Raw genomic sequence first — 71,866 nt, 5'->3', positions numbered from 1 at the left:
CAAACAACATTAGATAATTTGCATGTCAGTTTTGTCTTACATCTTTTATTTAAACTTCCGTAATTTAGAAGAAAATTTTGATGAACAATTTAGTAAATGTTGTCCTCCAAATCAAAATGCTTCCTTGAACATTGAAATACTTCTGCAAGAATGCATGTCTTCTAACTAAGCAACAGGCACTATTATATGCTCACATACTGTGTATATACACTCACCTAAAGGATTATTAGGAACACCATACTAATACTGTGTTTGACCCCCTTTCGCCTTCAGAACTGCCTTAATTCTAAGTGGCATTAATTCAACAAGGTGCTGAAAGCATTCTTTAGAAATGTTGCCCCATATTGATAGGATAGCTGGAGATTGTTGGAGATTTGTGGGATGCACATCCAGGGCACGAAGCTCCCGTTCCACCACATCCCAAAGATGCTCTATTGGGTTGAGATCTGGTGACTGTGGGGGACATCTCAGTACAGTGAACTCATTGTCATGTTCAAGAAACCAATTTGAAATTATTCGAGCTTTGTGATATGGTGCATTATCCTGCTGGAAGTTGCCATCAGAGGATGGGTACATGGTGGTCATAAAGGGATGGACATGGTCAGAAACAATGCTCAGGTAGGCCGTGGCATTTAAAGGATGCCCAATTGGCACTAAGGGGCCTAAAGTGTGCCAAGAAAACATCCCCCACACCATTACACCACCACCAACAGCCTGCACAGTGGTAACAAGGCAAGATGGATCCATGTTCTCATTTTGTTTATGTCAAATTCTGACTCTACCATCTGAATGTCCCAACAGAAATCGAGACTCATCAGACCAGGCAACATTCTTCCAGTCTTCAACTGTCCAATTATGGTAAGCTTGTGCAAATTGTAGCCTCTTTTTCCTGTTTGTAGTGAAGATGAGTGGTACACGGTGGGGTCTTCTGCTGTTGTAGCCCATCCGCCTCAAGGTTGTGCGTGTTGTGGCTTCACAAATGCTTTGCCGCATACCTAGGTTGTAACAAGTGGTTATATCAGTCAAAGTTGCTCTTCTATCAGCTTGAAACAGTCGGCCCATTCTCCTCTGACCTCTAGCATCAACAAGGTATTTTCGCCCACAGGACTGCCGCATACTGGATGTTTTTCCCTTTTCACACCATTCTTTTTCACACCACTCAGAACAGGCCTTGCCATGGTCGACCAAAGAAGTTAAGTGCACGTGCTCAGCCTCATATCCAGAGGTTGTCTTTGGGAAATAGATGTATGATTGCTGCCAGCATTGCAACAAAGGTTGAAGGGGTGGGGGGGTAAGTCTGACCATACGCCGCACACTGCATCAAATTGGTCTGCATGGCTGTCGTCCCAGAAGGAAGCCTCTTCTAAAGATGATGCACAAGAAAGCCTGCGAACAGTTTGCTGAAGACAAGCAGACTAAGGACATGGATTACTGGAACCATGTCCTGTGGTCTGATGAGACCAAGATAAACTTATTTGGTACAGCGTGTGTGGCGGCAACCAGGTGAGGAGTACAAAGACAAGTGTGTCTTGCCTACAGTCAAGCATGGTGGTGGGAGTGTCATGGTCTGGGGCTGCATGAGTGCTGCCAGCACTGGGGAGCTACAGTTCTTTGAGGGGACAGCAAATTTACACTGTTATACAAGCTGTACACTCACTACTATACATTGTAGCAAAGTGTAATGTCTTCAGGTAATGAAAAGTCATACTCAAATATTTTCAAAAATGTAAGGGGTGTACTCACTCTTGTGAGATACTGTAACTGGTCTAAATTCTTCTGTGCATGAGATATTTCTGAATTTTATTTTTAATAAGTTGCCACACATTTCTAACAATATATTTTCCATTGGTCATTATGGGGTATTGTGTGTAGATTGATGTAAAAAAAAGTTGGTTCTTAATACTTTCTGAAGGCATCGTGAACATCTTTCTTGAGTCCTTGGCCATTGGCTTAACATATTTGGTGATTCTTCACATTAAAAGTTTAAAACCCCAAGGTCTTGTACAAAGCTTATAGTCTAGGCTACGGCTTTAATACTTACCTTTATCTCGACATATTCATAATCATACTCCCTTCCTGTGTTTTCCTGGTACCTCTTGTTCTGTCTGACTGGCCACTGCTCTACATCATTGTCATAAAACCATCTTAGTATTTGCTTTGTCTGTATCATGCAGTCATGGCCTTAGCACACTTCAAAGAAAACATCTTGGTAAACCCCACAGTGATTTACTGAATTGCAGTGAGGTATTTCATTGAAGAGCAGTGCAATCCTTGATATAGAGTGGGGAGAACAAGTATTTGATACACTGCCGATTTTGCAGGTTTTCCCACTTACAAAGCATGTAGAAGTCTGTAATTTTTATCATAGGTACTCTTCATCTGTGAATGACGGTATCTAAAACAAAAATCCAGAAAATCACATTGTATGATTTTACTGTAATTAATTTGCATTTTATTGCATGACATAAGTATTTGAAATCAGACATCAGAAAAGCAGAACTTAATATTTGGTACAGAAACCTTTCTTTGCAATTACAGAGATCATACGTTTCCTGTAGTTCTTGACCAGGTTTGCACACACTGCGCAAAGGATTTTGGCCCACTCCTTCATACAGACCTTCTCCAGATCCTTCAGGTTTCAGGGCTCCCTCCAAAGATTTTCTATTGGTTCAGGCTAGGCCACTCCAGGAGCTTGAGATGCTTCTTACAGAGCCACTCCTTAGTTGCCCTGGCTGTGTGTTTCGGGTTGTTGTCATGCTGGAAGACCCAGCCACGACCCATCTTCAATGCTCTTACTGAGGGAAGGAGGTTGTTGGCCAAGATCTCGTGATACATGGCCCCACCCATCCACCCCTCAATACGGTGCAGTCATCCTGTCCCCTTTGCAGAAAAGAATCCCCAAAGAATTATGTTTCCACCTCCATGCTTCACGGTTGGGATGGTGTTCTTGGGTATGTACTCATCCTTCTTCTTCCTCCAAACACGGCGAGTGGAGTTTAGACCAAAAAGCTCTATTTTTGTCTCATCGCCCCAGACCAAGGGAGATTGACGTCATCTTGAACTTCTTCCATTTTCTAATAATTGCGCCAACAGTTGTTGTCTTCTCACCATGCTGCTTGCCTATTGTCCTGTAGCCCATCCCAGTCTTGTGCAGGTCTATAATTTTATCACTGATGTCCTTACACAGCTCTCTGGTCCTGGCCATTGTGGAGAGGTTGGAGTCTGTTTGATTGAGTGTGTGGACAGGTGTCTTTCATACAGGTAATGAGTTCAAACAGGTGCAGTTAATACAGGAAATTAATTGAGAACAGGAGGGCTTCTTAAAGAAAAACTAATAGGTCTGTGGGAGCCGGAATTCTTACTGGTTGGTAGGTGATCAAAACTTATGTCATGCAATAAAATTATTTAAAAATCATACAATGCGATTTTCTGGATTCTGTCTCTCACAGTTGAAGTGTACCTATGATAAAAATTACAGACCCCTAAAGGCTTTGTATGTAGGAAAACCTGCAAAATCAGCAGTGTATCAAATACTTGTTCTCCCTACTGTAGCATATGTCATGCATATCTTAGAGACAGATCCTAATGTAAGTTCACTGGATCGAGGGTTCCTCCCACCTTTCGCTTCCTTCAGAACAGAGAGTCTAAGTAAAGGAACAAGGAGGTGTAGCCATCTCCAAATCTCCTTTAATGGTAATATTTGGGTTATACTGTATTAGGAGCTGCAAAACTACTTTGTTCTCCCCAAAGGACTTGGGCCTACTGTTTACATACTGTATTCACAGACAATACCATAAACATCATTCTAAATAACTAATGCCTGGGATATGTCTTAATTGCAAGAAGATAGTTCCTTTGTATGGTAATAGCAGCATATTCGCAATGGAGCACAGGCTTATGTCCAATTTGTCAAAAAATCGAAGACTCACAAAATCATATCTCATATCAATGTGTGAAAAAAAATACAATAAGCTGCTTATCTTTGTTAAACAGATCAAACCCTTTGTGCCCAACTTCTTAGACGTCAGCATTCTTGCTCTTATTAAAAATGTGCCTTGCTTGCAAGAAGTTATTAAAAGGTTGAAAGAATCAATAGGGGGAATGGATTAGTGAAGGCACATGTCTATTATCTGGCGATGGGTGAGCGTTAATCCACACATGAAAGTGTTTGGTGTGTCGCCTAACGCTGTGTGACAGCCATATAATAGACTCCCCCTGAGCATCACTGCCTAAAACTTACAAGCCAATGTCATCCATTGTGGCGCTGCTCTCAGCTCCTGCTCTCTTTTACATGGCTTTCAGTCCGGGCCCGGTGGGGATTTGCCGAGCTAAAGCTGGTATCTGCTCCTGGAACAATGCCACATCCACAGTTCTCTGTTCTTGTAAGACTTAGACTCAGCTGGCTGCGTGCCAAGGCAAATCCACCAGCACCCGCCCATCTTACCAAACACACTTAAAATGTAGTCTGCACGTATAGCATGTGTGCAGGGGCACAAACACACACACACACACACACACACTAACAAACAATCAGACACTTTAACACACACACACACTCCAGGGTGCAGCTTAATGAAAAACATCTCGTTGGCACTGACTATGTCCGGTTGGCACCAACCCGCCCTTTTGATCTAGCAGTGCGTGCATGCCCGCATGGGTGTCCTCGTGCACGTGTGGGTGTGTACGTGCACATCCAGAAAAGAGGGCCATTACGCATGGAAACTATTTAAACTGGAGCAGGATAAAATCCAATCCAATAGTTATCGTAACCGGTGACTGCCAAGTCTCAGACAGGATACAGCAAGTACGCTGCAGCAAATCAAAGACCCAGAAAGCTGAGCCACCAGTGAGCAACTTTTTGCCTTTTTCATCAGTCTGGTTAAAATCTCCGAAGCCTCTGAGGAACGATTATGAAGTATTAGCGTGCTTTAGCCCACTTAGGCATTTTCTGACCCCTCGACTGTTCCTCTGATGCTCTATCCAAAATCCATAGCAATTTCTTACCAGATTAACATTAAAATAATTGTCCAATCAGATACCGATTCATTGAGAATCCCCTTAAGGCTATTGATTGCAGGTCCAGTAATTCATAGAGCAATTTACTAACTTCTCTCTAAATGTCATTTGTCTGTGGCTGACCAGCGGTTTTATGTGACATGTGGGGTAACATCACCCTCTCATGTGGGAAATCTCCTCAGCTGTTGCCTATACATAGACACAGGGACTATGGGGGCTGGGGGTGTGGCACTCGCCACCCTGTCCCGATTGGGCTGAGGCTGTGGGTTCCCTGCAACTAGCTGCACCGATTCGCTGATTTTACAAGACACCCAGCCAAAACTGTCACAGTGTCATGTAGTAGACACACCCACAGGCACCTATCTTCTCCTCGCACACTACCCTCTACACAGGATCACGTGGCATTGCTAAAGAACAGTGTGACATCCACAAGGATAATGTCCTTATAAGTAATATTTAAATAATGTGCATTTTGTTGTCCCTCCCCACAACCCATCCCTTTGTTTACACAGCGCGGCCTAATTCATCGATCGGCTCTGCAGTGCCATGGGGTTGTCAGCAACAATGAGCCAAATCGATTTAACCAATTTTGCTGTGCAGTCGTACTTCGTTTTTATTGACGTTTGTTGCGGGAAATACTTTCCGGACCTCGCCTAGAACCAGAAATGACAGGCCTGAGTAACAGGCCATGCAGAGCTGTACACTTCCATTTGGAAAGCAGTGCTCCCTCCCACCTACCTGTCACTATATACCACTCGGACGTTCATACAGTACACACGCCGTAAATATGTAGGCTCTCTGTGGCGCGATCCCGCTGTGCTGTTTGTGTGACAGTTTAGGAAAATCCTCAGCCTTACGCTTTTAGTGACCTGGACCATCGGTCATGAAATTAGTTTTTATATCCTCGCCATGGCTAATTTTCCTGTGCTCTGCTTAATGGAGCACAGAAAGAATCCTTTTTGCGCAGGGAGCTGATGCAAAAAAAAAAAAAACTCTCCCGAACAGGCTTCTGTTACAAGACGTTTAGAGCAGAAATGCATGGAAAAAAGACTTCCATAATGCAATTCCCAGGTAATGTTAGATAGTGTGTATGTGTCTCTGTTATGGTTACCGCAGGCTGGATTGTTAAATCCCTGTTTATAATAAGATTGTCTCTCTGGTTGCCCTTTCCTCTCGGCGACTGTCTCTCCTTCTATTCCTCCCTCAGGACCATCATGGGAGACTTGCCAAGCTCCGTCTCCGTCTGGTTTGACACAGTAGAGGACTCCTGTAGAGGGCTCTGACTGCTGGAGAATCCATGACAAACATGCTTCTACTTTCTTTCTGATCTGCAGGCTAAACAGGTTTATTTTTTTTGTCACGGATGACTTGAAGCAACAAAGGGGGTGACACATATTTTCTTTGGAGACAATAACGGCACGAAACGCAAACTGTGCCTCTGTACTTTGACTTTTGAAGAAGTTTTCAATCCCCCAACGCTTAGTGCCATTATTAGAAAGCGGAAGCATCAGGTTTTCAGAGATACCATATTGTCAACCTATTTAACTTTCCTTTCCCCTGAAAACCAGATGTGGGAACATTTGCCTACTATGTTAGGCTTCAATCCCCAGATCTGTTCACAAGGTTGCTGCCTCTTGAACTTTATGGTTTATTAAAAAATAAAATAAAGTCTTTGTTCTGCTCCCCAGCGTTTTAGAGAGAAGCACTTACAGTATATCAGACAGGGTTTCTCTCCCACTGGGATCTGTCAGAGTTTTGTGTATTTTCACTTGTTTAACTTATTGCAAAGTGTTGAAATAAAGTAGGACATGAACATGAACGCAGAAGCCCCCTCAGGTCAATGAGGTGTCATATCAAAGACACATTTCATACATCTCTTGATTTTGGCAAACCCATCACCTTGAGTTCCAAAGTCCTTCTCAACACTCCAGATTTAGATCCCAGATTCTACATTTGGCCAGTGGAGTAACAAGGAATGCATGAATAAATCACTTGATACCGCATCATGTGTCCAGGAAATGAGCGCTCAAGGTTTTACAGGAAAACAGGATGAAAAGAATCAATGCTCAGACCATATCGACACAGAACACAAAGCAAATATTCCCATAATGCTTTTCTAATTTCACAGCAGCTGTTTCTCTGAGCCAAGCTTGGCCTGTAATAAGAATAAAGGTCTAGAGAAACAACATAGACGAAAACACAGGTATGAATGCTACAATTTATAGCAAATAAAATAATCGGTCAATGACAAGACAACACTCCTGTTCAAAAGTATATTATATCACAGTTAAGCACATAGCTAAATGCTTCCACTGTCCTACAGTTCATCCTTTGTGCAGTTAGCTGTATTGGTTGCACAATCAAAATGCTGTTTTCAGTGAAGAAATGTATCTGCAGTAGTAGAACATTTTCGGTGAAATTCTAAGATTAAGAAAAAGGATGAAGTAGTTCTCGTTCAGTAACCTCATTAAGATAATATTGGACAATCTACCTGAATTCTTTTCTTAACCCCTTCCTCTCATTTCCCCTACCCTCATCCTTCATCCATAGCTAGCTTAGAGTATAGGACATCCGACCAAAGACGTTACTAGATTGAAACCCAAGATGAAACATCTATCTTTGTCTTTGTAAGGCAGGTTGTCATACCGTAACAGCTCATTTTGCCAACTCCCTTCAGTTACCAATTTGGAGGGGTTCAGTTAAATGTGGAAGTGAAATCTTGGTTGGACCATTTGAGCAAATATGCCCTTTGTCATTGCTACATTGTCTTTACACATGAGCTTTGTGATCCTGTCCAGATGACTAGCCATCAAAGGGCTGTACACTTTAACCTGCAAACATGGACCAAAACACTTAATGCAAAATCAGTTTAACCAATTCAACAATTTTATGCCTGTTGCCAGGAAAATTAAGTTACCCTCAAAGCACAAAGCCAGTACGAGCATGCAATCTACCCTGATGCTATTATTAAAACCTTTTATAACTTTAATGTATTGCCTTTTCCCAAGTTCCCACTCTGGATAGCATGCACAACAAAACTGTTATGGACACCAATGTGAGGTCTAGCTTGTCAAAGAACTTTGAGAGACCAACATCTCACAAAGCCCTGTAGTTGTACCTGACATTCTAGAAGGCTTGTAGTTAACCATTCTAGAAGGCTTGGAGTATAACATTCTAGAAGGCTTTGAGTATAACATTCTAGAAGGCTTGGAGTATAACATTCTAGAAGGCTTAGAGTTAAACATTCTAGAAGGCTTAGAGTTAAACATTCTAGAAGGCTTAGAGTTAAACATTCTAGAAGGCTTGGATTCAACCATTCTAAAAGGCTTCGAGTTAACCATTCTAGAAGACTTGCTGTGGTTCTACACCATTCTGCTCATGGTTAGCTTTCATTCTCATTGGCATGCCGTGGCTTCTGTTCAGAGGCTTAACTCGTGACATACTACGCAGAATTGTGGCCGTCAAGGGATCAAGGGACTATGGAGTGATAAGCATGCACAGAAACGTGATCCAGTTCTGACACAATTATCAGAACCTCCAGGGGGGCTCGATTGAAGATGTGTTGGATGCTACCTCGGGAAGGTGGTGTCTTCAGCTTTCAGTATCTTCAATATCTTCACCCAACAAAATACTCTCAAGCACTGCATCTTATATCAATCAATCAATCAAAATGTATTTATAAAGCGCTTTTTACAACAGCAGTTGTCACAAAGTGCTTTACAGAGACACCCGGCCTTAAACCCCAAGGAGCAAACAACAGTAGTGTTGAATTTCAGCAGTGAGGTTCCCGAGGTGGATATGTACTTGTAAAAACTGAAAAATGCAAGTACAATGGCAATTCTAAATATGTGTATATATGTCTTGGAAAATGTATCAGAATATAACTAAGCCGAGGTTCGGTCTTGTTGCAGGCAGGAAAACAGGAATTAACTTTGGTTGTCCCAACTTCAAGAACAATGCATCCCAAAGTATCTTCATCAATTATCCTCTGCTAAACTCTCGGACACTGCCTTGCAAGGTTTGATAAGTCTTATACGTTTTCAGTTGTTACATGTACCTGTCTACCTTGGGAACCTCATTGCTGCTATCCCTGCATTTCAATTGCACATGTCACCTTGCACCTTCAATTTCCCTGGACTGCATATTTAGAATTGCCATTGTACTTGCATTTTTCAGTTTTTACAAGTACATATCCACCTCGGGAACCTCACTGCTGCTATCCCTACAGTACATTTCAGTTGCACATGCTACCTTACGCCTCCAATTTGCTCGATTCCACAGTCAGAATTGCCATTTGTACTTGCCTTTGCCTCATTGCACAACTATTAATTTCCCACTTGTACATACATTATACTGTACTTGTACATAGATTATACTGTACTTGTACATACATTACACTGTACTTGTACATTTTCTGCCCTCCCCAATTTTCCTTCATTGCACATTTATAATTACCATTAGTATCGTATTTGCCTTCCTTGCATTTCTATACATTCCAATTGTGACAGATACTATACTTAATACTTGTAAATATCCTGCCCTCTTCTATTTGAATTTCTGGTTAGTTGCTAACTGCATTTCGTTGTACTGTACTCATACTGTTCAATGACAATAAAGTTTAAACTAATCTAATATAGGATGGGAACTAAACAGCCGAGCACTCTGGGCTTGACTCTGTGACCGTCATTCCTACAGTCATTGGGTGTAGGTGAATATAGCAGCTTTAATTAGTTTTCCTTGCCTCTCCAAATTCTAGGTGAAACTCCCATCTTGAAGATCCTCAGCCTAAACAAACATTCCACAGAATCATCTTTAGAAGGGAAATAGGGGGCAAACCCTAGTAAATCAATAAGAAGGGCTATCATTTAAGACAACTGCAGGGCTTTCTCTGTAATAATAAAATAACTTCAGCAACAGTGAAACTACCCACTTAACTACCCATGGTCTCCATGCTACCTGATGGAAATTTGCATTCTGAAAAATTCCCCCTAGCGCAGTAATAAGTATCTTCCCCACTCATAACTCCACATTATGTAAAAGATCAAACATTCACTCTTCCATTCTTCGTGCCATCCCCAACATGCCGTGCCAACTCAAAATTACCAGCAGCCCGAGCGTACACGCCCTGTAAATCACCCTAGACTGTGATGTGATTATTTACGTTTGCTTACTATGGGCTCACCCCTCCTGAGAGAAAGGAACCCGAACCGTCATTGTCCATGTGGACTCATGCAGCACGAGGAGCAGAGGAGACGCAGTGCGCACAAGCGGTGGAGAACGGGCAGGCGTAGGGGTGGGACAGAGGAGGAACAACAGGTTTTGCTGTGGCTATGGCCGTGCTTATCCGGAGAGGCATCAGTGGCGTGTGCTCTCAGCTTCCTCCTTCTTTCAGTGGCACCCATTATCATCCTTATGATATGCCCTTTTTGGACGATAAAGTCATCCTAAAGAGAAAAACATATGTCAGCGGCTGTGTGACAGCAGTCAGAAAAAAACAGATAACGTTTGTGTGCTGTTTCTGGTGTCATGACAATGGCATGGTTAAAGGGATATTTTGGTTTTTAGCACATTGTACCTACTTTTCCACTTACTCCCCCATATAGATGTTGTGGTCAAATTTCTGTTTCTGAGATTTCTTAGATTTATCCTGTGAGGTACACAAGCCGTGTGCTGCAGTCTGGAAAACGTCTCCACGTTAAACTACCTCATCAATACATGTCTCTGAGGACTGTAAAGGCACGTCAATGCAAAAACACTTTGCTGTCATGATCACGATCATATTATGAAAGTGTTCGCTTTGTACTTGTCTCGGAAGACATTTCTACATCCACCTCTAAAATCCCATGCAGCCTGGTCCTGAACGCTAATACAGAGTTGACTAGTCATCCACCTCTAAAATCCCATGCAGCCTGGTCCTAAACGCTAATACAGAGTTGACTAGTCATCCACCTCTAAAATCCCATGCAGCCTGGTCCTAAACGCTAATACAGAGTTGACTAGTCATCCACCTCTAAAATCCCATGCAGCCTGGTCCTAAACGCAAATACAGAGTTGACTAGTCATCCACCTCTAAAATCCCATGCAGCCTGGTCCTAAACGCTAATACAGAGTTGACTAGTCATCCACCTCTAAAATCCCATGCAGCCTGGTCCTAAACGCAAATACAGAGTTGACTAGTCATCCACCTCTAAAATCCCATGCAGCCTGGTCCTAAACGCAAATACAGAGTTGACTAGTCATCCACCTCTAAAATCCCATGCAGCCTGGTCCTAAACGCTAATACAGAGTTGACTAGTCATCTACCTCTAAAATCCCATGCAGCCTGGTCCTAAACGCTAATACAGAGTTGACTAGTCATCCACCTCTAAAATCCCATGCAGCCTGGTCCTAAAGGCTAATACAGAGTTGACTAGTCATCCACCTCTAAAATCCCATGCAGCCTGGTCCTAAAGGCTAATACAGAGTTGACTCCACAGAGTAGCACCACACTGTTTAATCCATATTTCAGAATCAGCAGCCACGCAGTCTTTTCTCCAAAATACACAGGCCAATATATTTGCAGAAAATAAACTATATCACATTTTTTGAAATGCCCTTCCAAATAACTCTTTGTCTTTAGAATGTTATGTGGAGACAGTTCAGAACAGATTTTTTAGTCTGACCACAGCAGTTTATGGCTGGTGCATGCAACCAGACAACCAAATAAATCTCCGGAACTTGTTATGCTGCCAAGACAACTGCCCACAGGATGTTTTAACACTAAAAGCAAGTGGAAATATCCCTTTAACTTATGTTAAAATGCTTTCTATACAAATATACAGTAAAAAATGATTTCACAAAAAAACTGTACCTGTGTGTAGAGTACGGAAAAAATGAAGAGACCACTGCACCTTTTTCTTTCCTTTCCAAAACAGTTGAAAAGGAAAGTTTTGAGAGAGGAACAGAAGCATTCAATTTGCAGTGGTCTCTTAATTTGAACCCTTCTGTTCCTTATTTAAAACCTTCCTTTTCGACTATTTTGGAAAGGAAAGAAAAGGGTGCAGTGGTCTTTTCATTTTTTCAGGAGCTGTATATATCAGTACAATTATACTACCATTTTCTTCTGAATATGTTCTACATTTTCTTCTGTTGGAAAATTTTGAAAATAAGGAATATTCCAGGCCACCTGACATTATAGTTAATCTTTAATCTTTTTGATATGAATTTTCTTTTGATCAGAGAGAGCAAGAAAGGATTAATATAATTCACCTAATGAGAAAAAAACACGAAGGTTCCTAACATTTCTCAGGACAGAGCTAGCGTTGTCAAAAAACACAAAAAAAGATTCCAGTCATTGTGAAGATTTTAGTACTTGTATAAAACGTTTTTTTTTTTTACCCATACTGTTTTATTCGTTTGTGATAACAGCCTAGTGGGAACTTTGTGGGAAGATCACAGAAGGTGAAAATGTGTAGTTGTGCGAAGGATCACAGAAATCTTCCCACCAGATTGTTTCCACAACCTAACAAAACATTATTGTTTCTGAGAACGTTCGTGCCACATCAAGCACCTTTTTTACACCCAACCTAATAAAAAGTTCTGGGAAGTTTTAAAGAACCAACAATATGTGTTTAGGGAACAATCTTGCTAAATCAGGTAAATGCAGAAATTCCATAGTCATCACCAAAGGACAGTTGTATTTTTGGCCCCATAATATTCTCAACCGACTTTCCCCACAACCTACTCAATCATTTCCGGGATCCTTTAAAGAATAGACAAAATGTATTCTCTTCAGAGGCAGAACTAGAACGTTTTTGTGTTCTCGGAACAGAACTTCTGCCATTGTCCCATGATGTTCCAATTTCCCATAAGGCTGTTCCCATAAACAAATAAAACATTTGTGGAACCTTTGAAGTACTGACAATATACTGTATTACTAATGTATGCCCATATGTTTCATTCATATATTTACATTATTCGATTTGGGACGTTTTCAAATATGTTTTAAATACATGTAAATATATAAATATGAATGACTAAATTATAGTTGGTAATATGCATTTACATCTAACTGATATGTTTCCATATTTGTATTGTTTCCTGTCATGTGTTTATTATGTTATCTAGTCATTTCTTTGAAGTACTTTTACAGAGAAGAATGGCATTCATGATACTGTGTTAAAATGTATGCATATTGTATCATAATGAGTCTCTTTTGAAATGTAAACTTGGAGTGGGAAGTGGTTCATTATATTGCTGCTTGACAGTGACTCAAGTCACTGTTTACTGAACACTCAGCCTAAACAAACATTCCACAGAATCATCTTTAGAAAGGAAATAGGGGGCAAACCCTAGTAAATCAATAAGAAGGGCTATCATTTAAGACAACTGCAGGGCTTTCTAAACATTTATAATTAAACTGTGACACACTGGCAGTTGTATGCTAATGTGAATAAAGGTACTTATAAGTGTTCAATCACTTATTAAGAAGTGGAATTCAGGGATCTCTTGATACCAAACCAAGGTCAGGTAGACCAAGAAAGAATACAGCCAAAACTGCCAGAAGAATTGCTCGGGATGCAAAGAAAAACCTACAGGTAACCTAAGGAGAAATATAGGCTGCTCTGGAAAATGACGGTGTGGTTGTTTCAAGGAGCGCAATATGATGATACTTGAGCTGCATGGGCAAGTTGCCAGAATGACCTGCATGGGCAAGTTGCCAGAAAGAAGCCTTTACTGCACCAATGCCACAAAAAAGCCTGGTTACAATATGCCCGACAACACCTTGACACGCCTCACAGCTTCTGGCACACTGTAATTTGAAGTGATGAGACCAATATAGAGTTTTATGGTCACAACCATAAGCGCTATGTTTGGAGAGGGGTCAACAAGGTCTATAGTGAAAACAATACCATCCCCACTGTGAAGCATGGTGGTGGCTCACTGATGTTTTGGGGGGGTGTGAGCTCTGAACACACAATGTTGTGAAAAATGATGGCAAGATGAATGCAGCATGTTTTTAGAAAATACTGGCAGACAATTTGCATTCTTCTGCACGAAAGCTGCACATGGGACGCTCTTGGACTCTCCAGCACAACAATGACCCTAAGCACAAGGCCAAGTTGACCCTCCAGTGGTTACAGCAGAAAAAGTTGAAGGTTCTGGAGTGGCCATCACAGTCTCCTGACCTTAATATCATCAAGCCACTCTGGGGAGATCTCAAACGTGCGGTTCATGCATGACATCCAAAGACTTTGCATGACCTGGAGGCATTTTGCCAAGAAGAATTGGCAGCTATACCACCTGCAAGAATACGGGGCCTCATAGACAACTATTACAAAAGACCACACACTGTCATTGACGCTAAAGGGGGAAATACACAGTATTAAGAACTAAGGGTATGCAGACTTTTGAACAGGGGTCAGTTAATTGTTTTCTTGTTGCCATGTTTGGTTTTATGATTGTGCCATTTAGTTATAACATACAGTTGAATATGAATCCCATAAGAAACAAAAAGACGCGTTTTGCCTGCTCACTCATGTTTTCTTTACTAATGGTACATCTATTATCAATTCTCCAAGGGTATGCAAACTTTTGAGTACAACTGTACATAATTTGACAGGGGAACAATGGGCTCTGTCTGTTTCTGTCATGAGTCCTGTGTTTGACATTCCTTCAAAAACAAATGACAACACAATATTGAGGCTAATAAACAGTAAATGGCTGCACTAAAAAAGCAGTGAAAGAAGTGCAGTGAAAGAAGTGATGATTAAGAGGCTGCAGTGTGTCAAACGACTTCCATTCAAATGGCGTTGTTTTGTTCTCACTGAAGTGGCTTCAGTCTGCTGTTTCTCTGCTCTATTATGAGACAGACATGGATGACAGCCACACTGATAGCCATGGATGACAGCCACACTCATAGCCATGCAGGTACTCTACACCAGGCACGAAGACCCAGGATAAATTTGAATCCCCATTCCCTTTCTACGGCCTCTTTGTCAATTTGGTACACTTTAAAGGGACAAGTGGGGCATTTTAGACATATGCGGTGTCTGTCATCGTTTGTCTAAAGGGATGTAATTGCTGGGGTTTGACAGAGTGCCCACTTTTAGGACGAGTGAGAGAACGAATAATGTCTAGCTTGTAGTGAAAACACTTTCAGCGTGTATATTCCCAAACAGAGAATGTGTACAGAAAGAGATTTCCACATGGTGTGTTCGGCCCAGGTTACAGTTTAATGAACAGGGGAGAAAATCTGATTTCAGGTTTCAAGGGGGCAATTACCAAACATTTTCTCAAGAGCACTTTTTGAGGGGGACACCAAAAGTAGTGCTGTAAATATTGTTTTAGTTTACACAATCAGTTTGCTTGCTATTATAGCTGTGCAAATTCAGCTATTGTGCGTGAACCCTACTAACATAAAACAAACTTACTGGATTACCCTCTCGTTAGCTACATGCACTGAGTAGACAAGAACACTGTCATCTTGCCAGCTAAGGAAAACTACATACATTGCATTGCAAGCTTCTCTCATTTACACAAATTCAAACAGCTGCGAAAGCTGGTTGATGTTACTGATGCCCGCTAGCAAACATCAGCTAACCACTAGCTAACATAAAATGTGACCTGTAATTCAATGCAGAGAAAATGAAGGCTATGTGACGGTTAGATATTATTTTTTTATTGTATTAATTGGTAGAAGTAAAGGAATGTCTAACATATCCTTTGTTTGAACTACTTGCTGAAAGTTAACCACCAACAACAAACTGTCAAATTCCCACACATGCACTCTACCTGCAGTGGATCAAACCATTATGAACAAAAGTTGAAACTCAAAAACCTGCTATTATTTGTCTATAATAAGCACAAGTGCTTTCATTGCGTCTTATTAATATTACTGAAATGACATAGTTATGTTTACAGTTGTATAATGGGGGGTACAAATCATAGTTTCCCCAGAATGGGGGGTGGTCAGGTCCCCACTGTCCCCCCCCGGGACCTCTGCCTATGTTAATGAAGTGGTATTTCTCTGGGACCACTGTGTGGAACCAATCTCCTTTCATTGTATCCGTCTTCATCAAGGTGTTCATCGATTGCATTCTACTGCACAAACTGAAATAGAAAGGGCCACACCCACATGATGTGCTGTACATTACTCACCTGGTCATTCAGTACAATTGGAACTGAGATGCATTGGTTTTTGAAACATTGAGTTTAATTAAAAGGTGCTGTACTGAACGACCAGTTCAAAAACCTAGACAGGTTGGCCTGTAGGTGGAAGAACACTGTCAGCATGGCCACTGTCATGTCAGTCATTGCTTCTAGACATACCTCACCACAGCGTCTTGTTTCTCAAATAGTTCCAAATGTTCAAGCAAACTAAATGCCCCTCTAACATTTCTTCACCTCCTTTTCGTCCTGCTCAAATTCAAAATGTTTTTATATGTTGTCCGTGCATAGATAGTATTTACACTTGGCAGGAAATTGTAGCTCAATGTCTCACAGTACTGTCATTTGTTGAGAGTGTGGCGGAGAACGCGTTAAGCATTTAAACTCTAGAAAGGAGGCCCCTTTCAGACATGATTTGTCTGAGTTAACCTTGTCAGAGTCAGGGTTACAGAAGGGGCATAAATCATTTCTAAATTGAGTAATCTTAGATGGACCTGGTTTAAGTAGGCTAGTTTTTCTCTAGGTATAAGTTATTTTTGTCTGTAATATCAATTCAACAACGCTAGTCTTTGGAGAGCTGTTTACGCTAACGTAGCATATTCAGGTCCGTTGCTTGAAAGGAGCAAGGACAATGTAACGATTTGTTGGCTATGAGGATCTACATTGTCTGGAAAAACTGAAAAAAGAGAAAGATGTGAACAATCTTAATTAAACATGTATGTTCCTCCCACCACCCTCTTCTCCCCTAAGATTATAGTAGCCACTAAAAGGGGATGCACATTGTTTTTTGAAATTCATGACAGACCTGGATAAGCACAGACTCTTTCAAAACCAGCTATAACACCCCTTTGTGTCACCGACCTGTATCTGTTGGAATGTGTTTGAAAAAATGAAAATATAGGTTTCATGACTTGTACTGGATGTCATTCTTCCATGCAAGCAAATGACCCAAGAAACACATTGTGTACTACAATCTTTCCAGACTGAACTGAGTCAGAGTCAAGAGAAAGGTGGCCTTGTTTGTCACTCTGACTCGTGTTGGGTTGATTGTTTGTCCCGTTGTTTGTGTCCTCGCCACTGTGGGTGTGTAACTGTCTTTCTTGGAGAACTCACAGACTCCACACAACAGACCAACTGTCAGTTTCACTGCCACAGGAAAACAGACCTCATTCTGTCTGGAGTTTTTCATTATGCCTCAATGACGTGGGTTCCAAAGCAGTGCGTTAAACTGCCCGCATCGGTAGACCACTTAAACCAATTCAAACATTCATGTGCTTTTTTCTTGCCTCATCTAGGTTGCTTTTGTGTGGGTGTCTGTGTGTAGATGAATATGAGTTTGTGTTTAAGGGTTTGCGTGCAGAAGGGAACTAAGCCCAGGCCTTAAGCAATTTTGTGTTGTTGCCTGCCCTCACCACCAGGGGGCGAAAGGCGTGAGGGAGTCCAGTACCCAGGTACGAAGAGAGGTGTTCAGGACCCAGGGTCCTGAGCTTCGATCACGGCTCTGCGCTTTATTCTGTTAGACCAGCCTCCATACATTGAGTCAAATCTTTCCAGACGTCATATTAACTTACTGTAATTTTACTATGGGAAAGCATAATCCTCAAAGCACAGTTCCCTGTGCCATACGTTTGCATGTATTCTGAGTCCTCATCAATCAGTACTTTTCGCACACAACCAAAAATGACCGAGGCACCCAACATGGAAAAAATTTTCATCCTAATGCCGAAACTTGTACATGGCCAAAAGATACATCTGACAGACGTCAAGGTTTGGTGGTAAACAATGGAGAGGAGAGATTAAAATCACGGAAACCCCCATGCTTAACATAACATTGGTTCTCCACAGTGGGACAAACATGAATGCTCCACGCGATGTTCTGTACTGTATGTGATAATATGTGATTAACACCACAGTCTCACTTCCATGGATCAAACAGGGTCAGTGTGTTTTGCCCTGAACTACATTCCGCCACCACCAGCTGGCACATTCCTCTGAACCCCACCCGCCATCCTCCCACGTTTCTCCTGTCTGAGGGGGCATTTGCCAGTTATGACACCAAGCCAAACAGTTCCATGCAGAATGACACATTCCATGCACACATGGGGCACACACACACACACACACACACATACACACGCATAGAAATGCACTCAAAGAATTACACGTGCACACATAAACACACTCAAATACACGTACACAGAAAGACAAAGGCAGACAAGAATGTGGAAAACAGATACACAAGCACACGCAAACACACTCACACAAACACATACACACACACATACACACAAAGACGGAGGCAGACAAGAACGAGGAAAAAACAAAAGCACACACAAACACACACACACAGTGCTACATTGGATCAGTTCTGAAATGCGCCTCACATATCTTATGCAGCTGTTACAAATGGACAAGTTAGATATGTAACATAATACCTAAGAATGACCTCATTCAGTCTGCTTTGTTTAAAGTCAAAGTTGACAGTTCTCCCTGTTCTAAAGAACTTCATCTGTGCCAGTCTGAATTGCAGCCCAGTGATACATTTGAGGTTGTTTGCCAAAGGCTTCAAGGCCCAAATAACCCAATTGGCAGTGAAGATGTTCTAATGCTGCCCGGAGAATCTAAAGAAAAAACAACCTGGTAAAATCGTGAAGAAACACACTAGTAAATACACGCAAAAAATGAATTTCATGTATGGTATATATTTACTGTAAACTTGTAGTTATGTACTCCAGTGCTTGATTTGTAAATTGGTTGGGTGACCAATTAAATTGTGAGAATACGCAGGGGCGTAAGAGATAAGCGCATAAGAGATAGTCAAGGTATCGGAACGCTTAAACCCTGTCAGAGTGGAACCCATTCTGGTTGTCATTTAGGGATTTGATCTAATAACCTTTTGGTTACTGATCAGACTCTAAACACTAAGCTACCTACCACCTACCTGACCTAACTTATTAACAAGTATTTCACCCAAAGAAATGCAGCTGAATAGATGTTTTATGTTTGTGGCACCATTCTCTATAAACTCTAGACCCCTCATTCTCAACTATGAACCTTGAAACCAAGTCAATCATTTCATTGCAGCCCTTATTTCAAGGATTGATTTAGATCAGGGACACCAGGTGATTAATGATGAGGTAGAACAGATTAACAGCAGGCTCTAGACCTTGTAGTGTAACAGTTTAACATCGCTGCTCTAGACAGTGTTGTGTGTGAAACACCCAGTTAGGCAACTGTTACTGAGATACTTGAATCAGCGTGCTTGGGACCAACAATTATAAATGCTTTAAGTTATTTTAAGGCCACACATTTCGTAGATTCTAAAGTTCAATCAAACAGTAAGTCAAAGAGTTTGCCTGCGTCACTGCTTCAAATAGTAAAGGTTCATTTTTATTTGTTCTTGAAAGTGCATGCGTTGCATAAATTTGTTTTTAGAGGGTTTGTGACTAGGGATTCTGTCAGTTTGTGCACATTATTTGTTTTCTAGCTTTCTTTGGTTTCGATTGAATTTGCATACTGTGATTGGTCAGTATTTCATGCAGATCCCTTTGTCCCGGGGTAATATTACTGTCCTCACCCTCTTCCATCCTCTTTATTCAAAGCAAAAGATTTCAGTATTTGAGCAGACTATGTCCAACTGTGCAAGGGTCAGAAACTAAGTGGAAGGACATTCTACAGTATGATGAGACCAAACTAGAGTTATTTGGCTTCAACTCTACCCGATTTGTTTGGCACAAGCCTAACACTGCACATTATCCTGAGAACATCATCCTTACAGTGAAGTATGAGGGTGGCAGCATCATGCTATGGGGATGTTTCTCTGCGCCTGGGTCTGGAAAGCTTATGAAGATTGGGGGCAAATTAGATGAAGCAAAGTACAGAGAAATCCTGGAAGAAAACCTGCTGAAGTCTGCAAGAAAGTTGAAACATTGGCAGAAGACTCCAGCAGGACAATAGCCCAAAACATAGAGCCAAAACCAGACTGGGGTGGCTTAAAAACAATAAGGTCATTGTTCTGCAGTGGCCCAGTCAAAGCCTGTACCTTAATCCAATTGAGAATATGTGGGAAGAATTGGAAATTGCTGTTCCAAAAAGGTACCCATCCAACATCACAGAGCTTAAGCAATGTTGAATGAAATAATGGGCAAACATTGCTGTGTTCAGATGTATCTAAATAGACTATTGGCTGTAATTGCTGCCAAATGTGCTTTTGCAGTATGTTGACTTATTTTTTTCTGTTGTATGTTTTTTTTTATTAATTCAGTCAATACTTTGACATTATGCAATATCTTTGTGTTGATCAGTGGCAAAATCTCCTAATTAAATCCATGTTCACATTGAAACCCGGGGTCAGGATAGTCAGGACAGGAGGTGGCACCTTTAGCCACATCCAATCCTTTTAGTCTCCCCAATAGGCTCTGTGCACAAGCGTATGGACGAAGCTTTAGCCAGATGTCGGCATGTAAGTTTCCGGTTTACTTAAGGCGATCACCCACGTCGCCCAAAATTTCTGTTTTTAGTAGATGTCTCCAAGACCTGCCTAAAATAAGCATTAGTTAGTTAGTGATGTCCATCGAATTGTTGATGCCTGGTCCCCTGCTCCAACAAGCAAGCAAGGGATTCAAACTCAACGTATCGAGTTATCTGCACAACTACAAGGGTAAGTAGTTTACTGTGGTGTAAACTAGTTAGCGATGGGTTCTTTTTTAATGTAGTATTAGGCAGGACAATAGAACGCATAAAAAATCACCCTAGAATCAAAAACAGCAAAAGAACGCTGGCTGAGCTGGAACGCTAGCACGTCCCCATAGCAAGTGAATTGAAACAAACTTTCATTCAGCCTCTTCTAACCTGAATTAAGCTTAAAATTCCATAGCCTCAAAAAAGCACCAAAACAGGTCTCCTCTTTTATTTTACTACTGTAACCTCATTTCACAATGAAACTGAAAAATAACAACTGGCATAGGAAGTGAACATCTGGTCCTATATGATATTAACTGCGCTTAAACCTGCATTACATGGAAGTATATAAAAAAAATGCCTTTTCTGACTATTTCTAGTCGTTTGAAGTCATTGAATGGTGCAAGCCATATTTTATTAAAAAGAGGACATTCTCCTGACTAAAATGATGCCCCACTTGTACCTTGAAAATTAAATGAGTCACGTACATTATATTTCATTTTTGTCCGTACAACAGCATCACTCATTTTGTTGTGAGTTTAGGTGTTTACTAATGCGGATGAGTAGTAGTAAGTAAACCAGAAACTGCAATGCAGACTTCTAGACAAAAGCGGAAGTTCGTTACTATGCTGGTGCACAGAGCCTATTGGAGGCAGGTGTTGGTCGTTGCCTCCAATTGGGGACCCTATTTAAGTTCCCTGTTTTGCCACACCTGTGTGGTTCATTTTGGTTTTGTTGTTCCTTCTGGATACCCGATGTCACTGGTTGCTGCGTTTGTTTTTGTTTGTCTTTCTTTTCAATTAAAACATGGATGACTTCCAATATTCAGTCTCTGCGCCTGTGTCCTACCGCTACCACGACCGTGACACTATTCTTTAAAATGTCTCAGTCTTTCTACATACGGAGGCTTGTGGGGTAGAATATGCCCCCTGAAAAAGTGTATTTTTGTAACGCTCCAGTGACATCTAGTGGCTTTCAATTAAATTAACTTCAATAAAAATAAAAGTGTGGTAGTTAGGCCTACTGTTTTTTTCCTTTCTTCTTTGTCCTCATTAAACCAAGCTAATTTAAGGATATTTTTTTAAACTGAAAAAACATGGATCATATTTGTAACTTAATTTTAACTTATTTTACATTTGATGAAACTGGCCTTAATTGCTATGGTGCATAGAAACACATTGTAAAACACATCTTTAACTTGGTTGAATATTTATAGTTCCTCACTTTCTTTTGTCAAGACAACTTCTGAAAACAGCCACTGGCTTTGATAAACATCTGTACAGTGCCTTTGGAAAGTATTCAGACTATTTCCTCTGCATTTTCTTGTGTTATGGACTTAATTAATAAATTATTCATATTCTTATTGATTCATTATTTTTATGCCAACAATGTACACATAACCGATAAAGACGAAGCAGACACTTGCTTTTCCAAAATGTGTGCCAATTTATTGAAATTTAATAAAATCTCATACCTTATGTAACAGCTTTACACACCTGGATTTGGCCTTTTTTCCATGCTCTTGGGGTCCTTGAGGTTCTGTTTGGCAACTATAGATGGCATGTCATATGTGTTTTACTCAGGACTGGCTTCCGTTGGTCCACTCCATCTTGAAAGCCGGATTGATGCAGTCCAGCAGTGATGGTGTCCTTCCAACTGGTTCTTCCATTTCTTGAAGGCTCTATTAGAGTGGCCATGGGGTTCTTGTTCACCTCCATGACCTGGGGCCATCTTGCCTCGTCACATAGTTTGGGCGGACAGCCAGCTTTAAGAGTCTTGGTGGTTCCAACTGTAAAGTAAAGACAAAGGGTCTGAATACTAATGACTATGAGATAAAATACATTTAAAAATGTGGTTTAGTTTTTTTATCATCGGGTATTGTGTGAAGAGTTATGGCCCAAATTATTAACGTGAAGTCTATAACACAATCGATAACAATTGTAATAGTAAATACAGAATTAGAAACAGGGGAGGAGACCCCGGGGAAGACCTAGGACACGCTGGAGGGACTATGTCTCCCGGCTGGCCTGGGAACGCCTCGGTGTCCCCCCAGAAGAGCTGGAGGAAGTGTCTAGGGAGAGGGAAGTCTGGGCATCTCTGCTTAGACTGCTGCCCCCGCGACCCGGCCCCGGATAAGCGGAAGATGATGGATGGATGGAATTAGAAACAGTATGTAATCAGCTACTAGTGAAATAGGAAAAATAATTGTACTAGTAACTAAACAATAAATACTAGTTATTAAATTATGACAAGTAAATTCATGTGTATAAAGGTTAAAGCGTCTTTCCGCACAAGTTTACTCTTCACCAGACATCTGTCACATATAGACTGGCCAAGAGTTCATTAGCTGTGAAGTTCGGGCACATTACACCCCACCCTCCCTCATAAACATACCGATACACACACTTACTTGTAAACTATTTGAATAGGCAATAGCCCGCGCCGTCACGTTTGTTTCTACACATGCACATTTTTTTAAAGGCTGAGTTTGTTTTCGCTTTCGCCTTAAAAGAGTACACTGCTGCAGACCAGGGTTAAAATTAGTGCAACCAACCAACTGGTTGATATCTGCCTCCCTTCCAATCTGTAGAGCCTAGCCTTCAACGCACTTGATCCGACCAATTAAATACCAGGACACTACTTCAGCGGGTGGCGCCCTCAAACGTTGCCTTTTATTATTTGCGATATACCCTTATTGGCAGGTACACAATCAAAGGGCCTTTGAAGGGCGTTGGAGTAGAATATACTGAATTTAACTGTTTTATTGGACTGATATCCGCCATACAGGCAACATGTCTGGGATCAAGAGTTCAGTGAATTTGCTGAGGGTCGCAGTCAGGTCGCAGCTCGTGTCGAGAGCCGCCCTGTCACACAAGCCTGCGAAGCATGAGATATCCTCGGGCGTAAGTACTTGCCCCAGGCGCGCTTTCACTTTCCTAGAATGCTCTCCGAAGCGCACTTAAAATGTCGGCTGTTCATTTTAAATTCTCTCGATTTTTAAGCCTGAGTTTGACTATGTCAACACATTATGAGTTATGAAAATATAATTAATAACTGTCTATCCCAGCTTTATAACGTTTCACAGGTTAACCATAGGGGAAGTTCGTATGCAGTAACTCCATTTTGATTTTAAATTCCTTCACGTAGGCTGCATGAGATATGTCAACTGCTTTGTTTTAAAATATGTTTAGATTTGCCTTGTGTTTGGCATCTTAATAATTTACTTACATTTCCTGCCTTGTTTTGATCAGTATGCGCATGAAGCCTACTTGGAAGTGTACCAATGACGTGACCTTGTGGTAATCCAAATATAGACAGACTTCGCCCAATTTTGAGCAATATCCAGGACTTTGTGAAGGATATGGGTACTGATTGGTTCGCCTCTGTTTAAAGTCCACACATTTAGACTTGTTATAATTCTAACAGCTGTTTACAAACAAAGCAAGGTTTAATGCTCAAGTTAATGCCATCAAAGTCCAATAGCTTTTGTTAATGTGCAATTCGAAAACAATCAACTCTTCTACTGACTCTAGAGGCATCATACTGTGGGGAGAACAAGTATTTAAAACTCTGCCGATTTTTCAGGTTTTCCTACTTAGAAAGCATGTAGAGGTCTGTAATTTTTATCATAGGTGCACTTCAACTGTGAGTGACGGAATCTAAAACAAAAAAATCACATTGTATGATTTTTAAGTAATTCATTTGCATTTTATTGCATGACATAAGTATAAGTAACTACCAACCAGTAAGAAGCCCCCCTGTTCTCCACTCATTACCTGTTTTAACTGCACCTGTTTGAACTCATTATCTGTATGAAAGACACATGTCCACACACTCAATCAAACAGACTCCAACCTCTCCACAATGGCCAAGACCAGAGAGCTGTGTAAGGACATCAGGGATAAAATTGTAGACCTGTACAAGTCTGGGATGGGCTACAGGACAATAGGCAAGCAGCTTGGTGAGAAGGCAAAAACTGTTGGCGCAATTATTAGAAAATGGAAGAAGTTCAAGATGACGGTGAATCTCCCTCAGTCTGGGGCTCTATGCAAGATCTCGTGGGGCATCAATGATCATGAGGAAGGTGAGGGATCAGCCCAGAACTACACGGCAGGACCTGGTCAATGACCTGTAGAGAGCTGGGACCACAGTCTCCAAGAAAACCATTAGTAACGCACTACGCCGTCATGGATGAAAATCCTGCAGCGCACGCAAGGTCCCACTGCTCAAGCTAGCTCATGTCCAGGTCTGTCTGAAGTTTGCCAATGACCATCTGGATGATCCAGAGGAGGAATGGGAGAAGGTCATGTGGTCTGATGAGACAAAAATAGAGCTTTTTGGTCTAAACTGCACTTGCCGTGTCTGGAGGAAGAAGAAGGATGAGTACATACCCAAGAACACCATCCCAACCGTGAAGCATGGAGGTGGAAACATCATTCTTTGGGGATGCTTTTCTGCAAAGGGGACAGGATGACTGCACCGTATTGAGGGGAGGATGGATGGGGCCATGTATCACGAGATCTTGGCCAACAACCTCCTTCCCTCAGTAAGAGCATTGAAGACCTGGTCAAGAACTACAGGAAACGTATGATCTCTGTTATTGCAAACAAAGGTCTCTGTACCAAATATTACGTTCTGCTTTTCTGATGTATCAAATACTTATGTCATGCAATAAAATGCAAATGAATTACCTAAAAATCATACAATGTGATTTTTTTGATTTTTGTTTAGATTCCGTCACTCGCAGTTGAAGAGTACCTATGATAAAAATTACAGACTTCTACATGCTTTGTAAGTGGGAAAACCTGCATAATTGGCAGTGTATCAAATACTTGTTCTCCCCACTATATGTGGTGTCACAATGCTGCATTTAAAGTCATTGTCGCTCAGTGATTCAACTAGCAGCCTTTGTTTCACGAGAAAAATTGTTAAGTTTGTACTAAGTATTAGAAAGTAAACATATGTGACATTCTAACTGAATACATGGTGGAATAATAAATCAACCTAATAGACAACTTATTATGATTGGCACAGCTTTATATATATATATATATATATATATATATATATATATATACACACACACACCTAAAGGATTATTAGGAACACCTGTTCAATTTCTCATTAATGCAATTATCTAATCAACCAATCACATGGCAGTTGCTTCAATGCATTTAAGGGTGTGGTCCTGGTCAAGACAATCTCCTGAACTCCAAACTGAATGTCAGAATGGGAAAGAAAGGTGATTTAAGCAATTTTGAACGTGGCATGGTTGTTGGTGCCAGACGGGCCGGTCTGAGTATTTCACAATCTGCTCAGTTACTGGGATTTTCACACACAACCATTTCTAAGGTTTACAAAGAATGGTGTGAAAAGGGAAAAACATCCAGTATGCGGCAGTCCTATGGGCGAAAATGCCTTGTTGATGCTAGAGGTCAGAGGAGAATGAGCCGACTGATTCAAGCTGATAGAAGAGCAACTTTGACTGAAATAACCACTCGTTACAACCGAGGTATGCAGCAAAGCATTTGTGAAGCCACTACACGCACAACCTTGAGGCGGATGGGCTACAACAGCAGAAGACCCCACCGGGTACCACTCATCTCCACTACAAATAGGAAAAAGAGGCTACAATTTGCACGAGCTCACCAAAATTGGACAGTTGAAGACTGGAAGAATGTTGCCTGGTCTGATGAGTCTCCATTTCTGTTGAGACATTCAGATGGCAGAGTCAGAATTTGGCGTGAACAGAATGAGAACATGGATCCATCATGCCTTGTTACCAATGTGCAGGCTGGTGGTGGTGGTGTAATGGTGTGGGGGATGTTTTCTTGGTACACTTTAGGCCCCTTAGTGCCAATTGAGCATTGTTTAAATGCCACGGCCTACCTGAGCATTGTTTCTGACCATGTCCATCCCTTTATGACCACCATGTACCCATCCTCTGATGGCAACTTCCAGCAGGATAATGCACCATGTCACAAAGCTCGAATCATTTCAAATTGGTTTCTTGAACATGACAATGAGTTCACTGTACTGAAATGGCCCCCACAGTCACCAGATCTCAACCCAATAGAGCATCTTTGGGATGTGGTGGAACGGGAGCTTCGTGCCCTGGATGTGCATCCCACAAATCTCCATCAACTGCAAGATGCTATCCTATCAATATGGGCCAACATTTCTGAAGAATTCTTTCAGCACCTTGTTGAATCAATGCCACGTAGAATTAAGGCAGTTCTGAAGGCGAAAGGGGGTCAAACACAGTATTAGTACGGTGTTCCTAATAATCCTTTAGGTGAGTGTATATATATAAAACATAAACAGAGAATCTCTTAAAGAGGCATTCTGCCAAAACATAAAAGCCAGCCCGCGGGCAGAAAAAAATGAAAGAGCAGTGCATGAAAAGATTCAATTAATAGCGCACTGTTTACCATCCCACAAGCATCAGAGCGGAGCATCAACATCCAGTCCTGCACGTTCAGAGTATCAAACTAGCTAGTTAGGTCAGAGCAGAGTAACTGGCTGTGTCATTGCATGCACATGTTCGCTGTGAACGGTCAGTAAGTGGTTGTCACATTGATATAAAGGTAGCCACCATCTGAGCGACAACCCAAGGTAAGAAGCTGTCACAATTCGATAGCTACAATGGATTAGCGTCATGCAGGCAACAATAGAGATTCGGCAGCAGCAATAAGTTTTCACAATTTGGTATTATTCCTTCAAAATAAAAGCCTGTGATGCGATGTGTGTATTGTTCATATTTTCAAAGAAAGAAATATTTAGGGGAAAATATTAAATAAACAAATGACTATTTAAATAGTACATTATATAAGGTAAAGTATATTATAAAGAGGAGTACTTTGAGAAATGGTTAGAGCTTAAGTAAGTTAGCGTAGAGAACCACAACATGTTTATAGGGTACAAAACTTTTGTTTTTTTACTGAAGAAATCCTAACTAGTGCAACTCTTTGAGTAAATAAACTTGAACTTCCAATCATTACTGTGGTATAATTTGCTTGGTACTCGTTCCCAATATTAAATTGTTCACGCCCTACAACTGTTCCTGGCTGGGTTTCAAATGTGTTTGTTTGTATGAAATGTGTAAGCTCTTAAGATTTCCCTCCTGTAAATAAATACATTTATTTTTCTAATTTAAACCATGTCATGTGTTTTGTATCCAGGAGCAAGGCTTTGCTTTAACCGTCATGTTCATCACCATCCTTGGGCCATCTGGTTGGATCCTGGCCCACCTAGAGGACTACAAGCACCGCTCCTGAGTAGATGTTAACTGAGCCACCTCACCTGGGCATTACCACCAACTAAAGTCTTCTAAAGACTCTTAAACCCATAATATGAAATGATTATATTAATGATTGTACTAATAAATGATTGTCCCAATACAATGGCTACCTCATCTGATTTAAACAATTCCACACCACACATTACATTTATTAAGATAATATTTTTCTAAGCAAATAGTTAGGTAGAAGAAACTAAAGTGTTTTTCAAAACTGGACTAAGCATATAGCTGAGAGTATTGCAGACCATTTAGAAATCTGTATTTTTGCCTTGGACAAGCTGAATACTGGTGGTACAGTATGTGACCTGGAATTCTATTATGTCTGGAAAGAAGTCTGGGCTTTGCATTAATGTGATTAGTAGGCTATTGGGGCATTGCCAATAACCGAAGTGGATTAGAAGGCAACAAATATTGAGGCACTGCCAACAGACAGGGAAAAGGCTATCCAATGTGATTTTCTTGTTTTTTAGATTCATTATGGTATTTCCTTATATGGTTTAAATAACTAAAATGCTTAATATTGTGATTTTCCCCTTTATGTGTAGAAGTCATAAAAAAAAATGCTATGGTATTTCTGACTAGCTATATGTCACATGGCCTTTTTGATTTATAGGCAAGTGCCTGGCCAACATCTTTAAATTAGCTTTCTAAAGCAAACACACTTAGAGTGCCAATGGAGTTCTCTGTGAAATAAATAGAAATAGCTGTTAGTGTGCCAGGATGGTCCATTTAGCTTATTATGGCTCACTGGCTATTCTCCTGTAGAGGGGTACCGATGGTTGGACAATGCTTGTTGACCACCATTTTCAGATAATGCCACTGATAATCAGTGGGATAGTACAGAGATCAAGACTGACTGGGGCACAGCAGAAACTGTATATTATTGTTTTTCAGGCTCTCCATTGCTGCATTGGGCTTGTGGTTATTGTCCACCTGAAAGAGGACTTTTTTGGCCAAAGTTTTTTAATGGACTGAATCAGCTATCATTCTAAGCATCTGGATGGACGTCATAGATAAATGAGCCCCCAGGTGACGATGTTTATGTTTTGATGAGACTAGAGGCTTTCTTCTGGCAAGAGTTCCAGATAACTTGTTGGCATACTGTAGAAGTGACATTTATTTGTAGTTTGGAGACTTGGTAACCCCAAGATCCAACCAACTAGTGGAACTCTCCAACTGTGATTCTTTTTCTTTTATTATTATTATTTGTACAATTTCTCAGGGGTGCCAAAAATGAGACATATTTCTTTAAAAATATATTTCTTTATTACTTATGTGAGTTATTTTTTAATATAATTTAAAGGATAAATGTAAGTGTCAGATTTTCGGATCAAGCTGATTAACAACATTTACATTATTCCATAATTGTTTTTGGAAATCTGTAACAAGGGGTCCAATAAAACAATTAATTTCACTGTGTACATAAAAAAGTGTACAGAACTGACTCAATTAGTTTATGAATACAATTATTTCAAAATGATGGAATATTACTGACATTAACAATCAGCAGGAAGCGGTAGTTACAAATAAAACATTTTTACTTGCAGCCAGCTGCTGTTGCAGGGGACAGCCATTTTAAATGATCTTTTTGAGAAGGCCAACCCAGGACCTGATTTGAACTGACTTATCAAATGAATCAAATCCGATTATACCCAATTAATTTTGGCTGGTTGATCTACTGTAAGTCATCAACTTGTATACCAGTTTTTTTGTATAGCCTCTTCCAAAACAGTTACACAGGTATGCAATACTATAGCAACACATCTTGTTTGTATGATAAAATATTCATTTGGAAATTATATTTGAAGTTACTATCATTATTTAACATTATACTATGTAATGAGCAGTTAATACCTAACATAACATGTATTTATGAAACATTACAATTCTACATTTTTTTTTAGCATTTTACTGAAACTCACATTCCAATTTGTATACAATATGCATTTGGGCAAATATAGACATATATTATTTGTATCCAACTTTACAATTATCATACATCCTCCTTAAATCTAAAGCTTATTTTCTGAATCCCATTTTGGCCAGAAATGTGCACAAATGACACAGCAGGTTGACTATATAAAGCTAATATACAAACAAATAAAGAAAACTTCAAGTATCACTTTAAACATAACACATATCTCTTACTTACTTATCTCTCATACTTCAAATTGAGTCTCTCTGTGCACAAGTTTAGCACAATACAACATTCAAAAGCTTGCACATATATTTTCAAAACAGGGGAAAAAGAAAGATTATGCTCTACAAATAATTTCAATTAGCTTAATATACGGTCAACATAAAATAGCTCAAATGAAGGGAAACAATCCACTTTGTTTCATTCTGTTTTCTAATTAAAATATTATTTAAATAACATTTATAAGAAAACAGACCAATTCTAAGTATTTAACTGATTTCACCAACAAAGACAATCCTGGATCCCAATCCATATACACTGATAAAAGCAGCTAACAAGCCAAATATAATAAGTCCAGACCAGAACATGTCTTTGGACTTTGGACATTACACATTATTCTCATGCTTTTAAAATGTTTGAAGTACACGGAATGTTGGCTTTAGGAAATTGGATAGGAATGGAATCGAAGCGCTATTAGAATAGAACAAAAATATTTTAATGCTATGGCCTTATTCTAAGCCTAAACAATATCAAATTATCAACAATTTACTCTGAAGGATTTCATTATCCAAAATGCCTGGGTAGGTAATCTTTCGTTCTTGCCCAAAGCTCCCGACAAAAAGTCTACTATTGCACTACAAACAGAGGAGATTAGGGTGACATGAGACACTTTGTGTCTGGATTTTCTACAGTATAGTGTTCACTCAATTAAGGCTGATAAGCAACTACACAGTAACAAAACTAGAGTTAAATGTAATAGATCCTTAATTCCTCTGGATGTTATCAGTTTTTTGATTCAGGTCACCTCGCCTTTGTCATCGCTACCTAAGCCACGTTGAAGTTATTGTTCTTCTTGTTCATCTTCTTGTTCTTTATGTTGATGTTGTGTTTCCTGTTGTTCTTCTTTGTGTTGTTCTTGTGACTGTTGTCGTTGTGGTTCTTCTTGTTGCGGTGTTTTTATTGCATTATCTTCTTGTATTTGTTGTTGTCGTCGATGTTGTTGCTGTTCCTCTTCTTCCTCTTGTTCATCATCTTCCTCTTGTTCTTCATCGTCATCTCGTTGTCGTATGTTCAGTTGTCCAAGTGGTATCTGATCTCTCATTCGTATTAGGTCTTCAGAATTCATCTGTGTCATGGAACCATCACTCCCGAGCGTCATTGGCTGGATAATATTGGACCTAGAAAAGAGAAAAGTCTCGGCTTGATCATGTATTCATTACAATGCATAATGGCTGCAGTTTTCCAGAAAATAGTACTATGTGTTTAGTATTTTATAACATATCACTTTTGATAGCATTTAACTAAGTTAAGGCGGTCCATTGGGTTTGGATTAGCATTTAACTAAGTTAAGGCGGTATGTTCAGTGCACAATACTTATTTTTATTGCCCTTATTTTTATAATAATGCCTGGATACCATCTACTTTTAGTTCACGCGCAGTAGGCTGTTTAATAAATGAGCGTGGCAAAGCGCCTTTCTCTTATTACTGTACGCCTAGCCTTGTTGAATCAGGAAATACTTTTTTTTAACATCTAATAATCTTTAGTCAGTGGCCTTGTTAAAATAAATGCATGCAACCGTCCCCCCTGTCCTTCAGAGTACTGAGAGTGTGTGACCATTCAGGATCAGTGATTAGGTTACTGTGAAGGTGCATCCATACCTGGAGAGCTTATCGAACATGTTGACCAGCTTCATGGCCTCCAGCTCCTTCTGTTCCTCTGTCATTCCCTCCATCGGATTGGGCTGTTCGTCCTCCACCCTGCCCGTCACAGGGTTAATTCTGGCAGTGACAGAAAAAAACGTATGCTTGGCTTTGTGTGGATGGTGTGCCTTGATGGGGTTAGATTTAGACAGGGAAGAAGCTGTACTACTTAGGGACAATTCCAAATGTGCTTGGGGTGACAGGGGCCAGTTAGAAATGCAGAACTTATAGCATTTAACAGCTGTAGGCCTTAGGTCAAGTTTAACCAATGTGTATACATGAGGGTAATCTCTGTTGCGGGAATAACAACTAACTCACTTAGCTTTGGCTTCGCGGTACTCTTCGGTTTCGCTGTCCTCGTCCTCAGAGTAGATGCCTGGGTTGATGCCCCCTCGCAACAGCCCCCGGGCAGCCAGGAGACCGGCAGCATTACCATAGCCTGTGTACTTAATGAATCTGGAGACTGAAGGAAGGGGCGACGAGGGGGAAATATGACATTACAAATCCCATAGTAAACTTGCTGACGTGGTCTTGCGTTACCATGGCTACTTCCGAGCCCTGTCCGTCACTAGGCTATCGAGAAATGTGGAAATGAATGTTTTGACGACGAACAACAGTGAACAACCCTGCTGTTTCCACTGACCAAAAGGAAGGTTCTCACCGCTTTCTTTGCATAAGACGAATAGGAACTCCGCTGCGCAGTTCTTGATGTCAGTGTCAATGTTGGTCATCAGGCGAACCAGCTTGTTGCGAATTGCTTCCCCCACCTCTGGGAGATTCTTCACGTCCCGCAGTGGGGGGAGTACCTACAGTATACACACACACATACGCACACACACCAACATGTACACACACGCCAAGAAATAAACACTTTACCAATGCGCTCAATGTGACTACTGTGGTCCAACTGGACGAATGATGAAACTGCCAGTTCCAGTGTACCTTCATCCTGAGGAACTTCCTGGTCTCTCTGTGGATGCGAGCGCTCTCAGTCAGCAGGTTGAGAGATGGGAGCATGGTCTCCTTCAGCTTCTTGCCCTGGAGAACCCTCCCACAAACAAACCTCATTAGACAGATATTACGGTGATCTTGTCAGTTAACCCCCCCCACCCCCACACACACACATGCGCACACACACACATGCACACACACACTGTCGGTGTGATTGCACAGGCATAACTCAACTATTTCACGAGATTTGTTTCTAGGTGCCAATTTGAATTATTTCATTGTCTTCCACCTGAGGTGGAGACCTGACTGCTCCATCTATGCCCTGGTTTACCCACATCCCCACGGAAACCGCTGAGGACGCCATATCCCCGTCCTCCAGAGCAATAACATCCCCTGTGGATAAGTAACAGCCAAACAGTCATGTGACCTCTAAAGAGACACAATGTCATCACCTGTAAGAGACTGGGAGTTGGCACACTGAACACATACTAGGCAAGAACTCCAAGGAGATGACAATACTCAGACAAACCCAGTCATTTCTTTCCAGATTATAGTGTGCGGGTGTAAGTTTAAACAGCTTATGTCGCTCTCATGAAACATGAAAACATGTTACCAGTTCCTTCTTGGGAACTGAAAACTACACTCACGGACGACTGGGTTCATCTTAACGACATTTGTTTTGCTCTTGAGGCAAGATGGCCCTCAGAATGAGGAAAACTCCACTAAGCGTCAACCTGTCTGTTGAACAGTCACTCACCCGATCTAGCATCTTCTCCATGTACTCTAGTAGCATGTTGACGGCATCCATGTTGACGCCCATGTACTCAATGGATCCCTGCTGGACCTTGGGCATCAGCAACACATCCAGACAGGTCAGAGGGAGATTCCCCAAGAGGTTCAATGAATGGCTGCCCCGAGAGAAGGTGAGAAGACAGGATAGCCAAGAGAGGGAAGGAGAGGGGGAGGAGAAGTGAGGCACACAGGCTTATGAAAAGAAGCACCGCCGGATCTTTTTGTTTCTCAGGAAATTATGTGATGGACATTTTTGCTGGTCCTTGGTCATTGTATCGGATAAAACATCACGGTATACAACATCCTGTTCTAACCTCTGCTCTTCTATTTCACCTCTCACCTGTGAAACTCCTCCGTGTAATCCTCTCCGTCCGCACTGCTCATTAGACAGTGTCTGAGGATGGCTCCCAGGTGCCTGAACGCGGCTGCCTCCTCCTAGCGCACACCAGTAAGAACAAATGGAGGTTTTCCCAATGTTCATGTGAGACTTCAACCCCATTCACATTTAGTTTTTTTCTACACAAAGCCTGAATTCCACACAAAGCCCGAATCATTCTAAAAGGATTAGGCACGATGAGCGGGTTTACAGTTCATTTGAGACAGGTCAAGTTATAATGCAGTATAGCGCCATAACGACACCTGCAGGTTTAAGCTTGGACAGCTATTAACTCAATACATACATAGTAGTAATATGCTACGTAGCTTGGTTTCCTCATTGCCTGCTCACCTCATCCACCTCCCTGCGATTGGCATCGTAAGTGATATTGAAGAGGATCTTCAGTATCTCCATGGCCCTTTCTATCTTCTCCCGGCTGAAGGGCGGCAGTCTGACAGGTAGATCGGAGTCCGGATCGACCTCCACCCCGGCCCGTGCCACCTCGAAGGTGTCCGGCCAGCACAGCCCCAGGGTGGCGTCCAGGTGGTCGGACAGCAGGCTGACACCGCGCAGCTCCTTCAACAGCTGGGTGCGCATCTCCACGCGCTGGGCGGTGAGGAGGAACATGAGCCGCAGGTCAAAGAACCGTACGTGGTGGTTCCACTGGTCTTCGCCGCACTGCTTGAGGCGCCCTGCTATACCCACAATCAGCTGCAGCTCCTGGGCCACTCCCACAGCCACCTGATTGGTTGAAGAAAGAAAGAAACCAATCAGGTGGCACACCATTCCTCTATATGGTGCACTAACTTTTTACCATGTATGCATTCACACTCGAGTCAGTAAGAGGACGCTGTCACCCAGAGCAACTTAGTAATTTGAAGCAGAAATCTTTTGCATACCAAACCAACAAACACCTAATATAGTGCACCACTTTTGGCCATTCAGGGCTGGTTCAAAGTACAGTACAACAAGGACAGGGTTTGCACAACCGCTACATCATGTAATAAAAACAAGAATGTAATAAAAAGCAGTATAAGTCTGTATTTCTGTACATCTATGTTATTCCTCTCAAGGGGCTGGTCTGTTCATACATAACAACACCCCGTTCATTTCCCCACCTTGTTGTGCAGACAGATGTTGCAGATGCTCTTCAGCGCCTCCACGATGATCTCCAGATCAGGGTTCTCGGCGGCAGGCACGTTGCCGTCGCCATGGGCGATGCCCGCGTGTCGGCTGAGGGTCAGCATGGCGGTCTGCGTGATGAAGGGCGCCACGTTGTTCTTGTCACGTGACAAGATGCGAATGGTCTCCAGACAAGCCAACTGGCAGGATGGTTGGAGGTCTCTCTCCAGAAAGCCCATCGCCAGCGCTCCTAATCTCTGAAGGACAGGACGCAAACATCATCATGACTAGGCTGCTGAGCACACAGGTGTGTGGGCATTACCAACAATTTTTTTGGGGGGAATGGGTGTTTGTCTGGGTATGGTGTATACTCTCTGGCAAGCATTCACATCTCCAGTGAGTGGATGGGAAGGGGAACATGGTTTATTTTTTAATGAGGTTCAACATCGATTGAGAATAGACGTTTAGGATGCTCTTCCGCTGGTTCTGCATTCAGTGTACTTTTTTGCTTGCAGAATCTCATCTGAAAACAACAAGCTCCGGCGGTCATGCAAGCACCAACACAGGACTGGATCTGAAGAAACATGTGTTGGGTCTGAAGAAACATCGTTCCATTGGCATCATACGAGATTACAGGCTGCTGGAGGTGGTGTTGTGTTGCCTGGGAGTGATTTCTTGACACACTTCAGGTCCTTCCGTACCAATTAAGTGAGGTTCGAACTCCACAGTGTTTCTAGACATTGTTGCTGACCAGGTGCATACCTTCATGGCTACACTTTACCCTTCATCAACAAGATAAAATGTCACATTAAAGAACACACATTTATCTCAGAATGGTTCCTGGAACATCACAGTGAGTTCAGATTACTTGAGAGGCCTGGACAGATCCCCAGGACTGAACCTGACTAGGCATCTTTGGAGTGAGGGAGAATAGGCTGTTGGCAGCATGAATATAACGCCACCCAGACTGCAGCAACCGTGTGATGCTATTGTGTCAGCACGGGCCAACACCCCACTGAAACATTTCTGACATTTTGTAGAAACTATGTTTCAAAGAATTCAAGCTGTACCGACCCGCTACTGTGCGTCTGGCTACTGACAGTATAACTCAAGCCCTTTGAAGTTTCAGTCACTCACAACCCATAACCAATTTGAAAGCGCTTATAAATTTGAACCAACCAAATTGTTGCCAAGTCTTCCAATAACTTTGTGAAAGTAGACTTTAGCCCAGCATTGCTTTCTCTGCACACTCATCCCTCCATCCATTACCAAGGGACAGTCAGTTTAATGAGTATGTGCACAGCAGATGAGCTGTACTTCATCAACATTGCTTTGATAAGACTTATAATCCATTCTAGTGGAGTTTGGGCAACATCATTTGAATATTGCAGCTGTGCTAGAGAAACATTGATGACATATTATGAGCCACTAGCTGGGTATCTATAGAAACTGGGACCTGTCGGCCCAGTATATCTGAAGACAACATTCACTAGATCAGTGGTTCTGAACTGATGCTGAGGCAAAACCAGTTGGGAACCAATGATATAGATCCTGTCTATGCTGACTCTGATAAAAAAAAAAAAAGCTTTCTACCATACAGTACATCTACTTCTAAATCTACCAGGACGCTATTATTTTGTCACATGGAACCCAAAGTATATTTCTTTATAATAAATACTGATTCACATAAGAAACAAAATGCATCATGAATGCCACATTTCTAAATATATTTTAAATAATGTGATGTGTTAAAGAAATAGACCGTGGGTTCAATTATGCTGTTTTGAAACAGAGTTGCCATCCCCATGTGTACCTCTTGAAACTTCCCCTCATCCTAAATCACAGGAATGCCAGATGAAAGAGGGGAAATATAAAAAAAGAAAAGTTAAGGCAGAGAGAATTTGAAATATTTCGAGTGATTTGTTGATGCTGTCCAGCATGAAAATGCAGTGTTCTACTTCATGATTCTCTGGCCACCAGATATGGTGGATTTCAATTGAATATTAACAGTATTACAAACCACAACCTTTCGTGTTTGTAACCAGGTCTCTGTTGAAAATGTAGCTTCATCTGAATATGACTGAACTCATTTAAATATCTATATCTCCTACGGCTCAGTGACTAAGGACAATATACAGGGCATATAATGCGGCACAAAATAAAGACTGTACCTCTCTCTCCTCCTCTTGATCTGAGGTAAATGAGAAGCACTGGGTCATCTGGGAGGAAGCAAAAAGGAGAAAGGTAAGCAACGGTGAAGCTTCAACAGAAACCCTTGACAATGAAACAGTTATCCAGCCTAATGGGTGATATACTGTGATTCAGCAAAAATGTCTGACAGCTTTTCCTTTAATGATTCCTTGCTGTGTATTGTGACATAAAGTAATGGGTAAGGGTGGTATTTGTAGAGCCAAATAGTGTATTGAGTAAATCACTGCACACCTCGCTTTCCATGTCCCTGTGAAAAGGATAGTAACGTTTCGTACAATTCTAAAAAAACAAGAGCATATTGAACATTTGCAGTGAATGATTAGGCCTAGTCCTTACAGTACTTAACTTCACAGGCTTGAAGCTGAAATAGGGACCCAGATCTGGGTCCCAGATCTGTTTGTTTGTGCTAACTTCTTTAGAACACCAAACAATGTTTGCTACTACTATATCATAAGGGTTTAGAAAGAGAGCATAACTAGGCTAAGAGTTTAGCATCAGATGAGACATGAACAGATTTTTGAACAGGCCTCAAAGCCTCAGGAATCTATTTGTGTTTCTCAGAAGACTTAATCCTATTAAATCAATTGATACAACCCACAGAGGTTTAGGTAGAACTGACTGCTGTTCCTTGGTGGATAGTCTCTGTGAAGTTAAACAGGTATCTTTCTAAACCCTGAGACTTACGTAATAAGTAATTACTTCTTCCATTGGTTGAATAGACAAAGTTGCATTGCCTGATTTGCCTTCAATTCAATTTTATACACATAGCCCAATTACAAAAGTAATGTCCAATACATGATATTAAGCATAGACCTTTCAAGTGTCTGTGGTGAAACTGTGTGTGCAGATGCAAGGAACCTGTCTTGGGAGTTCTTGACTGTTGTTAAAATTACATAACGTTGTTGAAAGAGGGCTACGGTTCTTTGCCCTTACAACAGACATACTTGCATGGGCCTAACACCGATATAGAAATTGCATATATATATATAATAATACTGTGGAACCAATTGAAATTATACTTAACTCTCTATCACACACACAGCAAGAGGGGAAGTGGAGATTGTTCACTAAAGAAGGTTACTTAGTATAGGATTGGTTGCCTAGGTGATGCCCTCAACAGAGCAGAGCAGACCATGGCGGTTGTCTAATAAATGGAAGGAAATCTGACTCAGCCTCAGAAATCCAGATCCTCAAAGTTTGTCTGTGTATTGCTTTGCTCATTGCTTTTTTTCTTATAGATATCATAGAAATGTGACACATAATACAAATTGATAACAAATATGTATTGATAACAAATGTTTGAGAATCATTTGCAAATAAATCTAATTTTGTCTTCCTATAATCTAGTCCAGGGAATTACACAATCTCCTACTGGACAGAAATGTATTAATGCTGTTTCAATGCTTTGTTTAAAGATTTGTTGTAATAAAAGACCCTTGGAAGATAGTTTCTTCAAAAATTATGGATTTGCAGAGAGCTATCAATCAACTAATAAACTCTAATTCAACGACATTGTAAATATTGTTGGATTATACATAGAATTCACGTTGGTTTGCCAGCTGAACCAATGTCAATCAAAAATCGACAGATGACATCTGTTCCCAGTAAAATTATATAATATGCATAAAATCATACAAGACCATGTTGACTTATTCATGAATACAATTGCCTATATTATCGATACGTCCACACGAATATGTTCACATACGTGGTAAATGAACGGTAAAAAACAAAAAAAAAACATTGTAGACAGTTAAATATGCATGGCAACTGTTCGTGCTCATCTGACAGTTAACCGTAACACTGTATGCATAGGCTATATGGGAATATGAACGTGCGTGTGCGCGTTGCTTTAAAAATAAACCTTATTATAAGGGGTCCGGTGTCTACAACGAAGACATTGTGTACGCATGTTTTATTTCCGGTTAGTATGATGACAAACGTTAAATCATGAACGAGATGTTCTGTCTAATCACTGTTATGGAATTGAACTTAAAATAAATCAGCTTTATTACCTTTTTATTGTACGTTTGCAGAGCCACCAATGCGGCATCTTGATCCCCGGTTTCCATGTTTTCTATAATTGCATTTAAATCCATTATTATTTTTGTTGAGTTCCCAATCCAATTGAATGTTTTGCTCCCCGCCTACATGCATATATGGGTTCTACCGATAGCGATATATGCACATTTGACTCAATGCTACGTTAACTCCTCGTCTCAGATCACTGGAACTCAAAAACCCGGGATGATAAGATTAGCCGAGAGATTACAGCACCGTGGGATTTGTAGTTCAGTTCAAATAAATTACTTCGGATATTAGGCCAGTGGTTAGATACTATAAATACAGCGCCCAACCAGGGATACTACCCCTGGGGTTAATTGGCCTATCTACAGGGTTACATCCGCGACTTGATAAGATTGAGAATATGTAAAAATGAACCCGAGGAGATACATGAATAGGCTACTTCGTTCAGAGAAAATCAACTGGTGTTTCAATATTACCGTTTTTCACAACTGCTAACTCACATTTCCCAAATGTGTCTCTTAAAAGTATGAAGTAACGCAACTTCTAAATACCTATTGTACCCTGCTGAGAGGAACTGAAAAAAATATATATTAAAATGTATTAATGAATGAATAATCACAAACACTGCATTACGGACTGTAAATTATGAGTAGCCTATCTATGCTGACTGAAAATACACGAATCCTTTAGTTCTTTATTTTGTGGGGGGTTTTCACTGTAATTCACCAAAACTTTAAATTTAGACCAAGAACACCAGTTTTTGAAATTTCATAGATATGTTTACAGTCTGGAAATTAAAAGTTAATTCTGACTCAACCTCAGCCTGTAGGCATGTGTCCTGGGTGGATGTTTTTGTACCTACCTCAGATTTTACTCTCTGACCGTCTGCATATCTTGAAAAATGCAGAGTCAGAAATAAAATATATTTATTTTAACGCTGTTTTTGACAGCCACGTTCAGGTTCTAGTTCATGTATTTTTCTGTAGCCTACGGCGTGTTGTAGGCTTATTGTTTGCAGTAATTAGTCTTCCAAAATATTGCAAAATAGTTTTGTGTATATCGTTCATAACACCAGTTTTAGTTTAGATTTTTTTTTATGTTGGTAACCACTATGCTTAACTATTTACAGAAACAAGAGTCAATTACTTTTCTACATGCTAATTGGGGAGAAATCACACAACAATGCTAGGCTATAAAAACACCTACTGTAAACACTACAGTTAGTGTTAATATTTAAAACTATTATTTTAATGTGCCTAACACCAACCTCCTGATTTAGATGTTTGGCACGTTCCCCAGTGCCCTGTGAACCTGAACATGGGTACAGCGCATGGATACAGCTTGACCCTCGGTGTCAGCACAGCAACTGTCCGTTTTTACGCTGAAGGTGTGAGATTCTTGCCGTAATTGCACTTGGAGACGTTTCTCTGTGTAGTCGACCCACAACGTGCGTTACGCCCAAGTCAAATGAAGTGTGTGGCACAGTCGGTGTTTATTTATTCCAACAGACTCTCAAGATATGAACCGAAACTGAGGTAGGTAGGCTACACTTGAAACCGTGTATTGTCTTAGACGGGAGAGGTAATTTTTCGAATTTGTTTTCACTGAGCCTAAATCACTGGGACAACAATAGCTTTGTAGGATATAAACTTCAGATATAAAAGTCAGACGTGATTATGACATTAGTGTGCCTAGAAAGCATTAGTGTGAATCTAATATATACTTTTCTTTACTGTCCTGCCTAGCTACCTGTTAACGTGTCGAGCTACAAAGTTGTACTGATGATGGAGCGCTGCCTCCTGCTAACTGGTGTTGCAGAGTCTGGATCAATTCATTTCCAAGCGCCAGAGGAAATACATTTCCATTCGGGTACAGAGGGGCACGGCGAGTTCTTCTCACACTCTCACTCACACACAATTAAGCATTCACACATAAAGAACACGTGCACACACACACACATACACACAAACAGACAGACCCACATCTAACGCATACACGCATCTTCAGAGAACAGAAAAATATTGTGTGAACCCAACGTTGTGTTGTAGTATCATTTAATGCCAGCTTCCCTCTCACACAGAGGAAGAGCTGTTCATTCAGCAGGCAGTGGTACTCATCGAAGATGCCATACATGTAGGACTAACTCTCTACTTTTCCTTCCTTTATAACCTGCATTTAAAATACAGGTTATCTGCATTCGTGTGTTTGTCAACACTGAACTGATGTCATTATAATTGTAGTATTTCTTTCGTAGTATCGATCTGTCAACCACCGACTGGACGGAAGATCAATTAAACTTTACAGATGGTATTACTCCAGAATCTGTCAGTGGTAAAGGATTTAAAATATTTTGTGTCTACTATAACTATCCCACTCGTTATCTCGTATTGACTGCTCTTAGCTGACTGTTACTTACTATTCAAACATTATGACACTGATAGATGGGACCTCACAGTCTGTTTTGTTAAAAGTGTGTTGCGATGTTGGTGCTTTCTAAATTAATTAGGTTACTTATTTGTATAGCTTCATATTACAGTTTACATTAGAAGTTATTTTATCAGTCATTACACACTGGCCTCATAAATACTGAATACAACTATCCATATACTAGGAATTTGATGTTAAGTCGTTTTCCTTAACATTTAAGCAGGCATTTTCTTATCAGTTCTCCATTAAAACCGGTAAGCAAACAAGAAAATCAACCAGGCAAGTCTAGTGCTATACATATGCTATACATATGCTGAATGTCGGTATAGCAGCTTGACATTAGATCATTTTGTCACGCATTAACATCACGCCAAGTTTGAACATTTCGCTAGACACAGTTAAGCATTGTGAAGATGAACTTTACACTGCCAAAGCTATTTCATTTCATGGCACAACAACTTTTGTTTTTCTCTCATTCTTAAATTACATTAATACGATGACTGTCAATATAGGTGATGATAACTGACTTAAAGTGAAAAGACGAGAGAATTGTGGAAACCCTTCTCTGCCCAAGGGGTTGTGATCTTGCCTATATCACCCCAAATAGCATGCAGGGATGCATACTTTGAGAAACTATTCCAGAAATAGTCAGAATATACCCATAAACAGCTTTATTTTTGGCTTACTATAACATAGCTACTGAAGGTTATAGCCAATTAAGATTTTGTCCACCCGGAACAAACCCTAAAGCGTAATTCGTTTTGACCATGACAAGGCTCGAGCATGGGTCCTTTTGCTTGGCAGTCCACATTTCTAACCACTACACTATTTATCAAGGGCTGGTTGGTCAGTCACTCACTCAGTAAGAGACATTCGCTCATCTTGGCCAGCTCTGCTTATATGGTCCGGCAAAAATAACATTCCACATATTTGCAAGTGTAGATTGTTGTTTTTTCTACTTTCTGCATCCTCAGGGGCCTCAATGCGGGGATATTTGTCATCTTGGCCCTAGCGTTTATCGAAAAACCCTCCTCCCTGTCTGTGACCTCTGACCTGCGTTTCAAACACACCCTCTGGAATCCGCCCTGTGGCCTGACTGAGGTCATTGAGATCATCTGTTTACTCGTATTCACTCTTGACCTCGTAGTTAAGGTACTGTAACACCATCATGCAGCAGCTTATAATGTGTGATACCACATCAGACTCGCAGTCATGTGTTGTTACCACGGTCAAATTCCAACTGACCTCTGAGCGACAGTGATTTTCTGTGTCACTCTCTATAGGCCTACTTGAATCGCACAGATCATTTGATAGTACATAACTCTCAACAGCCTTGGTTGCTAATGGCCAGGTACTCAGTGCTTTATTGTCTATCTAATCACTCTGACATTGACGCGAATGCCATGCCAAATTACCTCAAATACACCGCGTGGCATGTCTTCATACACGACCTGTTCCACGTGTGGCATGTCTTCATACACGACCTGTTCCACGTGTGGCATGTCTTCATACACGACCTGTTCCACATGTGGCATGTCTTTATACACAACCTGTTACACATGTGGCATGTCTTCATACACGACCTGTTCCACGTGTGGCATGTCTTCATACACGACCTGTTCCACATGTGGCATGTCTTTATACACAACCTGTTCCACATGTGGCATGTCTTTATACACAACCTGTTACACATGTGGCATGTCTTCATACACGACCTGTTCCACATGTGGCATGTCTTCATACACGACCTGTTCCACATGCGGCATGTCTTCATACACGACCTGTTACACATGCGGCATGTCTTCATACACGACCTGTTCCACGTGTGGCATGTCTTCATACACGACCTGTTCCACGTGTGGCATGTCTTCATACACGACCTGTTCCACGTGTGGCATGTCTTCATACACGACCTGTTCCACGTGTGGCATGTCTTCATACACGACCTGTTCCACATGTGGCATGTCTTCATACACGACCTGTTCCACGTGTGGCATGTCTTCATACACGACCTGTTCCACGTGTGGCATGTCTTCATACACGACCTGTTCCACGTGTGGCATGTCTTCATACACGACCTGTTCCACGTGTCAGCGTAAGGATGAGTAGCCTGTCGGTGGAAAGTGATTATTCTTCCCCCTCTCATAGAGTTATCTGATTGGTCGCGAGGAGTTCTTGAAATGTAAATGGCTGGTGGGCTACATGGTGGTCATCATGGTGTCTGTCATTGACTGGACGATGTCTCTGAGTATGACCTGTGATGAGGTAAGCATACATACTGTATGTATTTTAAACTATTGTCTTCTCTGGAGTAGGAAAACATGGTTGATAATCATATTTTATATTCTGTTTTACATAGAGCAGCGATGGGCAACTTGGATGGTGGTGGGGGCCACAGAATTTATGTACTGGTCGTCAGGGGGCCGCAGATTAACTTGGAACACACACACACACATCCATGTATTGTATGTAATTATTAACAAATGCATTAAAAGTACACTAGGTCTAATGATAGGTAACGTATATCTGGGCAGTTTTAAAATATTGATCAACGTGCAGTTTTCCCGCTCTGCTAATCTCTCCTGGGATTCAGCACGTTCGCTGCCATGTTACTAAATGCGTTAACCCTTTCGGTGCTGTAGGGTTTTTGGATCTTTTCACTACTTTGATATTTTGGCTTGGACAGAGACTTCTGTAATAGGTATCATCAAGTGTTTTATGGCACAAACATCAGCACACTCTCAGCTACACATAGAAAGACATCACAACAGCTTTCTGGGACACTGAAATTATTGTTTTATGTGTAAACATGCAAAAAAGGATTTCAAGTCTATTTCGTGTTTTGTTTCCAGCATAGATTTTAGTTCCAATACTAACTTTACCACAAATTTAAGGTCAAACATGATATATATATATATATATATTTTGTTCCATTTTAGTTTTTGTGTATATATCCTTTTACTGTTTTCTAAATTAGTCTGAGGGCACCAGTTGCCCATGGCTGATATAGAGAATGCAGGAATGTTATTGTGTGGTTCTTTTTGACTTAATTTGTGTTGTAGACTGTGAGAATCAGAAAACTTCTCAGGCCATTCTACCTCCTTCAAAACTCATCGCTGATGAAAAAGTCCTTGAAATGCATCAAAAGAACATTACCTGGAATTACCAGGTAGCATTACTTTAATTTTCCTGTAGTTTTTAAATCCCAAGACTTGCAACACATGTCAACAAATAAATAATTTAAATGAGTTTATTTTCTCCAGTGTGATTTTACTAGTGATTCTCCACCTATGTCTCTTCACCATATTTGGCATGCTGCTGTTTGCAAAGAGAGAGGTGCAGTAAAATATTTGATTACACGTTCAGACTCAGCATATTGTTGAGACTGATAATTATTATTAAAATGTATTTTGTAAATTCATAGCTAGCCCATTTTAGTTAAAGGCCAATGGTGATGAGATGATACTCAAAAGATTTATGTCATGGCAGAAATGTGTTTTACTCATATTTTATTGACCCATTCTTTAGATTAACCAAAAAGGGCTACTAAGTAAAAATATGTGAACTTCTAAATGCAGCACAACAATTTTAATGTCATATTTGCCCTGATTTGTTTTATTCTAGAACCTAGAGGAAGATATGGAACGGGAATTATATTTCAAAAACCTTTCTCAGTCTCTCACGTCACTTCTGGTTCTCCTCACAACTGCTAACAACCCTGACGGTAAGCTAATTTTGCTGAACTCAAAAGATACTTTTTCTTATTTTTGTTCCAAAACAATTTGAAATGTTTTCTTGCCTCTAGTGATGACCCCAGCTTACACACTACACAGAGGTTTCTCCATCTTCTTCATTCTTTTCAGCGGGTTTGGTAAGAAATGTTAGATGTGATTTGTTCGTATTGTACTTTGATCCTTTATAACTACTTAACAATGTATCACTGTATTCTAGGAACTTACTTCCTTATGAACCTCCTGACGGCCATCATATACAACCAGTTTAGAGGATACCTAGTGGTGAGTTGGGAAAATGAAGAACAGATTGCTGTTTTACATCATAATGTAGGCAGTTTTCCTAATTTTATTGAAACATATTGTTTTTTAGATGTCAGTGCAGACATCCATCCTGAGAAGGTGTATGGGTATCAGGGCAGCTTTTGACCTGCTACACTGCCAGAGCCACAGGGACATCACTTTCTCAGAGGACGATACCATGTAAGAGAGCAACCTTTCTGTTATAAAATGGGGAAAAAACTATTCCTTAAATGTCTTGAGATGTCTTCAGACCGATATTTCAGGAAGTTGGTATTGCTAAGATGTGTTTATAGACATCTAAAAAAACATTCTGAATTAAAACCACCTGATTTATAATTGATAATATTGACTGTAAATGGGCCTTGGGTTGTTTTTTTATGAAAACTGGTAGACTATACTGAATTGCCACTGTGTTGTGTTCCAGTGAGTGTATTCCAGTTCAGACAGTGCAGATGGTGATGAAGAGAGTTCAGATGAAAGACTACTACAGGGAAGCTATAATGAAGGTCAGTCCCCCCCCACCCCCTTCAGCTACATAAATGCTCAGAAAACACTATTGAACAGACCTTTATTGTTTCAGGGAAACTTATTTTTGGTTCGATGCACAGCTCAAGTTCAAAGTTTATTTGTCAAATGCACAGAATAACACAGTGTAATTTTGAACAATGAAATTATTTTTGTTACCAGACATGACCTGGGTTCTATATGGACCCAAAAGTTTGCTCCTCAGAACCCCTTTGGAAACTCTTTTTGGGAGTACAGAATATTGCAGTATTATGCCAAAATATGTTTACCAACCTTCCCCTCAGAAAGCATGTCAGTCGTACAGTGGCCGCATCCCCAGAGAGGCCTTCCAGAGGCTGTTTGATGAACTGGATAAGGACAGGATCAAAAAGGTCCTTATTTTTTATATCTACGCCAAAGACTGTCATAGTTTGCTTTCTTGCTTACACGTGCATTGTTGATTGTTGACAGAAACAAATGTGACAAGAAACAAATGTGACAATTAAAGTTGTTGTTGTATTCAGCATCATCCTTTGCCTGAATACTCATCGAAGTTCCTGCAAATGGTCCAGTACATCTTTACCAAGCATTCTGTCACAGTGGTGGGGAATGTTGTGGCCTTGGCCAATGTCGTCTGCATCTGTGTAAGTTACCTATGTCAAACGTTCACAGTGACACCATGACACCATTTTACTAGTTAACTTATTCCTCTTGTGTTTCTGCTGGGTCCTTCAGCTCTTGTTTGTTGACCTGGATATGCAGTCCTACCATTGTTTCAAAACACTTAAAATAATACTTATTCGCTAAAATGCTGTTATTAATGATGACATGAATGCGCACTGTGCTTTGTACACACAATTTCATACCGTATGCAATTTCACTTGACAAAAGGAGGGCTCGTCCGGGATTTGAACCCGGGACCTCTCGCACCCTAAGCGAGAATCATACCCCTAGACCAACGAGCCGGCCTTAGGGGTAAATATCTAAGATGTTAAATTCCCCTCACTGCCACGTGTATGAGGCATTTCACCTATTCATGGTGATACATACTCTGGATAATTGTTTTGAGACTGCCATCTAGTGGCTTTTCTGGGTTCTGCACAACCCCTGGTACATATTGAAAATATTGGAGAGCAGCTAAAGGCCCTGGGACCTGTACATTGTATGTATATTGGCCTTGAAAAATATTTTAAAGGGCATTGTGTGATTTTTCATCAAATTGTGTCAGACTGTATACTTTACACTGTAGCCGCTTACACAATTCTCAATTTTCCTCCAGATAATCTTGGTGATTGAGTGTGAGAAGACTGTCTCTGAACGAGAGGACTATCTGGAGGTAATCCCTCAACAAGGTCATTTAAATCTACCAGTTCAAGTAGACATTATTGACTGCAGTGAAATGCTGACTTGTTGGATTGGCAGATGAGGGTCTTCTTTGTCTCCTGAAATTCACTGACTTCATATTTTTCTGTTTTACAGACAGTCAACTGTTTCTTCATCCTCTACTATTTGCTGGAGATGCTGCTGAAAATGACTGCGTTTGGCTGGAAAACATACGTGAGCTATGGAAGTAATATCTTTGATGGATCTCTTACAGTTCTTTTGCTGGTAGGTGTAATTTACTATTTATATAGCTGGTGCACACGCCATTAGGACATTGAGACAACTCTGTTTTTATCTTACAGTTGATAAATCCATTCAGAATTCTATTCTATATTTACTGGATATTGTTTTTCATCTCTGTTTTTCCAAAGGGCCTACAGATATCCATATTTTCTACTTACAGGCTACCATTTTCGTATTGGTACGTTTCCTCTCCCCACTTTGTGAGTGTTTAATACGCTAACTCCTTACATAGGAACAATCATGACCCTATATACAGTATATAATAGACAGCCTGTCAACTCTAAAGAAGGATTTGTGTGGAAAAGTCCACCTCATAGATCAAGTTGGCCTGAATAACCCCAACTATAGACAACATATTTTCTGCACAAAAAAAGTTGTATCTGCCGTATGTAAAATAGGAAGCCGAATTAACGTCACCCACTCAATTCGGTAGGCCATGCAGACAAGTCACTCATTATAGTATCATCATTAATTCCACATCCTAAGAAAATACCATTTAAATATTTGCCTAAACTCAACCTTGTGCAATGCCATGGATGTTGCATGACTTATAAATAACAAAAGCATATAAAATATTGACCACAACTTTTAAACTAGTCAGAACTTATATAATATATAGGCTATGCACCAAAACCCTGTGATTTTTATGTAACATAAAATGAAACCAAGGTGCCAGAAAACAATAGTTAGGCTAAGTGGATTTTGACTAATCGTTATACATTTCATTGGACGTGTGAGTGCACAGACTAAGGGATGTCATGCTCTTTCCTCAGTCTAAATTTTGAATTCAACCAAATCCCTGGGGGAAGGACCAGCTATCTGTTTCCCTGTAAATGGAGTATATAACTATCGCAATGTGGCATGTAAATGGCCCATCAGTGGATTACAGAATATACTTATCGATCATTGTAGCAGGGACAAGTAGATGGATTTAAATGACTGTTGACTGGCTGTTAGGATGATCGCTGGGGCTTTGAGAAAAGTGATTCCACTAGTCCAGGGGTCTTCAACGTCTTCTTCTCCAGGGACCCCACCCAACTATTTAGTATAGCCATTGGTCAAATATTAAAGTCAGTTGTTGCACAGAAGTTGTTTGAAATATTATGTTTGTTTTTACATTTTTATTTAATTAAACAAAGACCTCCCCAGACTTTAACCATTAAAATCTTGAGTCCTCATTTATTTGGCATTTGCAGTCATATTTTAATTTCAGAAACACAAACCCGTTTCCTGTCACAACTGAATCACGATACTAAACCTCAAATAATATTAGGCTATATACTTGAAATTTCAATCTTTAGCTCATCCCCATGAGCAACCCCTAATAAAAATAGAACCACTCAATTTGAAATGACTTAGAAGTTCTAAATTTAACCCTTCAGACCCCAATAGAATTCTAGAATCCTGCTGCTGATCACAGATAATTCTCAAAATCAAGTTTTCTAACACATTTCAAACAAACAGACATAGCACAAAAACCAAATCCAAATTACAACTACAAGTTAACTTTGTTTTAAAGAGCATGTACTCTTCTTTAATTTGACAACACATTAATGTAACTTGGAATAATACAATTTGTTTTCCCCCATTAACAATCAATAGAAAGAACGAAGGTCTAAGTTTACATAAAACAATATATTGAGATGAGATTGAGCCGGCAGTCAAATGAGGTCTGTACAGCTAATATGATCATAATAAAGTAAGCACAAGACAAATCTCAAGACATACGCATTTTTATAAATAATAAGGGGAAGTAGCTATATGGTGTACATCTTTTGGCATATGCAGGACTCCATCGCGATCAAGTGACTTTGTCAGCAAAGAGCAACATTACTGCTTCTTGGCTAGCTAGTGAAAGTAAGAGCTTGTTGCTGCACAAGAACAGTAGGTCTGCCTGCTTTTACAGTGTATTGTTGATATGGAGGACTTGCAGGACTTTAGTGTTATTGTGGCAACAAAAACATTTAGAAATTTCAGTGGTACCAGATAGATTCAAACCCAGAACCTCTGACACTTCAAGATATAGTATCATAGAAGCCAGGCATTCTTGTGGCCTAACCCCCCTTTTGATATCCATTGTCCTAAAATAACAAGACTGCCTTTCCTTGTAAAATCCCACAAGCGAAACATTTGCGGGGAGACAACTTTATTTTAGTCTGCACTACAACAAGCGTGCCTTATATAGACCACCTAATCATAATAGGTGTATTATTTTTACACAGACTTTAGAACACCTTGAAGAACACCTTTGAATTTCATAACCCCAACTATAAAAAATATATATTTAACAAAAAGAGGGCTCGTCCGGGATTTGAACCCGGGACCTCTCGCACCCTAAGCGAGAATCATACCCCTAGACCAACGAGCCAGATGATGGGACACATCCTCGAATTAAGCCTTGCTCTGGCCTTAGAACAGTCAACTTCCAGAAGTTGTGATGTGGCAAGTTGTCTCCTGTTTGAGTGCCCTCTAGTGGTTGTCATTAACACTGTTCAGGAAGTTTTCATTGTCAAATTTGTAAACATATCCGTTATCTGTGGATGACATGTTAATAACTGTATGTTAGATGTGACCAACTTCTTGAATTATGAACAATAATTAATTTGGTTGCAAACCTAAAAATGCAGCTTGTTAAAATTGACCGCAAAACACTGCTAAAGAACCTTAGCTTAGGAGGAAATGCACCTTTCAGCAGCACAATGATCCCAAGCACAAGGCCAGTACAACATTGCAGTGGCTCAAGAAAAAAAGGTGCATGTCCTACAGCAGCCTAGTTGAATCTCTGATTTCAGTCTCATTGAGAATCTGTGCCATTAATGTGTGGCGGTTTTCCCCTTACAATAATTGGGTTACATTTTCTGTGTTTTCAATTTGAATACCTAACAGGATGAAATGTCAGTGTGCCATTTGTAATTCAGAAATATGAGAGAATTGGTTAGGAGTTTGAATACTTTTGGAAGGTGTTGTATTTTAAGTATAATGTGAAGTGTCAGAACCTCTGACACTTCAAGATATTATCATCCCACTAAGTACAAGTGGAAGCCAGGCATTTTTGTGGCCTAACCTCCCTTTTGAGATCCATTGTCCTAAAAAAACAAGACTGCCTTTACTTGTATAATCCCACAAGCGAAACACATGTGGGGAGACAACTTTATTTAAGTCTGACAGACGAAACAAACCGGACAATTAGTTGTCTAGTTAGCAATGGCATTTTTCATATTTGAATATTTCTAGAGATCAGAATATCAATACAATATTGTGGGAAAAAAGAATCACGATTTGACATTAAATCGTTGTATTGGCACAGCACTACAAATAACATAAAATAAAATGTTATTACTGATATAATAATCTCATCTCATCTTCATCCACTTATCCGGTATCGGGTCGCAGGGGCAGCAGCTCCAGCAGGGGACCCCAAACTTCCCTTTCCCGAGCCACATTTGCCAGCTCTGACTGGGGGATCCCGAGGCGTTCCCAGGCCAGTGTCGAAATATAATCTCTCCACCTAGTCCTGGGCCTACCCCGAGGTCTCCTCCCAGCTGAACGTGCCTGGAACACCTCCCTAGGGAGACGTCCTGGGGGCATCCTTAACAGATGCCCGAACGACCTCAACTGGCTCCCTTTCGATGCAAAGGAGCAGCGGCTGTACTCCCGAGTTCCTCACGGATGGCTGAGCTTCTCACCCTATCCCTAAGGGAGAAGCCTGCCACCCTTCTGAGAAAACCCATTTCAGCCGCTTGTAATCGCGATCTTGTTCTTTCGGTCATAACCCAGCCTTCATGACCATAGGTGAGGGTAGGAAGGAAAATTGACCGGTATATCGAGAGCTTTGCCTTCCGACTCAGCTCTCTTTTCGTCACAACGGTGCGATAAGCGAATGCAATACCGCCCCCGCTGCTCTGATTCTCTGGCCAATCTCCCGCTCCATTGTCCCCTCACTCGTGAACAAGACCCTGAGATACATGAACTCCTTTACTTGGGGTAATGCCTCATTCCTTACCGGAGTTGACACTCCATCGGTTTCCTGCTGAGAGCCATGGCCTCAGATTTAGAGGTGCTAATCCTCATCCCAACAGCTTCACACTCGACTGCGAACCGGTCCAGTGAGTGCTGAAGGTTGCAGACCGATGATGCCATCAGGACCATATCATCCGCAAAAAAGCAGCAATGAGATACCCAGCCCACCGAACTTCAACCCCTGATATAATAATATTACTTGAAAATAAATACTTTCGGGAGATCTTCCTAAGAACCAACCGGTTTAGGACCTCTGGTTGATTTCACCTGCACTACAACAAACATGCCTTATATAGACCACCTAATCATAATGGCCCTCATTTATCATTCTTGCGTAGAAACAGGCGTATATGTTGGCGTAAGATTTTGCTTACACTCCTCTCACCGCCTGATTTATGAAGATGTGCGTACCTTTTAAATCCAGGTGTACGCAATACCTGCCCTTGATAAATTCCGCGGCTGAAAACGATCGTCATTAGAATAACATGCCCCTTTATTTTCAAGTCTCCGCTTCCCCCACGCCCTCATTTTACGCCATGGACACACGGAAGACGGCAAAAAAGAGAAACTTCTCTGACGTGGAGATTGAGACGATCATCAGGGAGGTAGAAATAAATAAAATTGTTTCATTTGGCAGTTTAAAAAGCGGAATAAAAGAGGATGATGTGATGTGGAGTACCATTCATTCACATTAATAGTTGCATGACAATTTGTAATATTCGTCTTATTATTTCATGATATTTATTATTAATGACGTTTATTGTTATTTAGAAGAAGAATGTCGTTATTAATATTATTTCTATTATTATTTAAAAGAAGAAGAATGTCATTTTTATTATTTTGTCAGTCTGAATTATATTTTGGTCATTAAAAGCCTTTTATTACTGAACCCAGTCCGTGCGCAACTGCCGGGCCTAACCCTGAAACGTCATGTAAAGCGCACAGGCTCGCATCTGAAGGAATACATATAAGTCAAATGCTTTGGTAAAGTCACACAAATGAAACCTTGAAGTCCATGTTGCACAAAAATAAACACTGAAGTTTGTAATTATGTTTAAAACATTTTTACAGTGGGTCATAATATATCATATCTTTTAGTTTGTCAGTGCGTTAGGATTTTCTTTTCTGCGCTGTTAAGGTTTCATTTCTCTCCGCCATGTCCATGTGCAATATTTTGTTGTCATCCATCCACCAAAGATCACTCCAAATATAACTATTAATACTGTTTTATTTTCAGTTTACATCTCTGCACTGGCATAACATCAGTGCACGAGGGAACTGCAGCAGGGGCTGAGTATACGGCTACACATTTTTACTTGAGACAGGTCAAAATAAAAGTCCCGTCTCTTCACACATGCGCACAGTTAACTCTTGCACAATTTTGGGTATACAACAGTCAGTATCATAATTAAACAACATAATATAACATAAATGATGAGAACATATAACTCAACATGCGCATTTCCGCACTAACTCAAAACGTGCGTACACCACCTCCTGAGCTGGCGTAGGATTTGAGAGTGCCGTACGCCAACGTCCATATTGATAAATCTCAAAGTCACCGTGGTTTTGGGTGTACGCCAGGTGTACGCTGGAAATTTGGTGTATGCACTTTTGATAAATGAGGGCCACTAGGTGTATTATTTTTACACAGACTTTAGAACACCTTGAAGAAAACCATTGAATTTCATAACCCCAACTATAAATAATATATATTAAACAAAAAGAGGGCTCGTCCGGGATTTGAACCCGGGACCTCTCGCACCCTAAGCGAGAATCATACCCCTAGACCAACGAGCCAGATGATGGGAATTATCCTCGAATTCAGCCTTGGTCTGGCCTTAGAACAGTCAACTTTCAGAAGTTGTGATGTGGCAAGTTGTCTCCTGTTTGAGTGCCCTCTAGTGGTTGTCATTAACACTGTTTAGGAAGTTTTCATTGTCAAATTTGTAAACATATCCTTTATCTGTGGATGACATGTTAATAACTGTATGTTAAATGTGACCAACTTCTTGAATTATGAACAATAATGAATGTGCTGTGCAAACCTAAAAATGCAGCTTGTTAAAATTGACAGCAAAACACTGCTAAAGAACCTTAGCTTAGGAGGAAATGCACCTTTCAGCAGCACAATGATCCCAAGCACAAGGCAAGTACAACATTGCAGTGGCTCAAGAAAAAAAGGTGCATGTCCTACAGCAGCCTAGTTGAATCTCTGATTTCAGTCTCATTGAGAATCTGTGCCATTAATGTGTGGCGGTTGTCCCCTTACGATAAGTGGATTACATTTCCTTGTTTACAATTTAAATACCTAACAGGATGAAATGTCAGTGTATCATTATGGTCCTTCTTTTACACATATTTAAAGACACTATAACCTGGACTGTAGACAAAAAAAAACACCACAAATGGAGAGCTTGTCCAGGATGTGAACCCAGGACTTCACACACCCTAAATGAGAATCATACCCCTAGACTAACAAGCCTGACAGGAGCCTTCTCTCCATAGTGGGATTTTGTGGATCTCTGCCTCCTTTTACTCTTTAACTTCTAGAATTTGTGATGTGGCAAGTAGGTTCCTGTTGGAGTGCCCTCTAGTGGTTGTCAGTAACAATGTTTATGGACTTTGTAACTGCATTGTCAGATTTGTAAGCCAATCCAATTGTCAATATTTGACATGGTAAGAACAGTAGGTCTGCCTGCTTTTACAGTTTATTGTTGATATGGAGGACTTGCAGGACTTTAATGTTATTGTTGCAACAATTTTTTTATTTTATTTCAGTGGTACCAGTTAGATTCAAACCCAGAACCTCTGAAACTTCAAGACATATTATCATCCACCTATGTACAAGTGGAAGCCAGGCAATTTTCTTGACCTAATCCCCCTTTTGAGATCCGTTGTCCTAAAATAACAAGACTGCCTTTCCTTGTAAAATCCCACTTCATAGAAGCAGTCCTTCATCTATACATATTTTAAAAGACTGTGTATCCTGAATAACTAAATAACAATTTCCGCAAAAGGTGGGCTCGTCCGGGATTTGAACCCGGGACCTCTCGCACCCTAAGCGAGAATCATACCCCTAGACCAACGAGCCTGACAGAGGCAATTTCTCTGTAGTGGAAGTTTTGGGGCTCTCTGCCTCCTTTTACTCTAACTTTTAGAATTTGTGATGTGGCAAGTAGGTTCCTGTTTGAGTGCCCTCTAGTGGTTGTCAGTAACACTCTTTCTGAAGTTTTATATACAGTGAATATGAAAAGTCTACACACCCCTGTTAAAATGCCAGGTTCTTGTGATGTAAAAGAACGAGACAAAGATAAATCATGTCAGAAGTTTTTCCACCTTTAATGTGACTTATAATAACATCAACAATTCTATTTTAAAACAAACTGAAATATTTGAGGTGGAAAAATATTAATCTGGAGATAAACAAATAGCATACCTACCAGTTTTTAGCCAAATAAATGTTTTCATTTTAAAACACCTTGCACCCTTAATACCCTACATAATTCCACAAAAGGAGGGCTCTAAGGTTTACAAGTTCTGCTTTTCTCCTCCTTTTGGGCCTTAACTTCCAGATTTGGCAAGTTTTCTACTGTTTAAGTGCCCTCTAGTGGTAGTCAGTAACACAAGTTCCACAAGCATTGTCAACCAACCAGAACAACATGGAGTAAGTCTTCCAAGAATGGGGAAATATCATTCAGAAAACATGTGCGAATCTGGTGCATACCTACCCCAAAATACTTAAAGCTTTTATTGCAGCAAAAGGTGTCTCTACCTGCCATTAATGTGTGGGGGTGTCCCTTTACGATAATTGGATGACATTTTCTGTGTTTTCAATTTAAATACCTAACACGATGAAATGTCACTGTACCATTTGTAATTCAGAAATATGAGAGAATTGGTCTGGAATTTGAATACTTTTGGAAGGTGTTGTATTTCAAGTATAATGTGAAGTGTCAGAACCTGACACTTCAAGATATTATCATCCCCTTAAGTACAAGTGGAAGCTGGAACTGTTTTGGAAGTTTTACATACATTATCAGATTAGTAAACAAAACCTTTGTCTGTGGCTGGCATGTCAATGAACAACTTTTAAAAATGTTTCTATTTCTTTGTCTACTCATGCCAGAAGCGTATCCAGAAATATAATGTCACAGATGCAAAGAAAATAAAATTAAACTTTCACATTGACTTACATATACTATATGGGCATTCAAAGTAGGCTTACTCGTTTGTTGACAGTTTTCTTAATAACATACATTTTATTTTGCAAAGTGAAACTTTCTTGTTTTGTTAACTGGATTTTCAGTCATATGAGAATAACCTCAAATAAATTCCGTATTCAAGACCTTGGAAAAAGGCTTGAAGTCCAATATGTAACAAAGCAAAGAGACGTAACCTCATTAAACATTTGTACTTTCAGACAGTCAGGGTGAAGTTTTATTACGCAGTTAGGTCTTCATCGGTGCATTCAAATAGCTGGTGTTTCTACTCTGGCTTGTTTCACAGAAACGTAATTATAGACAAAATAAGGGCTCGTCCGGGATTTGAACCCGGGACCTCTCGCACCCAAAGCGAGAATCATACCCCTAGACCAACGAGCCAGCTGTGCTTCAGGATTTATTTCTCCTCCTCAAAGGTATTTGACATAACTTCCACAGTGTTGTGACAAGCTTTAGGTGGTCTCCTGTTTGAGTTACCTCAGTTGGTGGCCACTAAAATTGTTTAGGAAGTTTTACATACAGTATCTGATTATGAGATTATTATAACCCACAATATTCCATGGCTATGGCCTATATCCTGGGATTATAATGCAGCATTATATACCATGGCTGTTGACAGTATCCTGTGATTGTAATACACCATAATATACCACGGCTATTGACAGTATCCAGGGATTAAAATACGCCATAATATACTACGGCTATTGACAGTATCCAGGGATTAAAATACACCATAATATACCGCGGCTATTGACAGTATCCAGGGATTAAAATACACCATAATATACCACTGCAATTGACAGTATCCAGGGATTAAAATACACCATAATATACCACTGCAATTGGCATGTTTCCTGTTATTCTGCGACGCGTTTTGCATTGTCACTGGTCCCCTGTTGGATCGTGGTAAGTCAGTAGAAAAACAATTCTATTTTTAATGACGAACTGAGGAAATGCATACAATTTCTAAATAGCACATATAAATCATATCTACTAAGGATATAAACAATCATTGAATTACACAATAAAATGGAGAAACAGCTCTTGTTGTTTAGCTATAGTGTTACCGCATCAAACAAAACCATTTGGAACTTTCACAGTGGCTGGCAGATTGAAGTTTACAAAGAAGGCTTGTTTGGGGTCTTGTCAGTAATAACATAGTAGTCTATGTATACGCTGTTTCTCTGTTTTCTTTGAACTTGTGCAGTTCTCTGTAGATTGTCATTGTGCTCAGCGACCTTGGCTAACATATCCCAATTTTTGCAAAGTACTATTGAAATCATTATATAGAGCTTTTAAAAGACATAGGGCTCGTCCGGGATTTGAACCCGGGACCTCTCGCACCCAAAGCGAGAATCATACCCCTAGACCAACGAGCCATGTGGAAGAAACCATGCATGTGTGGCATTCCCAAATGCAGGCTGTGGTGTACCCTGAGAGAAATTACTGACACCTAGTGGCCATTATGTGACTTGTCTCAAATCCTCAGGCCAATAAAATATAAATAAAAAACAGGCAATAACAGATATGCAGATGTAAAAGTACTCTTCTAGACTGTGTTCACACCAGTCTAGAATAGTTTCTAATTAAGACCTAAATCAGAATTAACAAATTACCTTAAGTGATACTTTTCTACTCTTGTTATTGCATTAATTTCAATCCCTTTACCTGAAAATGTAGGTCTTAATTTTTTACTTTTCTAAACCGGTTAACCCAGCCAAACACAGCTACTTTTACTTTGTAATTTTTACACCTCTGCAATTCTGAATGTCCTCCTTTCCATCTAATATGCTTTTAGTGTACCTATAGTATATGCCTATTAACATTTGAGCTGCGAAACCTACAGCTACTTCTCTGATTGTCACAGGAACCCAGTCCACGGTGGCCCCATTGCATTATGGGAGTTGGTGCGACTGGTCAATATGCTCATAGTCTTTCGCTTTCTGAGGATAATCCCCAACATCAAGGTAAAAACTCTGTCAAGGTAGGGGGGTATTGTCCTGTACTGTAAGGGTTGTTGTAATGATCAATTTCAAAATGCACTGTCTGGCATTGTGAGCACATTATCAATAATGGTACATTCATAGGATCTTGTGGTTGGATTATAATTGCATGTTTTTCTGATAAATGTTTGCCATGTTTTTACTATATGCGTCAGTTTCAACTAACAAGATTCTGTTTTAAAGCTGATGGCACTCGTTGCCAGTACCCTGGTTGACCTGGTGAAAAACCTCAGGGCCTTCGCTGGTATATTAGTGGTAAGACCTCTACAAGCTGTGCATGCCTTTTTCTTAAAGTTCTGTTTCTGGTTGAAAGTAATCTATAAATAGTGGTGTAATAGTAATTCTGTATTTGCCTTCTTTCTCTCTTTTCAGGTGGTTTATTATGTGTTTGCTATACTCGGTGTTTGGCTGTTTAAAGGGGCTATTACAGCACATTCTGCCAATCTGAGGTATTTGCAGTAGGAACAGTATTTCAGCTATTAATCCAATTGTCACAATCAACTGCATGTCCTTTCTTACAGCAGTACTGTCAACTCCAGGATCAAGGCTGTTAACAAATCTCTGCAATGTGGTTCGTATGAGCAACTTGGCTACTGGTCAAACAACTTTGATGACTTTGCGGTGAGTAATGATGAACTTATGTTAATATTTAACAAAACCAAAAGTATCATAGTATATATTTTACATTTAATTTACAATACAGTTCAAATGTTTGGGGTTGCTTCAAGATTTCCTGGTTTTCATCCATTAAAATAGCATCAAATTGATCAGAAATACAGGGTAGACACTGTTAATGTTGTAAATTACTATTGTTGTTGGAAATGGCTGATTTTCAGTGGAATATCTACACAGGCGTACAGAGGCCCATTATAAGTAACCATCATTCCTGTGTTCCAATGACACATTGGGTTTGCTTTTATCATTTTAAAAGGCTAATTGATCATTAGAAAACCCTTTTTCAGTTTTATTGCTTAATTAAAGAAGCAATAAAACTGGCCCTCTTTACACTAGCTCAGTATCTTTAGCATCAGCGATTGTAGGTTCAATTACAGTCTCAAAATGTCCAGAAACAAAGAACTTCCATAAGTCATCAGTCTATTCTTGTTCTGAGAAATGAAGGCTATTCCATGTGAGAAATTGCCAAGAAACTGAAAATATCATACAACAATGTGTACAACTCCCTTCATGGGACAGCACAGACTGTCTCTAACCAGAATAGAATGAGGAGTGGGAGGCCCTGGTGCACAACTGAGCAATAGGAAAAATACATTAGTGTCTAGTTTGAGAAACAGACGCCTCACAGGTCCTCAACTGACAACAAAACACCAGTCTCAACGTCAACAGTGAAGAGGTGACTCTTGGATGATGGCCTTCTATACTCATAAAATGTATAATTAAAACAGTAAAATACCCTGTTTGGAAACACTCTATGGGTGGAAAGGTACTTTCAAAACATACAGGTGTGTCTCAAAAAATGTGAATGTCGTGGAAAAGTTCATTTCTCCCCGTACTTCAAATCAAAAAGTGACACCATATATTCTAGATTAATTACACATAAAGTGAAACATTTCAAGCCTTTTCAGTTTCAATCTTGATCATTACAGGTTACAGCTCACGGAAATCAAAATATCTCAAAATATTATAATAAAAATGTACAATACAGAAATGTCGTCCTGAGAAGAGTTCTAATCAGCTAATTTACTCAAAACGCCTGCAAAGGTTTCCTAAGTATGTTAATTATGCACTCAATACTTGGTCGGGGCTCCTTTAGAACGAATTACTGCATCAATGCGGCATGGCATGGAGGCAATCAGCCTGTGGCACTGCTGAGGTGTTATGGAAGCCCAGGTTGCTTTGATAGCGGCCTTCAGCTCATCAGTGTTGTTGGGTCTGGTGTATCTCATTTTCCTCTTGACAATTCCACATAGATTCTCTATAGGGTTCAGGTCAGGCGAGTTGGCTGGCCAATCAAGCACATGAATAGCATGGGCAGCAAACCAGTTACCAGTCATTTTGGCAATGTGGGCAGTTGCCAAGTCCTGCTAGAAAACAAAATCAGCATCTCCATAAAGCTTGTCAGCAGATAAAAGCACGAAGTGCTCTAAAATCCCCTGGTAGATGGCTGATTTGGCTCTGGACTTGATAAAACACAGTGGACCAACACCAGCAGATGACAAGGCACCCCAAATGGGCTCTGGACTTCATGCAACTTGAAATTCTGTGCCTCTCCACCCTTACTCCAGACTCTGGGACCTTGATTTCCAAATGAAATGCAAAATGTACTTTCATTTGAAGAGAGGACTTTGGACCACTGAGCAACGGTCCAGTTCTTTTTCTCCTTAGCCCAGGTAAGATGCTTCTGACGTTGTCTCTGGTTCAGGAGTGGCTTGACACTAGAAATGTGACACGTGTAGCTCATTTCTCTGTGTGGTGGCTCTTGATGCACATACTCCAGCCTCAATCCAATCCTTCTAAAACGTCCTCAATTGTTCTTGAATCTGCTTTGCTTGACAATCTTCTCAAGGTTACGGTCATCCCAGTTGCTTGTTACATCCTTTCCTACCACACTTTCCCTTCCAGTCAACTTTCCATGAATATGCTTTGATACAGTACTCTGCGAACAGCCAGCCCTTTCAGCAATGACCTTCTGTGGTTTGCCCTCCAGTGTCTTCTGTACAATTGTCAAGTCAGCAGTCTTCCCCATGATTGTGGTTGTGTGTATTGAAGACCCAAGGAGTTAATAAGCTGATAAGAGCTATTCTCAGTTCGACATTTCTGCATTGTATATTTTTATTCTAATATTTTGAGATACTGGATTTTTGATTCCCATGAGCTGTAAGCCGTAATCATCAAGATTGAAACAAAAAAGGCTTGAAATGTTTCACTTTATGGGTAAAGAAGCTAGAATATATGGTGTCACTTTTCTGATTTGAATTACGAAACAATATTAGCTCTTCCAAAATATTCATTTTTTTTTAGATGCACCTGTATACTGTTGATCTGCTTTAGTGGTATTATGTGAGTTTATATATAATGATAATGATAATAATGTATAATGATGAAGTTTTTCCTTCCTGTGTTCTGTATTCTCAGTCTGCTCTGGTTCTCCTCTACAACATCATGATGATGAATAATTGGAATGTCTTTCTGGATGCGTACTCCAGATACACCACTGAGTAAGTTTTACTTAAACAATAAAAAATAATTGACCATTTGAACAACGGAATGACTGACTTAGATTAGTTGAGCCTAATTTGTCTTGTTGTTCTTCTTATATCTAGGTGGTCCAAAATCTACTTCATAGCCTGGTGGCTGACCTCCTCTGTCATGTGGGTCAACCTGTTTGTTGCACTCATCCTGGAGGTAAAAAAAGTTAGTTTATGTTATTTTTTTACGTTAAAAGCATTGGCTTGAGGTTCAACTGTTCGTTGTAAATTGAATTGTTTTGTGAAATTGAATTGTTTGGATTGTCAACATCTACATTTAAAGAGTTGATATTGGTTGATTGTTTTGAACTTTCACATATTCTGTCATTCCAATCCAGAACTTCATCTACAAGTGGGACAGAAACCAAGGCTGCTCCAACGGTGATATGGAGAGGACAAACTTGGAGACTACTGTCCAGCTCATGTTCAGGTAGGACCAATAAAACTAATGTTTTCAACCTTTTTTTTGTCTGTTCATATGGCTCGCCGTGAGATTATTTATGCTCCTTAAAGAGGTTGTGTTTTAGCTTTTGCTTCTCTGTTGGGTTTTACTGTGTCGAATTCTGTCTGTGTTTGATATGGCTTAGCATTTTTCGCTAGGTTCTGTGTGTATATTTGCGTTGATCATTGGCTGCAACACGGCCTGAGCCGTGACCTGCTATATGGCGGCAAACACAGTTCTTGAGTATACCCTCCGTTAGCAAGTGTGTGCCTTTATGCGTGGACTTGTGTTCTTGGTATTATGTAACATGGAACACTATGTTGGATATGAAAGGCATGAGCAAGGTCACCCTGGGTATGTTAGGTGTAGTGACTGTAGAGCAATTTGTGACAACTGCAGTTTCTAATTGGGGCTTTCTATATTTGATTGATCAATATAAATACTATAATTTTTTTACTCATTTCAGAGGGCAGATAGAGGAACCTACTGAGGAGGAAGTTGTCACCAAACTACATGCCCACCATCACCTTCAACACCTAACTATGTCTGTGTCAGTGGATCAAACATAGATGCAATACCATCTTATATTGCTTTGGAAATGTTTTTGTGAGGATGTTTTGCAATTTACAAGTTACAGCTTTATTTGAGCTTGTTTGAATTTTCTTGTGAATTATTTTATGAGGTAGCGCATAAGAATGTTTTGTTGCTCTATATTTTATTTTGCTGACTTTTACTGACATTGTTCTCACTTGAGTGTTTAACTTATAAACGTGCTTTAAAGTGCCGCAATAAACTCATAGAACCTTAATGAGTATAAATGTTCATTCATCCATGCTGTTTTCACTTTTCATTTTAGTTAAGTTACCCAATGTTGTTCCTGAGCAACATTTAATTTTATTGATTGTATACATCTAGTAGTGCAATGGGATAGTTAGTGACCTCGCATCCAGTGTCTCCAATCGAAGGACCAATGAAGACTGACCAGGCTTAGCTTCGGAGGCGGACTGGCACCCTGTCACTCCGTGCACAACACGCGTCTCAACCTTCAACGGGTGAACGTTTGGGTGTCGCATTGTTGTCTGAGGATGGAATAGCTGCCATTTTCATCTCCTTAACTCCATTTACACAGCCTGTTGTCGGAAATACTCTAACCCTACAAGAGCACTAAAACAGGTTGTTTCTCATACAATTCTTTCACCTAGTTGACACGGTAGAGAAGATTTAAAACAATGTAAGGAATTTCCTAATCAGCCACAAAGACATTCTAAAACAGTGCCTCCCCCAGGATTCTTGTTGCCACAATGTTCTGGAAAGGGAAGGGCACATTCTCGCTCTATTTCACTCTTGACTCTCACTCTGTTGGAACTGGAGTGGACCCTTGCACCTGTTCTCTGTGTTACAGCATGTATACAATTTACTTTAACAGACTGATGCTGTCCTTGTGTTGCAGACATTTGTATAGTAAATAATGTGACAATAACTAGGAGTGTATTCATGGGTGGTAGATTTCATCATAGTAATGTTTTGAACATTCATTTGTTTATTTAGATTTTGCCAGATCGACTAAATCGTGTCAAGCTGATTCACTTCCTGAAATCAGGGTTTAAAAGGTGGTTGTATCAGGCTGATTCACTTTCTAAAAGCAGGGTTTAACGGGTGGTTGTGTCAGGCTGATTCACTTTCTAAAAGCAGGATTTAACGGGTGGTTGTGTCAGGCTGATTCACTTTCTAAAAGCAGGGTTTAACGGGTGGTTGTGTCAGGCTGATTCACTTTCTAAAAGCAGGGTTTAACGGGTGGTTGTGTCAGGCTGATTCACTTTCTAAAAGCAGGGTTTAACGGGTGGTTGTGTCAGGCTGATACACTTACTAAAAGCAGGGTTTAACGGGTGGTTGTGTCAGGCTGATTCACTTTCTAAAAGCAGGGTTTAACAGGTGGTTGTGTCAGGCTGATTCACTTTCTAAAAGCAGGGTTTAACGGGTGGTTGTGTCAGGCTGATTCACTTTCTAAAAGCAGGGTTTAACGGGTGGTTGTGTCAGGCTGATTCACTTTCTAAAAGCAGGGTTTAACAGGTGGTTGTGTCAGGCTGATTCACTTTCTAAAAGCAGGGTTTAACAGGTGGTTGTGTCAGGCTGATTTGCGCTGGGTGCCATAAACCGTGGACAAGATTACATAGAGTGTAAAGTTAGCTAAGGCTGAAGGGAGTCCACTGAATTTGACTTACTGTGTACTGTACTTGGCTAGTGAAGTTGGCACTAGAGGCTTCTGCCTGGCAATTAGACCATGGAGATGAAGATCCATCTTTTCTAGTCCCTTGCCCTGCTCTGTGTGCCCTGCCCTGCCCCTGGGCCTTCAGTACCTGTTTGGAATCCCCCTGACCCAGTCTGGCCTTCAGTACCTGTATGGAATCCCCCTGACCCAGTCTGGCCTTCAGTACCTGTATGGAATCCCCCTGACCCAGTCTGGCCTTCAGTACCTGTATGGAATCCCCCTGACCCAGTCTGGCCTTCAGTACCTCTCTGGAATCCCCCTGATCCGGTTTGGCCCACACCTCCTGTCCTGCTCGCCACTGCCCTGCAGTTAGCCAGTCACAGGTGCGTCACCAAACCCAGCCTTTCAAGGTCAGCACCGGATGTTATTTGGTCAGCACCGGATGTTATTTGGTCAGCACCAGATGTTATTTGGTCAGCCCAGAGTAATTCACAGGCTAACATTATCCAGCTGGGATGTTTTTATGCAATGAAAGGGACTGGAGCCGAGGGCTTTGTATTCACGACTCACGTTGTGTTAATTGCGCAAGGCTGTATGACACATCAGCTCAGCCCAAAAGGATCTGACCGAGCCCCTGGTGTGTTCTAAGTCTGGTGACGCGGCTAGTCAGTCACCTGCTCTGCTTTGACCTGTCTGAGCCCTCAGTTTCACACCAGCTGTGTGTGGTCTTCCTGCCCTGCCGCGCCTAGTTCGCTCCCACTCCCCCACGGCACAGAGCAAACTAGCCAACGCCTTATCAGCTAACCCTTCCTGATATGAATGCTATGTGTCCGGACAAATCAGCCGATGCTGGCTGACCCACCACATTCCAGTCACATCACGCCCTTTTCATTAAGTTTCATTCTGCAGGTTAACATAGAGATCAGCCTAGGAGGGTTCTGCAGTCTGGGCCATGTCCTGCTCCATTCAGCGCACAGCCCGCTTCTCTTCCAGCAGAAACAGAATGAACGCTCTCAACCCAACAAAAACAGCCCTCCATATGGCCAGACCGCAGTCAGTCACTCCTGACCCGCTCTGCTTTTTACTCTCCTTGTAATCTCTAGTTAATTGTCTGTGATGATGACAGGCCCTGGGTGAATGAGCTTTGTGTAGCCTGGGACTACCGTCCTGCTATAATGTTGAGACAATTATGTAGGCGGCACGGAAATCAAACTCCTCATAGTGCTCTGATTATACCCCTGCTCTTTGTGGGAGGAGACCCTGTATTGTCCAGAAATTGGTGTCAGAATGAGAGTTGTAATGCAGTCACCACGGAACAAGACCATCACAGAAGGATGGATTGAAGGAGGGATGGACCCGAATAGAAAGTGGGTGTGAGAAGCAGAAAGATAAAAGTATGAAAAGCAAGAGAAAGAGCGTGAAAGAGAAAGTACCCCAGCCATCCTCCTCACTGTACGACTACACTGTAATTATGCCTCATGGTTCCATTCTTGTGGCTGACAGGCCAGTTCAATAACAGACCTCCGTCTCAGTCGGTGGCGGTGCCTCCTGCACCTGTCCCATGCTGTGTGTCTCAGTTGGCATCCTATGCCCCCAGCCCCCAACCGTCCTGTCCAGCCCTCAACACCTGTCTGCCAGGTGGACTTCTGTACTGCAGCTGGACCTATGCTGCCTCGCTCTCTCTACCGTTTAACTCTCTGTGTATTTCTTTTTCTGTTTCTCTGTCTCTCTGTCTGTGGGTTAACCAGCTTAGTGGGGTGGAGGTGAAAGCTATCAGGGACTGGAATCGATCACATGGCTTTTCACCTGGTTTTAGACTTGTCTGTGTGGTTTCCAAGCGTGGTTAGTGTGACTGAGCGTTTTTTTTTTTTCTTCTTCAAGGCAGTTTATGTATGGTCCAGCGCTATGAGAGGACAATATTGTTTCCCGGATATTACGTGTTTGTGGGGATATCACATTGACGGTTCAAAGTGCTGCAGTCTAGGACTCTCCATGTTCAGGGTAATCTGATGACAGAACCCCCCCGCCCTTGGAGCCTAGCCTGCAGTTAATCCATCTGGAGAACATTAACCTGTGGGTAAAGAACACTGTGTGAGTGTCTCAGGAACTAAGGCCTTGATAAAATGTTTTTTTTCTTTTCTTCTTCTGCATCTCCTCAGGTGAAAACCACATTTGTATACAGGTGTTAGATGCATGGCCATTTCAGGTTCCGTCTGTACTTCTGGCAAGACGCTAGTGGTTGTGTTTAGGTAGGTAGACTTATTTTAAAGAGTTTCAGGAGCTGCATCACACTTGTTGTTATGTTGTTATTTTTTTTATTGTGTTAGGGTGCGACCATTAAATGGCAGTATCAGGTTCCTTGGCAGAAACACTTCTAGTCATTGTTTCCTTAAACCTTCACCTTTTACCAGAGGAGGTACAGTGTGTGTACGAGCTGCGGAATAGTACAGGTACACATTTACCCGATACAGTGGGCTAAGCCACATCACACCGTGGGTTTATCTGTACCCTGTGGGGCCTGTTCAGAAATGCTCAGTGGGTCTAGTGATTGCCCAGCATCTTATCAACATGTACCCAAATAAGGGAGCTGATATCTTACTACAAGCTGTCTTTTTAAGTGAAAAGAACAGCGCCTCCTAGTGGTACCAACCATGGGTTTGTTATTACATGTTTTTTTGTCTCAGGTTGTTGTAAGACACCAACTCCTTTTTTGGCAAGATGTTGTCAATATGTTGGGAAATCACTGTAGGGGACTATTGAGCCACTGAGCATCTCCAGGTAGTCTCCCCAGCTTTACCGAAACACATTTGGTGTTATTTAGCCCCCTGCATTTACAGCTTTATTTTTTTAAATAATGATAGCTTTGTCGTTTTAAGAATGCTTCCTGTGTCCTGAGAAGTGTTACAGTTGATTGAAGAACCAGATATTCTCTAAGAATGACATATTTTGTGCTTTAGATCAGACATGGCCACTTTAGCATGAATGCTAGACATTCATTCATTGATTATTTCATGCATTCACAGATAAGGTAATTAAGAAAGTGAGTACACTCACCTAAAGGATTATTAGGAACACCATACTAATACTGTGTTTGACCCCCTTTCGCCTTCAGAACTACCTTAATTCTATGTGGCATTGATTCAACAAGGTGCTGAAAGCATTCTTTAGATATGTTGGCCCATATTGATAGGATAGCATCTTGCAGTTTATGGAGATTTGTGGGATGCACATCCAGGGCACGAAGCTCCCGTTCCACCACACCCCAAAGATGCTCTATTGGGTTGAGATCTGCTGACTGTGGGGGCCATTTCAGTACAGTGAACTCATTGTCATGTTCAAGAAACCAATTTGACATGATTCGAGCTTTGTGACATGGTGCATTATCCTGCTGGAAGTAGCCATCAGAGGATGGGTACATGGTGGTCATAAAGGGATGGACATGGTTAGAAACAATGCTCAGGTAGGCCGTGGCATTTAAAGGATGCCCAATTGGCACTAAGGGGACTAAAGTGTGCCAAGAAAACATCCCCCACACCATTACACCACCACCACCAGCCTGCACAGTGGTAACAAGGCATGATGGATCCATGTTCTCATTCTGTTTACGCCAAATTCTGACTCTACCATCTGAATGTCTCAACAGAAATCGAGACTCATCAGACCAGGCAACATTCTTCCAGACTTCAACTGTCCAATTTTGGTGAGCTCGTGCAAATTGTAGCCTCTTTTTCCTATTTGTAGTGGAGAAGAGTGGTACCCGGTGGGGTCTTCTGCTGTTGTAGCCCATCCGCCTCAAGGTTCTGCGTGTTGTGGCTTCACAAATGCTTTGCTGCATACCTAGGTTGTAACGAGTGGTTATTTCAGTCATAGTTGCTCTTCTATCAGCTTGAATCAGTCGGCCCATTCTCCTCTGACCTCTAGCATCAACAAGGCATTTTCGCCCACAGGACTGCCGCATACTGGAGGTTTTTCCCCTTTCACACCATTCTTTGTAAACCCTAGAAATGGTTGTGCGTGAAAATCCCAGTAACTGTGCAGATTGTGAAATACTCAGACTGGCCCGTCTGGCACCAACAACCATGCCACGCTTGGCTGAGTGGAAAGTATATTAGTTAGCTACCCCTCTCTCCGTCTGTCTGTCTTTCTCCCTTTCCTCTCTTCCCTCTCTCCCTCAATCCTTTTTGGCTTTGAAGGGGATGCAACATGTTTTCTCTTATCACATGATGGCATTGTCCTACTGTAAGTGTTGATAGCCTGGAGGTGGACAAAATGCCTTTGCATGTCCTCAAGGGGCTGGTCACTTCCTGGGGAATCCTGGGCAGATCAGTTCCTCTCTGCCCCTTGTGACATCGATAGATTTGGATTTCAGTTCACCATTTATTCTTTTGAGAATTGGAGACAACTTAATTTAATTTAAGACAGTTCCCACTATGCAATAGCATTTCATTAATGGTGGGAAAATATATATTTTCTCTGTGTCGATGGTTGCCTGTGGCAAGGACTCATTCCACGTATTATGTTATTATTATGCTTCACACAAACCACAGTGAAAACAGCAGTCAGTCTCAGTGTCACAGGCACAATGGGTTCAATGGTGACAGGATTGTGGAGCCCAGAGATACAGAAAGGTAATCTGGGTGAGGGGACAGGGTTCACACGCTAGCACTGTAACCTGGGGGCATCATTAGCGTAGGCTGGTGCTGGTTAAACAGTGTCGGGGGAAAGTTCCCCTTCTCCTTTCCCATATTAGGACGGGCTGGCTGCTTCTCACCTGGAGGGGTCGACGCTGTTGCTGCGTCATGGCAACAAACTCGGAACATACGTTTCTCTTATTCAGCCGCTGCTTCGGGTCTGCTTGCTGGGACAGTGAAGTGTGTCACACTAGCTGGTGGGAAAGCCACAGAGGGAGATTTGATTTTCTACTGTATTATTCAGATGCCATAAATCCCCACAGAAGAAAACATCTTGATATCAAATTTTTCCAGTGATCAGATGGCAGTGTTCTAGGCATAAGCTATCATGCTTATACACCTCATTGTTCTAGCAGGAGCCCTGCGACTGGCTTTGCCGCACTACTAGAATTAAGCTCTGAGTCAGTCTGACTACAGTTCATACAGTTTAGTTTTAGGTTACTGTGTGGATACTGCTAACAAAAGCTCAATGCATCACTGACTAGGCAACCCACAAGATTGGCAATCAGACAACCATGGGCATCTGGGGAAGTAACTGTCACCCTACTCCCCATAACACAGGTGCCCCTTCAGAGTTCAGGAGGGAACCTGTGGATAGAGGGAGTACCCCGCTGCACTCAACAGCAACACACATGGCGTGATGAAAAGAGGACCAGCCAGGTGAAGACTGGACCCAGAGCAGGGATTTCGCTGTCATTAACAGACTGTAATAAAGTGGTCATTGATCATTAATGCTGTGCTGACAAAAAGAAAAAAACGATACAAAAAGACAAATACTATCCTAAATACTGCTCAATTACAACTTATTTATTTGTTTATTTTCCACCAGTCCTGCCTTGTGTGTATGTACGATGGTCCTCCCACACAACTGCTCACAGTCTTAAATGCATTGCTATTATTTACTTTTACTAAATCAAGTCAGTTATAAAGAAAATTATCTTTGCTACATTAACCAGAGCTTATTTTGATGAGTAAAGGCTTTTTAAACCACATTTTTATCCCGTACAATCCAATCCTGTGTCCTTGTATCATAATTCTTTAAACTTTCATAAGTAATGTGAGATACAGTGGGAAGAACAAGTATTTAATACACTGCTGATTTTGCAGGTTTTCCTACTTACAAAGCATGTAGAGGTCTGTCATTTTTATCATAGGTCCACTTCAACTGTGAGAGACGGAATCTAAAACAAAAAAACGAACAGGTCTGTGAGAGCTGGAGATCCCGTCACTCACAGTTGAAGATTACCTATGATAAAAGTTAGAGACTTCTACATGCTTTGTAAGTGGGAAAACCTGCAAAATCGGCAGTGTATCAAATACGTGTTCTCCCCACTGTATGCTGGAAATTTCAAAAAGTGACTTAAAACAAGAGTGATTATCTTGTCTTAGATAGAGAGAGGCCACCTTTTCATACAATTTGCAGATCCCAGATATAAGTCAAAGGACACAATGGTAGGCAGCATCTAATGGTTTAAGTGTAGAAGCTGTGGCTTGCATATTGATTTTACCCCATAGTCCAACACAGAGGGAAAAGTTGCCTGATCTTTATCTTTTTTACTATAAAGAAATAGATAAGCTTTTTCTCTGTAAAAGAATCCAAGCTTAATTTTCAGTTGTTTTACTACATCAGGAATGTAAATATTAAAAGACATCTTGGCATCAAGCCAAGTACCCAGATGATTTCAAGATGGAACTTGTTCAATTTGTGATCTACCCGGGCTGTTGATATGAAGATAAGTGTCATGCAACCTACAGGACATCATGTATTTTGTTTTATTTGCATTCAACATTAATGTAAGATCTAAGAGAGGCTTCTGTAAAGCATGGGAGTCAGGCTGTAATAGAGGCTTCTGTAATGCACGGGAGTCAGGCTGTAAGTGAGGCTTCTGTAATGCACAGGTGTCAGGCTGTAATAGAGGCTTCTGTAATGTACGGGAGCAAGGCTGTAAGTGAGGCTTCTGTAATGCACGGGAGTCAGGCTGTAAGAGAGTCTTCTGTAATGCATGGGAGTCAGGCTGTAAGAGAGGCTTCTGTAATGCATGGGAGTCAGGCTGTAAGAGAGGCTTCTGTAATGCACTGGAGCAAGGCTGTAAGTGATGCTTCTGTAATGCATGGGAGTCAGGCTGTAAGAGAGTCTTCTGTAATGCATGGGAGTCAGGCTGTAAGAGAGGCTTCTGTAATGCATGGGAGTCAGGCTGTAAGAGAGGCTTCTGTAATGCTTGGGAGTCAGGCTGTAAGAGAGTCTTCTGTAAAGCATGGGAGTCAGGCTGTAAGAGAGGCTTCTGTAATGCATGGGAGTCAGGCTGTAAGAGAGGCTTCTGTAATGCTTGGGAGTCAGGCTGTAAGAGATGCTTCTGTAATGCATGGGAGTCAGGCTGTAAGCAGCCTGAGTCTTACAATGAAGATAAAAGCATTAATCAGCACCTAGGCCTAATGATATGAGTGAGCTAATTTAAAGGGATTGATCAACTGTGCCAAAGGCCTTTTACTCGTCAATAAACGGCCTTACCATCTTAAGCCATGGCAAATTTTACATTTACAACCAATGTGCTAATGGTCACAGTTCTGTATTCTGGTCTAAACTATGATTGATGTATATTCTAAATTAAAATGTCGGTTAGAGAAGATTGTAGCTGTGTATATACCAGTGTTTTCAGAATCTCTGCTAGACAGGATCATTTAGAGATCGGGTGATAGTTGTCAAGGTTGCTGGAGTCTCTGCCCTGATGAAGTGGAAGAACATGTGCAGCTTTCTATACTTTTGGAATATTTCCAGATATTTGGGCCACAAGTCCAGAGACCACCTTGTATCTCTGGACTTCATTTATTGTTAATTGGCATAAATCTAAACTTTGGCCATAGTTTTCTGAGACACCGTTTGTCATTTAAGCAGCTGCACATTGCTCCCTTCCACTGAGTGATGGAACGGACGTTCTTTCAAATGAATAGCCAGACATAATAAAGTGGTGATTAAATGATAGCATCTATCTGAAATGGAACCTGTAACTAAATGTAATGT

General features: G+C 40.9%; 3 protein-coding genes and 6 non-coding genes across 10 annotated transcripts; 2 read left to right on the top strand and 7 right to left on the bottom strand.

Moving 5' to 3' along the window:
• Window positions 1–23,494: 23,494 nt before the first annotated feature.
• On the top strand, window positions 23,495–28,247 carry LOC105018281 (cytochrome c oxidase subunit 8B, mitochondrial). Its single transcript, XM_010883579.2, has 2 exons — window positions 23,495–23,747; window positions 28,026–28,247. The coding sequence occupies exons 1-2, from the start codon at window positions 23,637–23,639 to the stop codon at window positions 28,119–28,121; spliced, it is 207 nt and encodes a 68-aa protein (XP_010881881.1). The 5' UTR covers window positions 23,495–23,636; the 3' UTR covers window positions 28,122–28,247.
• A 2,691-nt stretch (window positions 28,248–30,938) lies between these two features.
• On the bottom strand, window positions 30,939–39,692 carry ric8a (RIC8 guanine nucleotide exchange factor A). Of its 2 annotated transcripts, XM_010883577.3 has the most exons (12): window positions 39,450–39,692; window positions 37,395–37,442; window positions 37,037–37,057; window positions 35,220–35,480; window positions 34,453–34,842; window positions 34,066–34,160; window positions 33,691–33,841; window positions 32,925–33,020; window positions 32,644–32,788; window positions 32,301–32,445; window positions 31,941–32,060; window positions 30,939–31,459 (listed from the first exon to the last, which is right to left on the bottom strand). In XM_010883577.3, exons 1-12 carry the CDS (start codon window positions 39,531–39,533, stop codon window positions 31,123–31,125), a joined length of 1,893 nt encoding a protein of 630 aa, XP_010881879.2. In that variant the 5' UTR covers window positions 39,534–39,692; the 3' UTR covers window positions 30,939–31,122. The 2 variants fall into 2 exon arrangements, with proteins under 2 accessions (XP_010881879.2, XP_034143925.1); XM_034288034.1 differs by lacking the exon at window positions 37,037–37,057.
• A 1,217-nt stretch (window positions 39,693–40,909) lies between these two features.
• Window positions 40,910–62,680, top strand: LOC105018291 (two pore calcium channel protein 2-like). Its single transcript, XM_020056667.2, has 26 exons — window positions 40,910–40,997; window positions 41,208–41,331; window positions 41,543–41,595; window positions 41,717–41,793; window positions 42,864–43,041; window positions 44,038–44,154; window positions 44,952–45,058; window positions 45,153–45,225; window positions 45,514–45,613; window positions 45,695–45,760; window positions 45,841–45,905; window positions 45,994–46,103; window positions 46,348–46,429; window positions 46,733–46,819; window positions 46,952–47,071; window positions 47,707–47,763; window positions 47,907–48,035; window positions 48,182–48,231; window positions 58,164–58,263; window positions 58,483–58,554; window positions 58,672–58,748; window positions 58,821–58,920; window positions 61,393–61,475; window positions 61,581–61,662; window positions 61,844–61,935; window positions 62,414–62,680. Exons 2-26 carry the CDS (start codon window positions 41,244–41,246, stop codon window positions 62,514–62,516), a joined length of 2,268 nt encoding a protein of 755 aa, XP_019912226.1. The 5' UTR covers window positions 40,910–40,997; window positions 41,208–41,243; the 3' UTR covers window positions 62,517–62,680.
• Window positions 47,321–47,392, bottom strand: trnap-agg. Its single transcript has one exon. It is a non-coding gene; the product is annotated as a tRNA-Pro (tRNA).
• On the bottom strand, window positions 50,350–50,421 carry trnap-agg. Its single transcript has one exon. It is a non-coding gene; the product is annotated as a tRNA-Pro (tRNA).
• Window positions 53,802–53,873, bottom strand: trnap-agg. The gene has a single exon. It is a non-coding gene; the product is annotated as a tRNA-Pro (tRNA).
• On the bottom strand, window positions 55,096–55,167 carry trnap-agg. The gene has a single exon. It is a non-coding gene; the product is annotated as a tRNA-Pro (tRNA).
• Window positions 56,606–56,677, bottom strand: trnap-ugg. Its single transcript has one exon. It is a non-coding gene; the product is annotated as a tRNA-Pro (tRNA).
• trnap-ugg lies at window positions 57,604–57,675 on the bottom strand. Its single transcript has one exon. It is a non-coding gene; the product is annotated as a tRNA-Pro (tRNA).
• Window positions 62,681–71,866: the final 9,186 nt, after the last annotated feature.

This window comes from Esox lucius, chromosome 19 (genome assembly GCF_011004845.1).
Source record: "Esox lucius isolate fEsoLuc1 chromosome 19, fEsoLuc1.pri, whole genome shotgun sequence".
NCBI classification, from domain to species: domain Eukaryota; kingdom Metazoa; phylum Chordata; class Actinopteri; order Esociformes; family Esocidae; genus Esox; species Esox lucius.
Note: the sequence above shows the minus strand (reverse complement) of the source record. Positions and strands in the feature narration are given on the sequence as shown.

What these genes read in the sequence shown, in the direction of transcription:
- LOC105018281 (XM_010883579.2), top strand. Translation starts at nt 23,637, where the DNA reads ATGTCTGGGATCAAGAGTTCAGTGAATTTGCTGAGGGTCGCAGTCAGG. An exon ending in AGCATGAGATATCCTCGGGC is followed by an intron (nt 23,748 to 28,025) that starts GTAAGTACTTGC and finishes TTTTGTATCCAG; the next exon opens with GAGCAAGGCTTTGCTTTAAC.
- ric8a (XM_010883577.3), bottom strand. Translation starts at nt 39,533, where the DNA reads ATGGATTTAAATGCAATTATAGAAAACATGGAAACCGGGGATCAAGAT. An exon ending in TGCAAACGTACAATAAAAAG is followed by an intron (nt 37,443 to 39,449) that starts GTAATAAAGCTG and finishes GCTTCCTCCCAG; the next exon opens with ATGACCCAGTGCTTCTCATT. An exon ending in TACCGCGAAGCCAAAGCTAA is followed by an intron (nt 32,061 to 32,300) that starts GTGAGTTAGTTG and finishes TGTCACTGCCAG; the next exon opens with AATTAACCCTGTGACGGGCA.
- LOC105018291 (XM_020056667.2), top strand. Translation starts at nt 41,244, where the DNA reads ATGATGGAGCGCTGCCTCCTGCTAACTGGTGTTGCAGAGTCTGGATCA. An exon ending in AGTTTAGAGGATACCTAGTG is followed by an intron (nt 45,906 to 45,993) that starts GTGAGTTGGGAA and finishes ATTGTTTTTTAG; the next exon opens with ATGTCAGTGCAGACATCCAT. An exon ending in GCACATTCTGCCAATCTGAG is followed by an intron (nt 58,749 to 58,820) that starts GTATTTGCAGTA and finishes CCTTTCTTACAG; the next exon opens with CAGTACTGTCAACTCCAGGA.